This window comes from Rana temporaria, chromosome 5, assembly GCF_905171775.1.
Source record: "Rana temporaria chromosome 5, aRanTem1.1, whole genome shotgun sequence".
NCBI lineage: Eukaryota > Metazoa > Chordata > Amphibia > Anura > Ranidae > Rana > Rana temporaria.
Window position 1 is genome coordinate 187,060,429 of NC_053493.1, and position 72,089 is coordinate 187,132,517.

A 72,089-nucleotide genomic window follows, 5' to 3' on the forward strand; every position below is an offset into this window, starting at 1 on the left:
GTTCCATGAATTTAACCACAGTGACTTAGCAGAAGCAGGGTGTGACTCTATGCAAACTGTTAGCTAATGTAAGTATGTCAAAACACAAATAGAAAAATTAATTTCTACATAAAATGGAGTTGAGAATTAATACATTCTATCACAATATGTAGTATCCCCATACTCAGGAGAAGCAGCAGAATGTATTTTGAGATGTAATTCCACATATGCCCATGGCATGTTTGAGAAATATATAATTTAGTGACAACTTTATAATATTTCCACAACTTGTGGCAAAATATAAAATATTCCATGGACTCAACATGCCTCCCAGCAAATAGCTTGGGGTGTCTACTTTCCAAAATTGGGTCATTTGTGGGGGGTTTGTGCTATCTGGGCATTTTATGTCCTTCAAAACTGTCATAGGTAGCGAGCAGTGAAATCAAAATTTCACGCCCTTAGAAAACCTGAAGGCGGTGCTGGGATTTCGGGGGAACAGTACGTGGCTAGGCTCCCAAAAAGTCTCACACATGTGGTATCCCTGTTCTCAGGAGAAGCAGCAGAATGTATTTTGGGGTGTAATTCCACATATGCTCATGGCATTTTTGAGCAATATATAATTTAGTGACAACTTTGTGCAAAAAAAATAAAGTTTGTAATTTTCCTGCAATTTGTGGCAAAATATAAAATATTCCATGGACTCAACATTCCACAGACAGCAAACAGCTCGGGGTGTCTACTTTCCAAAATGGGGTCATTTGGGGGGGGGGGGTTTGTGCTATCTGGGCATTGTATGGCCTTCAAAACTGATAGGTAGTGAGGAGTGAAATCAAAATTTACGCCCTTAGAAAGCTTGATTTCGGTGCTTGGTTTTTGGGGGCCCCATACGTGGCTAGGCTCCCAAAAAGTTCCACACATGTGGTATCCTCGTACTCAGGAGAAGCAGCAAAATGTATTTTGGGGTGTAATTCCACATATGCCCATGGCATGTTTGAGCAATATATCATTTAGTAACAACTTTGTGCAAAAAAAACAACTTGTAATTTTCACGCAACTTGTGGCAAAATATAAAATATTCCATGGACTCAACATGCCTCTCAGCAAATAGCTTGGGGTGTCAACTTTCCAAAATGGGGTCATTTGGGGGGGTTTTGTGCTATCCGGGCATTTTATGGCCTTCCAAACTGTGATAGGTAGTGAGTGAGTGAGTAACTTGTATAGCCCTACAAATGCGAACTAAATCGCCTCAAGGCCTCATTTGGGGGAGTTTTGTGCTATGAAGGCAGTGCTTGGTTTTCAGGGTCCCGTACGCAGCTAGGCTCCCAAAAAGCCTCACACATTAAGTATCCCCGTACTCAGGAGAAGCAGCAGAATGTATTTTGGGGTGTAATTCCACATATAACCATGGCATGTGTGAACAATATATAATTTAGTGACAACTTTTTTTTCATTTTTCAATCACTTGGGACAAAAAAATTAAATATTCAATGGGCTCAACATGCCTCTCAGCAATTTCCTTGGGGTGTCTACTTTCTAAAATGGGATCATTTTGGGGTGATTTGTACTGTCCTGCCATTTTAGCAGCTCAAAAAATGAGATAGACAGTCAAACTAAAAGCTGCGTAAATTCCAGAAAATGCACCCTAGTTTGTAGACGCTATAACTTTTGCGCAAACCAAAATATATATACGCTTATTGACATTTTTTTTACAAAAGACATGTGGCTGAATACATTTTGGCCTAAATGTATGACTAAAATTAAGTTTATTGGATTTTTCTTATAATAAAAAGTAGAAAATATAATTTTTTTCCAACATTTACTTTTTCCGTTTATATCGCAAAAAATAAAAATCGCAGAGGCAATCAAATACCATAAAAGGTAAGCTCTATTTGTGGGGAAAAAAAAGGACACAAATTTTGTTTGGGCACAACATTGCATGTTTTAATTACTAGTTAAAACAGCACAGTGCCAAATTGTAAAAAGTCCTCTGGTCTTTAGGCAGCCTAATGGCCCAGGGCTTAAGTGGTTAAAGAGACAGTAACCCTAATAACTAACCTGCATATATATACCTATAACAATGTTCCTAGCCAAACATGAGGTGGGGTGGCCACAGTCTCAAGCCGGTGGGCCCCTAATTGTGCCCCCCTTTTCATTCTGTACATTTAACAATTACATTTAATGCCAGGAAATCAGTCCCACTCGCCCATTAATATATTCTAGTAAATTTCACCTGCCATCTATTTAAATCAATATTGATATGACAACACAATGAACATGTTATAAACCTTTTAAGGAAAGTAACAGTAAACTAATGATTCAATTAAACTCGTTTGTCCCATCAAATGTAAACAATTAAAAAATAACTTGACCTTTACATTTTTTTTTTTTTTTTTAAAGAGAATAGATGATTTAGATGTACATTTTCTTTGAAGTGCATGGCAATATTTCCAGAAGGTCATTGAACTTTACAAGCAAGTTTTCCAGTTCAAATCTGCCTCTAACATTCATATTTCACTTCCTTTCTTTCAGTGGCACATTTTAAACAGCAGCACTAGGAGAATGTAAATGCAGAATAATATATTATGACTCAAATTTGCATGGTCAAATGTCAAAAAAATTAGGCCTTTTCCAAAATCATGCCAAGAGAAATAACATAAGTGGGCCACTCAGCAGCAGGCATGCCATTTTAAGTTAGTTCAAGCTGTCATCACTGACTGCAAGTGGAAGTAGTGGTCATTAACTGTAACGGTACTGTTGCTGCTTGCAGATAGTGGTTTTTCATTTTATTTTACATTCACACGTGCAAACTGACAGTCTTTCAGAAACCACCTATACTATTATGTTGCTTAGCTTATGTGGGAGGGGGAATTTTATGGGGGAAGTTAATGCCATTTTCATTCCAATAGGTGACAGAAGGCAGAAATGAGGACAAGAGTGTGGGTAGAGAGGTTGACACACTTGCATATTGTAGCAGATAAATACTCATTTAAAATAATCACTTCATTTCAGTCCTGTAATGACATTAACAAGCTTGAAACACAGGGAATTACACTAGTCAGAACAAATAATTGAATATTCCACTAGTGCAGAATGGAGGCACAAGTCAGACTTAATGTCATGCTGTTGCTAAAGTCTGTGGAAGCATGCAATTAGATAATAAGCTTAAACAGCAGAAAATTGGCACTAAGGCTGCTACTTCTGTTGCCAAATAAAGCTTGCCGTTAAAGCTCATTCCGAATCTGTCACTAGCAAAAAAATAAAGCACCTTCCTCTTAGGTTCTTAATGTTCATTTCATATAACAGATTTTGAAAACAATATTTAATATTATGCAACAGATAAGAACATTATTGTAAGAATGTGAGTCACTAAGAAAACACTGTCTATGGATATTTTGTTTCCGAGCAGGGTAAAAAAGTATAAGACTTAAAGGGGTTGTAAATGTTTTTTCTCCTTAAAGGGTCACTAAAGGAATTTTTTTTTTTTTTTGCTGAAATGACTGTTTACAGGGTATAGAGACATAAAAGTTAACTGATTCCTTTTAAAAATGATTACAAATAGATAAAAATCAATCATATAATGTGCCTGCAGGTTAGTTTCACTTTTAAACTGGTTTCATGTTCCTGTGAACTAGAGAGACACACAGAACAAAAACAAACAAATCCAGGGCAGTGTTTTGTTTTTAAAATTAATCTGATTGGTTCTGTTAAGTTTTAGACACACAGTAATGACAGCTTAGACCACCGTGAAAAGCTCCCAGTACTGTGGTTATAAGGAAACAGACAACCAGGAAGTGTGGAGATCAGAGCAGAATTACAGCAACTTCAAAGCAAAAACGAACAATAAGGACATGAAACCAGGACTGCAGTAAGGTAAAGGAAGCTATTTAGCTAAAAAAAAAAAAATCCTTTAGTGATCCTTTAATGCAGTCTATGCATTAAGGTGAGAAAACATCTGAGGATTAGAAGCCCCCCCAAGCCCCTGTTTACTTACCTGACCCCTTTGAAAGTCCCGCGCAGTGAATGCGCTGGCTTCTCGGCTTGCCGGCTGTATCAGAGGAGCGTGCCCGCAAGAACTTACCACCATGTGAGAGAGCTCACATGAAGGTGGAAAGTTCTTGATGGGGGGAGCCGAGACAGCCACCGAGGGATCCCAGAAGACCAGGTTTGGGGCCACTCTGTGCAAAACTAGCTGCACAATGGAGGTAAGTAGTGATGGTCGAACATCTGACGGGGCTGTTCGCGAACGCTAACCGCAAACTTTCTCAAATGTTCGCAAACCGCAAGTTCGCGGCTGGCCCCTATGACTTTAATGGCATGCGAACATTAAAAACCTGCAGGTCATATTTGCAGCCACAAAATACTTACTAGTTGTAAGATAACCATTAGAGCATTCCGGGCGCATTCGCGCACGCATATGCGCACAAGGAACTCAATGGATCGCAGGCGCACCAATGCGCACGTGTGCGCAGAGGAGCGCACACGTTCACGGGAGCGCGCCCGCGTATCCCCTTGGCACCAGACAGCGTATTTAAGGGGCGTACTGACCCCAGCCTAGTGCTGATGGATCTCAGCTGTTCCGGTCCCTGTATCCTGTGCATTCCTACCCGATACCTGTTACTCCTGATTCCCGTTACTGAACCTCGGCTTCCCTGACACTGCTATTGGATTCCTTTCACCTCTGATTCTCGGCTCCCTATTTGACCTTGTTTCTGCCTGATGACTTTGCACCTTGCTGCCCGTCTGTTGCTGAACCCGGCTATCCATGTGACTATGCTTCTGTCTCCTGTTTGGCTCTGCTCTGCCTCCCAGGTATCTGCGACTCCATCCCTGCGATCTGCTGCGACTTCCTGCCTGTCAAGATTTGCATCATCTGCTGCAAGCTTCCAGAGTTTCATCTGCAGGCACTCATGTCTCCCCAGGCCCTTGGTTTCTCCTGTCTCCACTCTCAGCGGGACCAGGGCCGGAGATTCAAGAGAGGCTGACCTCATCACTTCAGACTTCACCCAGGTACGTAACAGTATCTGTCAGCCATCAATGGAGTTTGAAAGGGAGGCCTCTTCTTTCGAAGACATTTGCCAATCCTTCTCGGCACTTGCCCACACAGTACAGAATCTTCAGACAAATCTGAATCGGATGGAAGGTCAGCTTCTGAACCAGCCTGTCACCTCTCCTGCTGTTGTGAGCTCTTCAGTTCAAACGGACTTCAGTCTGCTCTGTGTGACTGCCACTCCTCCTGAACCCAGAGTGCCATTGCCTGAGCTTTTTTCCGGAAACCGCAAACAGCTTTGCACCTTCCGAAATACCTGTGAACTGTATTTTTCCTTGTTACCCCAAACCTTCTCTTCTGAAGACACCAAAGTGGGGTTCATCATCACCTTGTTACTTTTAGAGAACCTCTTTCCTGGGCCCATCATCTTTGGGAGCAACAATACCCGGCTTTGGCAACCACCAACTCCTTCTTTTCTGCCATGTCCCAGTTGTATGCCGACCCTTTTCTCCAACACTCGGCGGAATCCACACTCAGCAGACTCCAGCAAGGCCCAAGGTCTGTCGAAGATTATGGGGCTGATTTACTATTAACAGTGCGCTGCGCCGCTCCATGGCTTAATTAGTGCGCCGGATGAATACTTAATTAGGCGCATGAACCGGCGTAGCAGCGGGCGCAATGCACTTAATATGTAAAGCCGCCGCCAAACTCCCTTTAGAACTCTATGGGAGAAATCAAAAGTGTTCATTTTCAAGGTTAATATGCAAGTTTTTGTTCTAAAAAGTGTTTGGGGACTTGAGTCCTGCCCCAGGGGACATGTATCAATGCTTTTTTTTTTTTTTAAAACTCCCGTTTTTTCGGGAGCAGTGAATTTAATAATGCTTAAAGTGCAACAATAAACCTGAAATATTCCTTTAAATTTCGTACCTAGGGGGGGTGTAAAGTAAGCATGTGAAAAAGCGCATGTTTCCCGTACTTAGAACTGTCCCTGCACAAAATGACATTCTGAAGGAAAAAAAATCATTTAAAAATCACTCGCGGCAATAATGAATTGTCGGCTCCCAGCAATTCTGAGAGAATTAATTCATAAAAAAAAAAAAAAAGCGTGGCGTCCCCCCAAATTTAATTACCAGGCCCTTCAGGTCTGGTATGGATATTAAGGGGAACCCCAGCGTAAAAAATAAATAAAAATGACGTGGGGTTCCGCCCAAATATCCATACCAGGCCCTTCAGGTCTGGTATGGATTTTAAGGGGAACTCCACCCCAAATAAAAAAAAAATGGTGTGGAGTTCCCCCAAAAATCCACACCAGACCCTTATCCGAGCACGTAACCTGGCCGGCCGCAGAAAAGAGGGGGGGACAGAGTGCGCCCCCCTCTCCTGAACCGTACCAGGCCACATGCCCTCAACATGTTGATGTGGACAAGGGCCTCATCCTTGCCCGGTGAATGTGGGGGTCTGCGGGCAGGGGGCTTATCGAAATCTGGAAGACCCCTTTAACAAAGGGGACCCCCAGAGCTGCCCCCCGTGTGAAATGGTAATGGGGTACATTGTACCTCTACCATTTCACCAAAAAAAGTGTAAAAAAAAAAAAAATTACAATAGCCGGTTTTTGACAATTCCTTTATTAATATCTTCTTTCCGCGCTTCTTCTTCTTCTTTTCTGCTTTCATTCGGGTTTCTTCCTCCATCTTCTTCCTCTGCTTCTTTCTTGGGTCTTCTCGTCTGCATCTTGACCAGCGTCTTCTTCCATCTTCTTCTCCTTCCGTCGGCCTTCTCATCCGCATCTTGCTTCTTCCCCGGACGCTGCGCTTGAAATTGAAGTTCCCGCTGTGTGACGCTCCTGTGACCCCGCCCCCCTCTGACACCACGGGTAAACTCATAAGTCCCTGTGTGGTATATGTGCGTCAGAGGGGGGCAGGGGTCATAGGAGCATCACTCGGCAGGGACTTCAATTTCAAGCGCAGCGTCCGGGGAAGAAGAAGCCGCGCAAGATGCGGACGAGCTTTCAATTGAAGTTCCCGCCGTGTGACTCTCCTGTGACCCCGCCCCCTCTGACGCACATGTCCCACACAGGGACTTTCTTATGACTTTACCCGTGGCGTCAGAGGGGGCGGGGTCACAGGAGCGTCACACAGCGGGGACTTCAATTTCAAGTGCAGCGTCCGGGGAAGAAGAAGCAAGATGCGGATGAGAAGGCCGACGGAAGGAGAAGAAGATGGAAGAAGAAGCCGGTCAAGATACGGACGAGAAGACCCAAGAAAGAAGTCGAGGAAGAAGTAGAAGATGGAGGAAGAAACCAGAATGAAAGCAGAAAAGAAGAAGATGGAAGAAGAAGAAGAAGCGCAGAAAGAAGATATTAATAAAGGAATTGTCAAAAACCGGCTATTGTAATTTTTTTTATATTTTTGACACTTTTGGTGAAATGGTAGAGGTACAATGTACCCCATTACCATTTCACACAGGGGGGGCGGGATCTGGGGGTCCCCTTTGTTAAAGGGGTCTTCCAGATTTCGATAAGCCCCCTGCCCGCAGACCCCCACAACCACCGGCCAGGGTTGTGGGGATGAGGCCCTTGTCCCCATCAACATGTACATCCTCCCCATGTTGAGGGCATGTGGCCTGGTATGGTTCAGGAGAGGGGGGGCCGCACTCTGTCCCCCCCTCTTTTCTGCGGCCGGCCAGGTTAAAATGCTCGGATAAGGGTCTGGTGTGGATTTTTGGGGGAACTCCACGCCATTTTTTTTTATTTGGGGTGGAGTTCCCCTTAAAATCCATACCAGACCTGAAGGGTCTGGTGTGGATTTTTGGGGGAACTCCACACCATTTTTTTTACGGCGGGGTTCCCCTTAATATCCATACCAGACCTGAAGGGCCTGGTAATTGAATTTTGGGGGACCCCCACTTTTTTTTATTTTTTAATGAGCAATGACGGTATTCTTTATAGCCATGATTACTTTTAAATTACTTTTTTTTTCACTTCAGAAATGACATCTTGTACAGGGACAGTTCTAAGCACGTGAAACATGCGCTACTTTACAGGCATGTTATACCCCCCCCCTGTATAAAATTTAAAGGAATATTTCACTTTTTTTGTTTCACTTTAACCACTTCCATACCGCGCCTATTCTGGCACTTCTCTCCTTCATGTAAAAATTATATTTTGTTCCTGGAAAATTACTCAGGACCCCCAAACATTATATATATTTTTTAGCAGACACCCTAGGGAATAAAGTGGCCGTCATTATATTTTTTTTTATTTCCAACAGTATTTGCGCAATAATTTTTCAAACGCCTTTTTTTGGTAAAAAAAAAAGGTTTCATGAATTAAAAAATAACGAAGCAGTAAAGTTAGCCTAATTTTTAGGGATAATGTGAAAGATGATGTTACACCGAGTAAATATATACCTAACTTGTCACGCTTTAATATTGCGCACACTCATGGAATGGCGCCAAACTTCGGGACTTAAAAATCTCCATAGGCGACGCTTGAATTTTTTTTTCAGGTTACCAGTTCAGAGTTACAGGAGGAGATCTAGTGCTAAAATTATTGATCTCACTCTAACGCACGCGTCAATACCTCACATGTGTGGTTTGAACAGTGTTTACATATGTGGGCGGGACTTACATGCATGTTTGTTTCTGAGTGCGAGCTACTAGGGACAGGGGCATTTTAATTGTATTTATTTTTTACGTAATATTTTTCTTTTTGCACTTTTTTGTCCCTTTTTTTTTGGATCACTTTTATTCCTATTACAAGTTCGTTCAGCACAGTGGTGTAGTGGATAGTACTTTCACCTAGCAGCAAAAAGGGTCGCTGGTTCGAATCCTGCCCATGACACCTGGAGTTTGCATGTTCTCCCTGTGCCTGCGTGGGGTTCCTCCCACAATCGAAAAACATGCTGTAAATCGGATCCTGTCTAAATAAGCCCTAATATGCAGTAGTATATTTAGGTTTTGTGCTGCCCTAGGCCTGACTAAACTTCTGCACCTCCTAATAGAAAAATTACCCACCCCTTCCTGTCAAGGCCACACCCTGTTTTTTTATGACCCACCCAGAAATTTTCAGGGGGGGGGGACACACACACACACACTAGTTCTGGGGGGGAGGGGGGCACTGGATTCCCTTCATTTGCATAGTTTTTCTCTCACTTCCTGTTTGGCTATGGGGCAGGAAGTGAAGGCAAATCTCCCCAATTGGACAGGGATGGTACAAAATAAACTGACAGAGGCTATAACCCTCCCTCACTCTATCCAAAATTAAAGAAAAAAGTGTTGATTATAGTTCTACTTTAAACACAAATTTCTGATCATTTTATTGAGAGGACTAAGAAAATATAACCATGCCAATAGGCCAGGATACAGCGTTGCTAATATGTATGAATGTGTGTGTTAGGGACCCCCACAAACACCACCCAATGTTAAATAAACAATTTTCTTAATTTGCAAATAAGTATCATCTGCTCATTTATTGGGGATGTCTGCACCCCTGATAGGGTGAAGACACCTCACAAATGTTGTCTTTTTCTACTTCAAATTCATTCACTTCCTGTCACATAGCCAAACAGGAAGTGAGGGTAAAACCTTACTAATGTCTTTTCTTGGGGACACACAGATCAATCTAAATAGTTTCTTATTATGTAAATTGCACTCTAACATTTTGCTGTATACACCCCAAATTATTAGGGATCTTGGACGTTGGGGTCCATTTACTAAAGGCAAATCAACTTTGCACTACAAGTGGACAAGCAAGGAAGAAAACAACAAAAAAAAAATTGCTTCTACAGGATTGGATGTTAAAACCATCAGTGCTTCCCCTCTGATTTTCAGCGACTACGCTTCTACTGCAGAGTGGCTTTGCCTTTACTAAACCTCAAACTAACTAATCATTTGGGGTGAGAAAAATATATAAAGTACATATGGAGCTTGCACAGTATACTAAAGAAATAATTCCAAAAAGCATTACCGTCCCGGGTAGAAAAATGAATATATGTTCCCAGTTCTGGGATGTGGCATGGGACTGTGCGAATGCGATTTGGGATATGTATGATAATTACATAGAATTTGCTGAGGTACCGCAGGGATCACACGTGATAGACAAGGCTTTAGTATATATAAAAATAGAATTTAATTGACATTAGACATATACAAAAACATATGGAATATAAAACATGATCACATAAAATTATGTATTTCACCAATTAGAGAAAAACTGGGTGATGTATGCAGGGGGTTCAACATGTTTCGCCCAACGGGCTTCTTCAGGGACAGTGGTGCATACAATGTAATCTATAAATGAAAAACATGTAAGTATGGTACATTTCATATTGTCACATAATATATAGGTCACAATTGTTATGCGGACCGGGCCGTAGTTTACTACAGCTATCAAGGTCAGCATATTTGATATAAATAACAAATAAAATAAAAAAGTATACAAAAAAACAAATTTAAGACCAATGCTCGTCTATAACTGCTGCCACTACGTGAACGGGTAACTGCCCTGGACAAATATATGTACCTCAGTGGTGTTCGCACACAGAGCTCCCAGGCTTGTCCACCAAAGGTTGCTGGATGGAATATCAATACACGGTACAGGTCATGGACATTCCATGGGACTCACTAGGGGGCGCACATGAAAGCAGGTAATATTACAATGATGTCAGAAAAAAGTATATAGTGTAATAACTATAGGAGGATATAGAGTTGAACGGAGATGTGAAAGAGAAAATTAGAAACAATGGTATAAAAAACAGAAAAAAGAGATAGAAAAAATTAAAATAAAATATTGATTACAGGTAATGTGAGGATGTTCACCTGTTATATATGCATATATAGACCACATTGGAGTGAGAAATGGGCCCATGAATATAGTAGTTATAATAAAGAAAAATAAATGCATATAGGTACATATGGATATGTGTGTCTACATGTTCACACATACATGCATACGTGTGCGTACACACATTTTTTACAGAATATCGGATACATAAGCACAAGCTCATATGTATATTAGCCTGTTAAGCAGTGACATTCAAATGAGGACTATATAACACAAAGCCCAACCCAAAAAACACAAGCAGGGGTTCTAACACTCACTTGGCTTCCCTCAAACACCCACAATTAGAATTGGATTCCCTTTGCGCTAGATTTAAGCACAGTGCTGTAAATCAGCACTTCAAGTCTGTCCGCCAATACCCCCCCCCCCCCCAAAAAAAGGCCATCTTTGCAGGTTTTCCTTCATCTTGCACATGTGCTTTAAAAGACAGTCTGGACAGCAATTCTTGATAAGATAAATCCACAAAACATGTCCTGTCGGGGGTACTTGAGGGCTGAGAACCACTGCACTAAAAAGGAAACAATACTTACCGCTCTGTATTTTTCCTTTCCTGGTGACTAAACATGACAGCAAACATTTCATGCTTACACACCAGGAAAGGAGCTTCGAAACAAATCACAACTGATTGGCCTAACCAATCAGCCCGATTTCAGCTGCAGCTGTCAAAATCTGTAGCATGAAAAAGTAACAAAAAACAAACTTCAAAATTTGAAAGTAATTTTATTGGTCAACAAAACAAGGAAAGCAAAAAAAATAAAAATAAATATAAAAGATAAAAATAAACATAGGTTCATTTGAGACAGTAAACTGAATATGGTTCATGCTTTGGAAATGACACAATAGAGCCACAGACACAGGATTGAAACATTAGTCACAACATCTGGAGAAATATTAAGCAAACTAATGCAGCACAGACAAATGCATCAAAGTGAACGCTGTAAAAAAAAAACATACATTGACAAAAAAAAACCTTGTTCAAAAACATATCTGCTTTGCAAATACATTTTTGCCACTTCAGAAGAGAGAGACTATTCAGCTTGACGCTCATTCACTGTCTCCAACAAGTCTTACATCATCATGGCAGAGGCTTAATTACTAATCAACATCCTCCATTTTTTAAACTTCCAGATGCCTTCGGCATCCACACCCTTCTTTTTATCCAACATGAAAAAAAGGTATAGCTTGCTTAGCCATAATCCTATACATTGTTTACTGTCTAACGAAACCTGTTTATATACGTACAAGTTGCGTGCATTCCACAACACTTCCTTTAATGCACATAACACTAACCACAATACTCTCTGTTTATCTTTTTCCAGTTTCCCCAAGCCATACATCATCATTTTCCACTCACTCACCTTCACTCCTGTTATTTCTTTCACCAGATCTTGGCTCTTATTGATCACATCTTTCGCTACACCACACCCCCAGAACACATGCTCACTGTCTTCTACACCCCCACAATTCATTCTTGGACAAATATCAGACACACGCGCATCCCTCCTGTTCCTAAATGCTCTTGTAGCTAGACATTCATGTAAACTCATCCATACTATCTGTCTCTGCACATTTGTCACCCCATATATACTCATTTTCTTCCATACTTCCCCAGCCACTGACGCATTAATTCCCTTAAGGTTACACACATACTCCTTCTCTATTAACCACTTTCTCACTTTCACTTCATCCCTCTCCCCTTCTCCTAAATTTGCCAACTTAAACTCTACCCTAAACTTTTCTAATACCCAGAAGTCACGTGCCACCACGAAAGCCACCGGTATACTTGAATCCCTTGCCAACCACCCCCATCTCCTAAACAACCACCCACCTGAAAAGGCAATCATCCTAGCACACACTCCACCATTCCTCAAGACTTTCACCACGCAAAACCAATAATTCATTAACAAAAACACTCTCACATTCGGAAAACCCAACCCACCATTACATTCACGTCTACACACTCCCTCTTGAGTCTGTCCATTTTCGACTCCCATAAAAAGGTAAATAATAACCTATTAATTTTCCTCAACCTTACCTCCCCATGAGGGAAGATATTGCTCACATACAAAATTAAAGGCAAAATTACTGCCTTGACTACTAAAACTTTCCCATAAATCGACTATTTTCTTGGACACCAAGCCCTCAACTTGCTGGCTATTTTTTCTCCCACTTCATTCCAGCATGCTTCCCCTTTCATTCCATGGTCAAACACAATACCCAAAATCCTCACTCCATTCTCAACCTTCCCAATCTGATCATCCACACATTCCACTTGTCTCCCATACACACCCAAACTACACTTATTCCAATTCACACTCATTCCCGCACACACACAAAAAATGGACAAAAGCAACTTCACCCTTCTTACGCCTACCACCGACTGACACACTGCCACTACATCGTCCATATAACCTAGGCATTTCAAAATTTTTCCCCCACTCCCAGGCACCAAAAAGCCCCTCACCACCTTATCTCTCTGTATCATCCTTAACAGTGGATCAATAAAACAAATAAAGAGAATGGGGGACAGGGGACACCCCTGCCTCACCCCAGATTTAACCAAAAAAGCCCGCCCCAAACTCCTATTAACCAGAACCCGACTACTGGTCCCCCAATACAACCCTTTTATTACATTAATGAGCAACTGTGGTATACCCATCCGCTTCAAAACCTCCCACAAAAACCCATGATTCGCTTTATCATATGCCTTCTCTAATTCAAATGATGTCAGAATAATCGAACTATTCCTATCTTTACAAAAATTTATTATATCCCTAACTAAAATTAAATTCTCTGAGATCATTCGACCCGGTACTGCACAAGCCTGCATCTCGCTAACCATCTTACTAATAAACCTTGTAGTCTGAATTAAGCAAGGAGATAGGCCTCCAATTCCAGATATCCTTCTTATAAATTAATACCACAACCCCATCCCTCATAGATTAGGAAATAATGCCTTCCCTTATCATGTAACTAAATACCTCAACCACATTCTGCCTAATAATATCCCAAAATACTTTAAAAAACTCACTTGGTAAGCCATCACCTCCCGGGGTTTTATTAGCCCCCATGCTTGTCACAGCTTCCCACACCTCCTCCTCGCTCACCGCTTTCTGCAAAAAAACCTCATCATCCTCATCTAAATTATCCTCTACCATATCAATCATTCTAGTATCTGACTCATCGACATACACTCCCTCATACAACCGTTCATAAAATTTAGTCACGCATTCCAGCATATCCTCTCCCTTACATTCCTTCCCTTATTCATCATACACACCCACAAACACTCTTTTTCCCTTATTAGCCTTCTTGAAAAAAAAACTAGAACATTTTTCATCCTGCTCCAGGTGTTTAACTCTTGTTTGAAAAATTATTTGTTTTCCTCTTTCAGTTAATACCTCTTTAATCCTCTTCCTAACATGGACTATTTCATCGGCCATGTCAAAGCCCATATTCCTAAAAGAATATAATGTAGCCAACCTGGCTTGTAACCGAGAATATCTTCTTTTCTCACTGCTACTTTTATCCCTACTCTTTTTTTGAAAAAATTATTTAATTTTCCATTTAACCCAATCCCACCACCCCAAAATATTACCAAAATCTTTTTTTCTATTTACCCATCTACTATATACATTACTAAAATTGGCTTTGACATGCTCATCCTGCAACAATAAGCTATTTAACCTCCATACCCCTAAACCAAACTTAATACTATTCCCCATATTCAAATCAACATACACTGCCACATGGTCTGAAAAAATTACCGGCCTGTGTTTAACTTTAACACATTTGAACGCATCAGAAAACAAACACATTCTGGATCTGGTGCGCCCACACTCCAAAAAAAGGTGAAATACGGATCCACCAAACCCAGAACAACATGAGCATCATTAAGATTTAAGTCCTGAATTACCCCATTCAGCATAGTGCTACCTGCATCCAACTTAGTCTCTGCTACTCCTATTCGATCCTTCACAAATCGGATCGTATTAAAATCACCCATGATCACACTAGGTCTCCTTCCCACTGCGTGTAACTTCAAAAAACTCAAGACGTTTCTGCTTATTCACAGGAGCATATTTAAAATTAAAAAGCCTAAACTTCTGGTTAAACAAAACTAAATCTGCCATAATTTTTATTTTTTTTCACCTCAGACTTAACCATTTACAGAGGAAGGTCGCGAGACTTGCCCACCTTTCATTTGCCCGCCCTATCTCCTTCCTGGTTTCGCATCATATGTGGAAGTTTTTATATGTGGGGGTTTTTTTTGTGTTGTTTTTTCCCCCTCTCGTGTCCAAAAAGAACGAATATATATTTTATCAATTTTTACATATTTTTAAGCATTTCTACTTTAATTCTTATAGTCCTTATACCCCACCATTCCCCTCCCCCCCGCCCCTCCCCCAGGAACTCCAGTTGCCTTTCTGTGTCTTCTAATCATTTCCCCCCCCCCCTTTCTTCTATCTTAATACTTTCTTATATTGTATCCATCCTTAAAAATCTAAAAAAGTTTTACCAAGTACTATGCCCTATGCACCCATTAGCTCTGCAAATGTCATGGAATTTTTAAACTCTGTCCACTTACACCAGATCTTTTCAAATTCCTCTAAACTGTCTGAATCACTTAACCTTAGGAATTCTAAATTTTGAATGGAATTCATTTTATTACACCATTCTTTAATGGAGGGACTTTCCCTTTCTTGCCAGTGACTGGCTATCAGACTTTTAGCAGCAGTTAACAGGTGGGGTAAAAGACTTTTCTGATATTCTTTCATAGGTAATCTTATCCTCTGATGCAAACATCCCCAGGGGTCATCTGGAATCTCTGTGTTCGTTATTTCAGTAATTAGTTGTCTAATTCTTCTCCAATACAATTTAATTTTTGGACACTGCCACCATATATGAGCCATATCTCCGATCTGCCCGCATCCGCGCCAGCACAACTCTGAGGCTTCTTTCTTATATTTGTGAGCCTTGTCAGGGGTAATATACCATCGCAATAAGCATTTATAATTTAACTCGATTGTTTTACTATTTGCTGATGAGGTATGTACTCTTCTCCATATTTGTTTTAATTCTACAATACTCAGAGATGATCCCAGTTCCTCCTCCCACTTTTTTTATATATGGTGGAGTGTCCAATTGATCAAATTCCATCATATTTTTATAAATCTTAGAAATAACTCCTTTCCCTGTTTGTCCTTGACTAATTCTCTCAAGTGGGCGTAGATTTTCTACTGATCTACACGGCTGTGGGAGAGCCTCAAAAAAATGTTTTAACTGGGCGTACCGCCATTCGTTTATCTCTATTACCTCCCCTTTGTCCTTTAGTTCCTCATAGGTATTCAATTTATCTCGCGTCATGACATCCTTCAGCTGAGCATTTTTTTTTTTATCCATTTGCCAGATATCTTCTCTACCCCCGGTGTAAAATAGTTTGAGTCTTTTATTGGCATGAGTGGTGAATTAAAATCTCATTTTTCCCTCTTGTGAACTTTGTCCCAAATTTTTATAGCGTGACGAGTAATGCTATGTGATTGCTTACCTAACTCCCTATATTTGTCTGGGATCCAGATGATGCTCCCTAATAGGACGTTGCTCATCTGGTATTCCATGCCTACCCACCTTTTTTGCTTAGTGTCCCTAATCCAGTCTATCACTCTTGTGAGAATTACTGCTTCATAATAACCTCTTATATCTGGTGCTCCCCATCCCCTTTGTGTCTTATTTTTTTTCAATGTTGCCCAACTGATACAAGCTTTTTTACCCTGCCACACAAAGTTTAGTAAAATTGTTTGTAGAGTCTTAAAGTACTTCTGGGGTAGAGCAATCGGTAACATCTGTATCTTAAACATGATTTTGGGCAGGATTACCATCTTAAAAATATTCATTGTCCCCCCCCCAAGATATCTGCCCTGCCGTGAGTCTACCAAGTTCTGTTTTTATATCTTCCAACATAGGAACGAAATTTACTTTATAAATCCTCTCTTTGGAGATTGCTATTTTTACCCCTAAATATTTTATTTCCTTTTTCCCCCACACAAATGGGAACTCCTTTTGGTAAGTATTTTGGTCTTTCTTAACTATATTAATACTTAGGGTTTCGGATTTAGATGGATTCATTTTGTAGTTAGAAAGCTCTCCATATTGTTTCATAAGTTTTAATAAGTTTGGTAACGTTGTTCTCGGACATGTTAAGTAGAACAGGATATCATCCGCGTAAGCCGCGAGTTTGTGTTCCTCCCGTCCGACTTCTATGCCCTTTATATCAGGATTCTTCCTTATTTTCCTTAGTAATGGTTCTAAGGCTAAGACGAACAATAAGGGAGAAAGGGGACGTCCCTGTCTTGTACCGTTGTGAAGTTCAAAGGCCCCTGAAAGGTTCCCATTAATTTTTACTCTTGCACTAGGTTTGTTATATAATACCTTAATCCAGTTTAACATTTTTTGACCTATTCCAATTCTCTCTAGAGTCTTATATATGAAGCCCCAGTCTACTCTATCAAACACTTTTTCCGCATCTACTGACAAGAGTAGACCTGGGGCTCCACTATCACAAATTTTCTGAATGGCTAGCAGTGTTCTGATCCCGTTATCTCTCCCCTCCCGTCCTGGTACAAAGCCCACCTGATCAGGGTGGATCAGGTCCTTCATTATTCCCTTCATCCTCTCTGCTATTATTTTGGAAAAAATCTTGGTGTCACAATTCAAAAGAGAGATCGGTCTATAATTCGAACAAAGTGTGCTGTCCTTCCCCTCTTTCAAAATTAAAGTAATAGTAGCTTCAATAGCTTCTTTACCCATGTCCCACTTTTCGCCTAAGCCATTCATATACGAACACATTTTCGGGGCCAGAATATCAATAAACTTTTTATAATAAAGAACCGTTAGGCCATCCGGTCCTGGACTTTTACCATTTGGTGCGTTTTTGACTATTTCTCTAATTTCCTCTTCTGAGATCGGGGCTTCAAGCTTATTGAGATTATCCTCGGATATTACCTCCCATTCTATTTCCTTTAGAAATTCATATATTTTTTTTCCCTTAATCCTAGTTCTTCCATTGTCTCCTGTTTCTTAATTGAATATAGTTTTTCATAATATTCTTTAAAACTCTCCATTATTTCACTAGTTTTATGAACTACTTCCCCCCCGGCTTGTTTGTATTTTCTCAATATAGTTCACGCTTTTTTTTTTTTTTATAAATTTGCTAAATGTTTCCCTGGTTTATTGTCCCATAAGTACCTCTCTTTCTTTACTTGATTAAACGTACTTCTGGTTTCTTGTTCTATTTGCTCTCTTAGCTCCTCTCTCTTGATATTTAGATTTATTAAAATTTTGTTATTTCTGTCTTGTTTATGTTGTTGTTCTAGCTTATGAATTTCTTTTATAAGTGTTGTTCTAATATCCTTATCCTTACTTTTTTTTCCAGCCCCCATTTTAATTAGTACTCCGCGCACAAACGCCTTGTGAGTCTCCCATACTATAGCCTCCGAGACATCCTCTGTTGAATCTATTTAAAAAAACTCCTCCAGTTCTATTTTTATTCTGGTTTCTACCTCTTTATCCTGTAGGAGTTCTTCATTAAGCCTCCACTTCCTATTATTTTCCCGTCTCTCCCCTATTTTTAGTCGCAATGATACTGGCGCGTGATCAGAGAAGGTTGCTATTCCTATGCTAGAATTACTTATATTTTCTAAATACATATGCTCCACTAAAAAAAAATCAATCCTGCAGGAGGGGGCGTGGCCTAGGAATGGCAGCGTGAGAGACACAGAAACCTGAAGCTCCGGGCTCTCTCCATGCCATAACGGCGATCAATTCGGTGACTGTGTAACTGCCCTGGATGGATTAATGTATGCAGTTGTAACCAGCAGAGCGTTGAAGCTATCTCCACGAGGACGGGAGGACGCGGCTGGGCGCTGGGAGGAGTAAAGGTGGCGGCGTGAGCGTCTAAGTGCTCCCGATCGCATATGATAATAATTTGATGAGACCCCCGGGGAGCAGAGCCGTGAGCCGTACCTGAGTGTCATTGTACCGGTGTGTGCCGCTCGACCCCCGCCTGCTAGTGCCTGGTGCGGGGTGATATGGGATCCTGTGGATCGGAGGTGAGCGAGTGCCTGGTGAGCGTACGCCTGGTCAGATGTAGCTGAGGATCCTCACTGGAGCTACTGGGGCAACGCTGGGTTGGTGGACGGAAGGACGAGACCAGATCCGACCCGAGGAAGCACTGTGCATTGCGATCAGAGCGAGGAGCACGGGACCCTGCAGCCTCACGTGAGTGTGGGAGACAGTATTCAGATGTGGAAGGGGGGGTAGGGTCGCGGGGGAAGAACATTAAAGAAGTCATAAAGACTAATCCCCAAAGACTAATCATTTCTACTACTGTATTCATCCGCACCCCACCACCCCCACATTGCAGAATTGGAGATGGAGCTACACCCCGGGAAATAGTGAGATGAGCAGAAGATAGGACTGGCTCTACTTCTGGCTCTACTACCTCAGTGAAAAACCCAGCAGCATTGGGGGACAGGCTGAGATAGACCCCACCCCCCCTCTTATGAGAGGCTGACCCGTATGTTAGTTCACTCTGTTACCCAGCTACAGGCTCACCTATATAAGGGGGTTAAACACATAGACCCCATATGCTGCACCTGTTATATTGGTTAAATCTGATGCATCTACTGACAATTTAAAAGTGGAAAACAGATTTATTTATTTTTTTTCCCTTTTTTTTGGGGTGCTCTCCCTTTTTTATTTTTTCTCTCCCTCTTTGGAGCTGATAATACTAAAGGAGGAGAGGAGGTGTTGAGCGGGTATTTAACGGGAGGGCCTGGCAGTAATTGGCAGAAGCTGTAAGTTACATGGAGCGGTATGAGTAATGACCGCAAATACACAACGCGGGCAGACACAAAGAAAGCGGCAGTAAAGAGTAAACAAGGAGATATTCAGAGGTATCTTACCTCGGCATCACCGGTGTCTATAGCCGCGTGCGGTGTAATTAACAAAGGTGCCCGAGGCCGGGACACTGAAAGGTACACTGAGGGGGAGAGGTTAGTAACGCGGCGGAGATCTTCTGGAGCGGGAAATACCCAGAGACAGACGCCTACTGCAGTGAGGGTCCCGGCGGGTGGAACGAAGTCGGCGGAGATAGACATGGAAATGGCAGAGATTAAAGCGATGCTAGCTGCCCTCCCCACACGCCAGGATATTGAGCGGCTACCCACCAGGGAGGAGATCGAGGTAATGATACTCCGAGTAGAGGAGACCCAACGCCAGGAGCTACAGGCGGTAAGACAAGATCTAAATACCCTGTCAGAAAAGGTGATGTTAAGAGAGGGATCTATAGTGTCGATTGAGCAGAGAGTGGGGGCCACTGAAAGAGCCTTGGAGGAGATAAAGCATAACAGAGCGGACATAGCAACTGAATCATTAATTGACCTACAACTGCAGATGGAAGTATTAGAAGACAGAAGTCGTAGGAAAAATGTGCGCCTTAGGGGCGTCCCGGAGGCAACAGACGCTGAGGACTTGGACGCTAAAATTAAGGAGGTCTTTGGGACACTATTAAAATCACCGCAGACAGAAATTGAGATAGAGAGGGTGCATAGAGCCCCAGGCCCCAAGTCGACTAACCCTGATAGGCCAAGAGACATAATCTGCCGATTGTACCGGTATCAGCAGAAAGAAGTGATTCTTAGGACAGCATGGGACACAAAGGACATAATATTCGAGGGTGCATACATAAAAATTTTACCAGACTTGTCCCGGGCTACTCTTCAGCGCAGAGCGTGCCTGCGGCCACTATTGGATCTCGCTAGAGAAAAGGGGGCCACATACAGGTGGGGTTACCCCCTTGCGGTCACATTCCGCAAGTCTGCAGAGTCATTTATGCTTAGAAACCCAGCAGAGCTTCCAGAGCTATTTATGTTCCTCGAAACAACACCAATTCAGATTCCAAATTGGCTCTTACCGATAACATATATGAGCAACAGGGGAAGGTTTCAAATGAAGACAGGACAAAGGAGGACATCTCAAAATACACAAACAGGGGACGATGGCAAGTTGGGAGACCACCCAAGAGACAAATAGTGGCTCCAGATGGAAGACAGTGCCCAGGCCAGAATAAAAGTTGTGAGACTTAAATTTTCTTTTTTTTTCCTTTATCTGACTTTTTGGACTTTTTTTTATTGATCTGCCCCCCCTCCCACCCCCCGGCCCCGAGGTCTTTTTTCCTTTATTTATTTTCATAAACAGAGAACCACTCCCCCCCCCCTCTCCTGCGGGGTCTCTCTCTTTTTTTTTTTTTTTTTTCTCTCCTCTCCCTCACATAAATTTTTTCCCCTTTTGGTATATTTTTTCATTGTTGTTGGAGGGGAAATAACGTCCTCAAAGAATGGGGAGGATTATAGGGAAATGTATTTTAAGGAATTATAAGATATCTTTTTTTTTTTTTTTTTTCCCGCCCCCCTCTCAGTATGGGGGAGGAAGGGGGGGGAGAGGGGAGTGGAGGAAGGGGGACGGAGAGAGGGAAGGGATACACCCCCCAACGGGAAAATTTATGCATTTGGTATGGCCAGTGTGGTCTGATTGGGGTGGAAGAGAGGACCATCCTTCTTTTTTTTACACACTAACTACATACACTTGACACACTTGACACTACTGGGGAGTGAGATACACCCCAGTAAATACTTTAGTAATAAACACCAATTTTCACTAATTATTATTAATCACAATATCAATAACCCTATAATACTATACATAATAGCTTAGATCACATTGCCACATTCACACACACATAAGATAAATTAATACACACGAGGGGTAATATAACCCTGGACGCACTTCATCACTAAAGTAGAGCGATTTTTTGGGAACACAGCACTAAGATACACAGGGTTTATTGGATGGATCCTCTCCTGCCCCAACCATCCAACCAAAAGGTGTTTTGGAGATAGGAGAGGAGGACAGGTCCTTTTTTTTTTTTTTCTTTCCTTTTTGGTGTTGGGGTTAAAACTTTATTTATCCTTCCAACGCTGCCGGTCGGGAATACATCTTGTTGGGAAGGTACAAAGGGGAAGATATCTGAAGTAATGATATGATATGATATGATATGATAGGATGGTATATAGTCCATAAAGTTCATAGGTAAATAAAGAAGTGGATAACTGACCCCTCCCCTTTTTATTTTATTTTTTTTTTGGGTAGGGAGGGGGGGGGTTATAATTTTTGAACTACATCATGTTATATCATGCCCTCATTTTGTACTCCCATCTAGATCCGGCTAGCGGGTGGAAGGGGTTTAACATAAGAGGACGGGGTGGGGGGTAAAGGGGGTAAGAGTGGGTACAACAGGGAATGATAGCCACCTCGGGGGGGAGGGGTGGGGGGGTTATATCTGAGGGGAAGGAGGGAGGAAAAGAGAAAATGGCCAGGGCCAAAGGCTATAAGTGTTATATAAGTTATAGGTTATGTATATTTGGCACTAGATAAGGCAGTTGTACACGTTAGATAGGTATTGGTCCTTTCTCTCCTTTTTTTTTTTTTTCTATTTGTTAGTGGCCTTAGCTTGTGGTACTGGAAATAAGCTGAGAGTCGTGGGGAGACCCGGAGCTGCAGGCTCTCTCTCTTATTATTGTGCAATACATATCCTTTTTTCTTTCTAGAAGTACAACTCTAGAAGTGGGATCTTGTCTTTTTTTGTATTTTTTTTCTATTTGTGTACTTAATCTTGAGAGAGAAGGGGATATGGGAGCACAGTAGGAGGCCATCCTGGGTACACGCCCCCAAACATAGGTCGACGCTCAAATACCGTTTAAACGGTGAGTGTTTCTACTCTTATTAGCAGGATAGCTAATATTAGCAAAGGGGAGTTTCTCTTTTTTTTTTTTTTTTTTTTTTTTTTTTTTTTTTCTTTCTGTTTTTGTTTTTCTTTTCTTTTTTTCGTTTCTCCCCTTTTTTTTTTTTTTTCTCCACATAAGGGGTTTTATATTCATCTTTATTTTTGCTTTTTTTCCTACCCTCCCCCCCCCCCTGATAACGGTCTAAATCCTCTATGCCTACATATCCATTAAATACGGGAACAAGGATATAGTAAGATATAGTAAGATAAGATGGAGAAATTAAATATAATATCGATAAACGCGAAGGGGTTGAATATACCCGAAAAAAGGAGGGTCCTTCTAGATGATCTACAAAGATTAAAAATTGATGTTGCGTACATACAGGAAACACATTTTAGAGAGGACAAAACTCCGATTTTAAAGAATAGGATATACCCAATAGCATATCACGCGACAAATAAAGAGGCAAAGTCAAGGGGGGTGTCTATCCTAATAGCAGAGAGAACTCAGTGGACATATGTAGACTCAATGAGTGATCCGAAAGGGAGATACCTTTTTGTGAAGGGTAAAATAGGAGGAGCAGGGGTAACACTTGCTACTGTGTATGTCCCAAACGAGCACCAAGAAGTTTTCTTAGACAAAACAATTAAACGCTTATTAGAATTTACAGAAGGACACCTAATTATGGGAGGGGATCTGAATATCCCGTTAGACCCCAAAGAGGACACCTCATCGGGAAAATCATCTATATCTTCTGGCGTGAGAAATCGGACTACGCAAACTTTGTATAAAAATCAACTGATTGACATATGGAGGTTGATGCATAACAAAGAAAAAGACTATACGTATTATTCTGCCTCGCATAAAACATACTCTCGTATAGACCTTTTCCTTATTCCACATGCCCAATTACACTTTGTACAATCAACCAAAATAGGATCTATTACCTGGTCGGATCATGCTCCGATCTTTCTGGTATACGAGTTAAAAGATTTAAGACAGACCAGAACAAATCAGTGGAGATTAAATGAAAGTTTGTTGCAAGATAAAGAGGTCTTAGAAGACGTAATTGAAGAGCTGAAGTTTTATTTTAAAACCAATGACACTCCAGAGTGCGACCCCGGAATTATCTGGGAAGCACATAAGGTAGTAATTAGAGGTGTGTTAATTAAACACGGATCTAGGATCAAGAGGAAACGTACTGAAAAGTTGAACAGGCTCCTGAAAGAGTTAGCTATCTTGGAGGGCAAACATAAACAAACATGGTCAAGAAATGTAGAGAATGAGTTGGTAAATAAAAGAACTGAAATTAACGATCTTCTATACTACAAAGTAACTGCGGCAATGCAGAGATGCAAAAAGTTTGAATATGAGTCAGGAGATAAATGCGGGAAAAGATTGGCTAGACTTTTACGTGAACAGAAAATGAGTAATTATATTCCACATATTAATCCACCTAAGAAATCGAAGGTTACAAAACCAAAAGATATAGCGAAGGAGTTCCAAGAATATTATCATTCTCTCTATAACATACAAAGCAAGCCCCTGACTAGCGAGCAAATTGACAAGTATCTAACAGAAGCAGAAATACCAAGATTATCAGAATTAGACAGACAGAAACTAGAGGAAGCCATAACCCTGGAAGAAGTTAAAATAGCAGTAAGCACAATGAAAACGGGAAAAGCTCCCGGACCTGACGGTTTCACAGGTCAATATTACAAAACCTTATTTCCCTCAATATCAGAATATATGGTTAAACTATTTAATGCCCTAGGGACGTCGGCTAGTTTAGCTAAAGATACTTTGCTAGCGTATATATCGGTGATACCAAAAGAGGGGAAAGATCTAGCTATTTGTGGGAATTATCGACCAATCTCGCTATTAAATCTGGACGTGAAGATCCTGGCTAAGATCTTGGCAAATAGGATACAACAATATAGTCCAGATTTAGTACATCTGGACCAGGTGGGATTTGTCCCTACTAGGGAAGCACGCGATAATACAATTAAGGCTATTAACCTGGTGCAGATAGCGAACACAACACAGACGCAATGTATATTTTTGAACACAGACGCAGAGAAGGCCTTTGACAGGGTGAACTGGAGTTTCATGTGGGCAGTCCTAAAACACGGAGGCTTTGGGAATAAAATAATAAAGTGGATATCCTCCATGTACTCAGGTCTAACGGCTCAGGTACGAGCTAATGGAATACTCTCGGAACCTCTTCGGATTTCAAACGGGACGAGACAGGGATGCCCCCTGTCCCCACTCCTCTTCGCCCTGTCATTAGAGCCTTTTCTGTGTACGATACGTTTAAACTCGAATATCTCAGGTATACAAATAGGGAAGAACCATTGCAAAATTACAGCCTACGCAGATGATATGTTGTTTACCCTTGCAAATCCACTGACCTCAATCCCGGAACTAATGAAGGAATTTGAGAGATACGGAGCTCTATCGAACTTACGTATTAATCTTAATAAATCAGAAGCGATGGGAGTAAATGCCCCAAACACAATAATAACATATCTAAAACAAAAATATAAGCTTAAATGGACAGATAGAGCACTGACCTATTTAGGTATACAACTAGCAGGAAAGGTGGATAGGATCTTTGAGTTGAACTTTCCACCTTTATTGCAAAAAGTGAAGATCTTATTGGATAAATGGAATCAGGGCTTTCATAGCTGGATAGGTCGATGTAATATTATCAAGATGAACATACTCCCGAAAATTCTTTACTTATTACAAACACTTCCAATACATATACCAGTAAAGTATCTCAAACAATGTCAGAGAGTGATTTTTGAGTTTATATGGGCACATAAAAATCCCAGGATACAAAGGAAACAATTAATGAATACTAAGCAGCAGGGAGGACTTGGAGTCCCAGATATACGGAAATACTACTATGCAACACATCTGAATAGGCTAATTGATTGGAATAGACATTCGGACACGAAACTATGGGTACAAATTGAACAGGCACAATATAAAACACCCCTTGAAAGAGCACCATGGTGGTTTGCCTCGTCGCCGAAAGAAATAAATAAAAATCCGATAGTGGGCAATACAGTGAGGATTTGCGCAACAGTATTACCTATGATAGGAATTGAGCCTAGGACCTCTCCATTATACCCAGTGATAGGTAACCCCCTCTTCCCATCGGGATATGAAGACGGAGCATTTCGGCATTTAAGGACCAGAGAGTGCACACAAGTAGTGAGGTACATCCAAATGGGGAGATGGGTAACAATAGAGGAACTGATGGAAACAGGAAAGGCATTTCGTCTTAAATTCTGGGGCGCACTTCAGATGGTCCATTTCCTGAATACCTTGCCGAATCCCGAGAGTTTCGAAAGACCCCTCATGAGGTTTGAGAAAATGTGTAACGAAAAAGGAACGTTATCACATACTCTCTCAATAAGCTATGAGCTACTAGGGCAATCAGGAGCCTATCCTCCGAAGTGCGTTCAGGAATGGGAAAGAGAATTAGAAAAGACATTTAGTCCAGAACAGCGTCAATGTATATATAGGCGAGCGCACGAGACATCAATCTGCGTGAGAATACAAGAGACGAACTACAAGATCTTTACGAGATGGTATAGGACACCAGAAAGACTAAATAAAATTTTCCCAGAGGTAACCAATAAATGTTGGAGGTGCCAGGAAACCAAAGGAACGATGCTACATATATTCTGGGATTGCCCTATGTTGAGGAGTTTTTGGTTAGAGATTAAAAGAGCTCTTGAGGTCTGCTCAAAACATGAGATCCCGGAAGATCCAGAATTTTACCTTCTACACTTAAATTATATAGCAGAAAGAGAATACAGGGAATCAATCATACGCCACCTCTTAGACGCTGCAAAGGCATGTATAGCGAAGAAGTGGAAGTCATCAAGCCCACCAACAGTGGAGATGTGGATAGGTAGAGTTAAAGAAATAAGTAAATTAGAAGAGTTAGTCCTGACAGCACTACACCAAAAGGAAAAATATTTAAGAACGTGGTCATCCTGGAAGTCCTATACGGACGCCAGAAGAGAGGCCTAAGGAGGGTATGGGCAAACGATATAGAAGATCGGGAAGACCAGGAATCCTAGAGGGATAAGGGTATGGCTATATGAGAAAATACAGGACTGCAGAGAGGGGTCGGTGGATAGGAAAATCTTGATTCTTGAGATCCCTTTTTTTCCCTTTTTTCCTTATTTTTTTTATTTTTCAATTTTAATTTTTTTTTTTTTTTTTTCCTTCCTTTTATCCTTCTCTGTTTGTGTTTTTTTGTTGTTCTTGTTTTTCCTGGATGCCCCTCCCGGGAATCCGGGGGGGGGGGAAGATAGGAACGAAAGAGATATATGCCTAATAGGGGACGTATAATAATAAGTAGGATGGCGATGGTCGGGCTGTACTATCCCTTTTGTATTATGTATTATGTATTGTATTGTATCATTTTGTTTTAAAATAAAAAAAGAGATTAATCAAGAATTACTTATATTTTCTAAATACATATGCTCCACTAAAAAAAAATCAATCCTCGAGTAGGTCTCGTGTACAGGGGAGCAGAATGTATAATCCTGCTGTTTGTTATGTTGTATCCTCCATACATCTACTAATTGAGACTGATAGAGTTTTTTTTTCAATTTGTTTCTCCAGGCCATTCCAGTCCCCTGTGCACGAGACGTACTATCTAAATCTGGGTCCATATGAAAATTAAAATCCCCTCCTATTATAGCTATTCCCCGTTTAAACTCCATGAAATCTGTTATCGTTTTTATTACATAGCGGATGTGATTTTTGTTTGGGCAGTATATATTTGCCAATGATATTTCTGTTCCATTCAGTTTTCCTCTAAGAAACAAATATCTGCCCTCTGGATCTGCCTTTCTCTCATCTACTATGAACCTGATCTCTTTGGCAAAGCCTATAGCGACCCCTTTCGCTCGGCTAATTGGAGAATCTCCATAATACCACACCGGGTGAAATTGTGTCATATTTTTGCGATTTGTTTCTAAGGTGAGATGAGTCTCCTGTAACATGATCACATCACCCTTCAATAAACTGAGCTCCTTCATTACATTTGCACGCTTTATGGGTGCATTTAGGCCCCTAACATTATAAGATATTATGTTTATCTCCGACATTTTTTTGGGAATAATCTTCTAAATATTTTGGTGGCATTCTGGAGTCCCCCCTTCCCTTCTACTAATCCCTCCCCCTTCCTATCTTCCCTACCCCCCTCTACCTCCTTCCCACCCCCCCACCCCCACCCTCCCTCCCCCCTGTCCCTTGGAGGAAATACTGGCCTCTCTGAGGCCCTTGGCTGTGGCCCTCCTTTCCTTTTCCCGGCCCCCAGCTCATACTCCTCGAGGTTGAGCTCTGAGGGATTACAAAAATCGAGCACTCTGCCCCCCCAAATTCACCCCCTCCAGCTCCATCCCTCCCAAACATCCCCACATAAACATCCCTTTACCTATGTGTCATGAAATAACAACATTTTCTCTCGTTTTTTTTTTTTTTTTTCCTTCTTCCCTTCCCTCTTTTAAGACATAACGCCTTCTCTTATGTACCTCACCCTCTTTCAGCCTCTCCCTACAATTTCTTTCTGCCCGGTGGTCTCTTCCAAACCGGTTGCCATTCCTGAACTTCTTCTGTACTATCTATTTGCTCTGATCTCTCCCACCATCCTGGGATCTCAATTAGGTCTATGTTCAATCTTCTACAGAAATTTGGGGTCTCCTCTGGGAATCTTAATGTTGCTGAACGGCCCTCCTTACGGCCTGTCAAACAGGCCGGAAAACCCCATGTATACTGAATATTTTGTGATTTAAGTAGGTCCAGTAATGGCTTCAATGTTCTTCTCCGAGATAACGTTTCACCTGATAGATCTGGAAAAACCTGTAGACTAGTCTCTCGATATTTGGTCGGTTGGTTAGCTTTCATATAGCTATTTATTAACTCCTTGTCTTGATAGTTATGGAATCTAGCTATCACATCTCTTGGAACCTCTGCCCCTACTTCTGGTGGTTTTCTAATCTGGTGTATCCTTTCGAACTTGATTTTACTTGTGACATCTTTTGTACCCAACATATGACCAAATATCTCATCCAATTGTTCTTGTAAATTATCTTCACCTGATTGTTCAGGTAGGCCTCTGATCCTTATATTCTTTCTTCTGTTCCTATTCTCCTGGTCCTCAATTTTATACCTCATATATCTCTGTTCTTTACATATATCTTCCACTTGTTTCTTTAAACCTTTTATTTCTAAGCTATAACAGTCCATTCTCTCTTCTACTTCCTCCACTCTTTTCAGCATGTGTTTCATGTCCTCCCTCAGGCTATTTATTTCTCCTTTTATAGAGGACTCTAGTCTTAGTTCCATGCTTGCTAGCATTTCTGCCATATCCCCTTTCGTTAATTGTTGCTTTTTTTGTCTTGTTTCCATTTCTCCGTCGTCCTCTAGTTCTTCTCTCAACAAACTGGTGGAGTCAGAATTTGTTTTAGCACTTGCCTTAATAATAGGGCTGGCTTTTCCCCCTTCCTGTATTATGTATTTTCTTATAGATCCGGGGCTTGCGCTTACTCTAGGTATATTTGCGACCGCTCCTCTCCCCGATCTCCCCTTCATCTTTAAACTCATGAAAGACAATTCCCGGTATGTGCTCCTTCAGGGGGGGCACAAGGTGTAACAAAGGGTGTGCTTACCTATCGGGCAATATTAGGCCTAACCTAAGTCAGTCCAAAAGTTAACAAAACCTCTCAACCGAGTGGCATATAACAGTATAGATGAGACCATGAAAAATACCACTGATAATGTCCGTAGTGATGTCGTAATAATGTCGCAAGATAATAATGAATATGCACAGGACGGAAGATCGCCCACAATTATTCCATCCAACCACCCACTGTTAGTACTGTTAGTTAGTACTGTCAGTTAGTATTGTAACTAAATGGTGAGAGAAACAGAGCTAGTGACTAAAATTTCCAAAATATTCAGTGATATCCCCAAAAAAAAAAAAAAAAAAAGTTTTTAAGAGAATTCTCAGTTTCTTACGTCTCTACCCAGCGAGACCAACTCTTTCCTCTTTAACTGTTTTAGTTGTTTAGATCATTTGCTCATAAACCAATGCCATAACGTATATGTTATATCAAGCAACTAACTGACATCCCCTGCTCACCTCCACCCCAAATACACGGGTGCTAGTATCAGCCCCAGCATGGGTCAATGCCGATGTATGTCAGTTAGAGCGGGCAGTAACGGCAGTAATGGCAGGGTTAAGCAGGGTTAATATAGTTGACAGGGTTAATAATAATTGGTTTAGTTATCACAAATCATAGATAGTACCATTATCCAAAAAAAAAAAAAAAACGCTCAGACCCCACTCACTAATTCATTCGTTCATTATGCTGACCATCAATCCTTAATTTTAAGCAATGCACTGTGTAACGGACATATGCATGCTGCCGGGACAGTTATAATCTTCATGCAGGGGGGACTACAAGGAACTGCATGGCTTGTCACAATTGGATGTACCACATTGTATTCTGAGCTCAAAGGGTTAATTGGACAAGTCTCTTTCATTGCTGAATACTAATGTTCCCTTCGCATAGCTTATGAACTCTCTCTTGTGTAGGTAACAGCCCCCCTGTGAGGTGTATGCTGATGGGGATTATGTGTGAGTGATAATTGTTTTAAAGGTTAATTGAATTCTATTGAGAAAGGAATGTGCCTGGCCAGAAAATGTTAAGTGGTTTGCGGTGCCGAAGCGTCTAGAGACTGGTCAAGTGATTAATTCAAGGAGATGTCATTGTTTCAGGGGGTCTGTGTTGAAGCCCCCTACTGGGTGAAGGGGGGGCGGAAACTGTCATTGTTCTTGTAACAGTTGTAAGCAGATATAAGCAGGTGAAATATGCCAAATAAAGTCAGTCTGCTTGACCCTTCAAACGTAGCCCGTCTCGTTTCTTGGAAGGGCGTTCGATGGGATATATCGGCGGTACCTGCATATCGCAGCTTGCCAGGGAAAAGGACGTCTCCAACGGCTGAGACCCTCTCACCAGTGGGTAGCCGTTACACACTGCCCTTGTAATGCACCATAATGCTTTCCAGGTAAAGAGGTCTCCGTGGGTAAGCAAAATAAAGTAGCAGCTATCACAGTGCAGCAGCAACAGTATAATAATTAAATAATAGGTACGATGGATAAGCAGCTAGTAGTGAGAGATCCGAAAAATAATGCAGACACCTGTTCACGGCAATCTCCAGCCTGACACAATCACTCCCCCTCTACCTCTACTGCATCCCCCATGCAATACCCACTAAGATCCTGACCTGACCCACCGCCTGCTACTACGGTTTATCGGTACGGTACGGGGCGCAGGGGAAAGGTAGGTACGATGTAAACATGGGGATTTAGTAGGGTCATTGGACATAGGAGCACGTGGAAGTCTATACCGGCCTGTGTGCCGTTGTGACAGACCCGCTGTTCTATGGCGGGTCTATAGCAGTATATAGAATCTGTAGAATCTAACAGTGTGGCAGTATAGCAATGCAATGCCGGATATTAAACTCAAGTGTAACGGAGATACAGAGTACCTGATACGTCGGGCGACGCGTGACCGTAGCGGTCTTACTGCGATCTTACTGTGCGGGCGGCAATTTTGGCTTAACGGCTTTCGATTTTACTGTGTGGGCGGCATGTCGGCTTGACGGCTTCAGGTCCGCCGCATGTCAGCCCCCCGTGCTGTGCGGAAATCGGTGATGAGCGGATGCGGCTGTGATGCAATGCGAAGGGCTCGAGGAGTGGGTGGCAGCTGGACTGGGTGGCGGCTCTAGGTCTCCATGCCGCTGGGTGGTCAGCGCGGTTAGAGCACGCTCAGCAGCAGTAGCAGCAGCGGCGACTCCATCCCCGTCTCCATTTCTGCTCTCCCATCAGGCCCCTCCCTCCTGCCTGGCACTAACACAACATGAGACATAATGCGAATATTCCTATTTGTAATGATAATGCCTACCCCAGCATTCCTATTATCCCCAACTGGCGACCATATGTAATCCACCACCCACTCCGGAGGCTTGGGCGGTCGATTAAAAAAACACTCCTGTAGACAGGTGATGTCTCCTCCATTGACCTTCAAGTCCTCAAAAACAGCACACTTTCTAGCAGGAGACCCAAAGCCCCTCACATTGAGGGACACCAGCTTGATGCTCATTCACATGTAGATGTGCATCATTCACCCCCAGATCTATCACTTAATCCAGAAAACTGACATACATTCCTCAGGGCCACAACGCTTTCACCATCCAAAAACTCCTGACTTGGCGACAATATGGCTGGCTGAAAATTTTCTGGAGTCCCTGGACTTGGTGCTGATGATTATATCTCCCCTCCAACATCCCCCAGGACCTCAAAGGGCTTGCTTGTTACAATTCTGGCTGTCTCTACCTTCAATTTCTTAGCCCTTCTGTTCTTAGGGCTCTCCCAAGCGTCCACCTTAGTCTTGGCACCCAGTGTCTCCATCTTTTCCACCTCCTCTTCTTGGGCTTCCTGCACCTCCGGCTCCCACTCTAAGGCTGCTGCCAATTCCTCCATAGCCTCCTCCACCGCCCTCTCAACCTCTTCTCCACTCTCCATTGCTAATGGCTCCACACCTGAGGGTGGCACTTCTACTCTTTCCTCCACGTTCTCCTCCACACCCTGGTGTTCCTCCTCTTCCACCACCACCTCCTCCTCCTCTTCCACCACCACCTCCTCCTCCTCCTCCTCCACCTCTTCCACCACCACCTCCTCCTCCTCTTCCAGCCTTTCAGGAGAGTCAGACAGCACCTGAGTGGACACTGGCCGTCCACCCTCAGCGGTGCGCCTGACAGCTTCAGCATAAGAGACATAGGCCCTTCTTACTTTTGGTCAATTTTTAACTGTGTGATCACGCTGTCCACATATATCACAGGCCCATTTAACCAAGCAAGCCCCCGCCTCATGTCCCTCCTCCCCACAGTTCCGACAGTGTATCTCCACATTACATTCCTCTCTGGTATGCCCAAACTTATGGCATCTCCTACAGTATGTTGGTTGACCAGGGTAGTAGAGAAACCCTCTATTTCCTGCTATGGAAAAATTGGCTGGTGGATGCCGCACTCCACCAATCCCTTCAGAATCCACCTTCAGCTTGACAAAAAAACTTTAATTTGCCATTAAAGATCCCCAGCCGATTAGTCTGAAGCCTCCCTTCACTGAAGAGCAGTATCTCCTCAAAAAGGCCACTACCAAGGCAATGTCCGTGAAGGGGTTAAATAGATGAACAACCAATGGTTTCTCCTCCATGGCATACAAGGGCTCCACTATAAAAGGCCTTATGGACACATGATTAGCTTTTTACAGTTCCTTACATTTTTCAATAACTTCAGTGCAAAAATTGCTATGCACAAAAGAGACATCATAGTACCTTGGTGCTGCGTGATCCTGGATACAATAAATGTGCCGTGGTTCCACTCCAACAGATTTCTCCAGCAAATCCTGTACAAGGAATTCCAAACTTACTTTGTGCAAATGAACAGGCATAACCTGAAAGCGCAGGGTGTTCTGAATCCCTCTTCGCTCCATTGAGCTTTAGCAAGGAAAAACTTCAGCCATCCCACACACAACCTGCCCTCTTTCAGGGCAGCTAGCAAATGCTCAATACACGCTTTATATAACATAGGCTTGTGTGTTAATGACGCAATTGAAAACACATGGACAAAGTTCAGTCTCTACTTTGGGTGAACTTGTTAGTGGTTACACATACCTGTTAAGTATGTGCTTAAATTACTAACCCAAAAAACACGCTCTATGAGCATGCTCAGAGACATCCAAGTGCTGTTCACACACAAAAAGCAACATCAAAAAATCTAAGTCCCTGGGCATGCTCAGATCACCAGAAATGCAGAGGCAGAAACATAAACAAAGCTGCAATCGCGGCTGAAAGCATGAGATCTCTGTTTTTTACCCAATCTCATGCTTTTCAGCCTGAAGGACAGATGTGAGGTCTAATTGAATTATTACGTAAAAAAAAAAAAATTATAATTAAAACGCCCTGTCCCTAGTAGCTCGCACTCAGAAGCGAACACGCATGTAAGTCCCACATATGTAAACGCCGTTTAAACCACACATGTGAGGTATTGACGCGTGCGTTAGAGCGAGAGCAATACTTTTAGCACTAGACCTCCTCTGTAACTCTTAACTGGTAACCTGTAAAAAAAAAACAAGCTTCGCCTATGGAGATTTTAAAGTCCTGAAGTTTGCCGCCATTCCATGAGTGTATGCAGTCTTAAAGCGTGACAAAATAGGTATCTATTTTCTCGGTGTAACACCGTCTTTCACATTATCACAAAAAATTGGGCTAACTTTACTGTTTTCTTATTTTTTAACCACTTAAGCCCTGGACCATATTGCTGGTCAATGACCGGGCCAATTTTTTGCGATTCGGCACTGCGTCGTTTTAACTGACAATTGCGCAGTCGTGCGACATGGCTCCCAAACAAAATTGGCGTCCTTTTGTTCCCACAAATAGAGCTTTCTCTTGGTGGTATTTGATCACCTTTTTATTTTTTGCGCTATAAACAAAAATAGAGCAACAATTTAAACCAAAAAAATTATATTTTTTACTTTTTGCTATAATAAATATCCCCAAAAATCTATAAAAAAAACAATTTTTTTCCTTAGTTTAGGCCGATACTTATTCTTCTACATATTTTTGGTTAAAAAAAATAGCAAAATGCGCAAAAGTTATAGCGTCTACAAAATAGGGGTTAGTTTTATGGCATTTTTATTACTATTTTTTTTTTTACTAGTAATGGCAGCGATCAGCGATTTTTATCGGTACTGCGACCTTATTGTGGACACTTTTGACACATTTTTGGGACCATTGGCATTTTTATAGCGACCAGTGCTATAAAAATGCATTGATTACTATAAAAATGCCACTGGCAGGGAAGGGGTTAAGTATATTCACTGGGTGTGTTTGAGACTGACTTGGCGAAATGACAGATCGCTATTCATATTGTATGAACTAGGGTTGTCCCGATACCGATACTAGTATCGGTATCGGGACCGATACCAAGCATTTGCCCGAGTACTTGTACTCAGGGAAATGCTCCCGATGCTTCACCCGATACTTATACTGTCATCGGTGATCAGTGCGCGGGGAAGTTACAAGCACCGATCACCGCTGTATAGATTTAAAAAATAATTTCTGCGCTTCTCTCTACACCCCCCCCCCCCCCCGTGGCTTTCAGCTGTTTTAAAATCAGCGGTGATCGGTGCTTGTAACTCCCCCACACATAGGGTTGCCACCTGCCTGGGATTCACCCGAACAGTACGGGTTTTGAACCATGTGTCCGGTTTTCAGTCTCCCTGGAGCTCTTGTATGCAAATGGGGCGGCAGGGAGGACTCCACTGCCACCCTATTTGCATACAAGAGCTCTTTAAACTCCAGCCAAATGTAAGTTGATAGCTGTGAATAAAAATATAATTTTAATCTATCAAACAGAATTACGCTATGTGGCCACTCTTCTCTCTTTTCTTTATATACCATTAATATAGTGAGAAAACCAGTTTGGGGATTCTATTACAAGTACAGCTTCCAGCTTGTTCCTATATATTCATCCCATTGAAAGATATGCTGATTGGCTAAGCGCATGACTCCTGCCAAGGATCGTCCATGACATCTTTCATTTACAACTTTGTTTGACTTTCGGTGGCATATGTCATCGTTAGTCAACGTGTTCCGGTAAGCCTGCATTTTTCTCGGTGGTGGGATTATCACACTGAAGAAGTCATGCATTTGCATCCATTCACTCATTCACTTGATTGACTTTTTGATGTTTATGAACTTTTTCACCCAATAATTATTTGGTCACTACAGTTTTGTGTGTGGTTATCAACCAACAGGTGCAACAGACCACCTTGCATCATGTGCCAGTAGGCACAATCCTTGTTCCTCTCAGCAGAGGGACTCATATATGGTTTATGCACATTTTATTTATTATTGTTATGTGTGTCATATTTTTATACTTTATGGTATTTGATTTTCGTTACTGTTAGTCACTTCAAGCGCAGGGTATCCACCTTTCTTTTTCCATTTTGTAATTGCAGGGAGCCACAGTACAAGGATTACTCCGCCGGAACTATTTGATGATTTTCGGCCACAGGTGAAGTAATCCTTGTGCTGCAGTTCCCAGCAATAATATGCCCCAGCGGATTGATAGAGAAGTGGAAGTCGGACATGAAGATTTCTGCTGCCAGATAGGGATTAACCAATCGAATTCTGTTCCTTCCTCAGTCTGCAGCACTCCTAAGGTAACAACAGTCTGATCAGAGTAATCACTTGACAGGGAGGTGAGGAGTTAATGAGGAGTCTTTGCCTTGCTTGTCTCTGCTGATAAGATGAGGAGGACGAGGGGGAGGGGGGTGCATGGTGGATAAAAAACTGAATTCATTTGTGAGGATGTAAACCTGAGGGGCAGGATGGACAAGACTGATGTGCAGCTGCCTGTGACTCTGTGTGGGCCATTGATGATTACCCTCTACATTACATATGACTTACCTCTGCCATACTACCAGGGCTGGACTGGGACAAAGATTTGGCCCTGGACTTCATCCAGACTGTCTCTCCTATGGCGGCCAGACAACTCCCGCACCCCCCGGCCACCCACAACCCCTCTCCCACTTCACTAGCCACTAGCCATTCTACTTTATTAGAGTAGAACAGTTGGTACTGGTACTTTTATATGCAGTACCAGTGGGGAAGCTAGACATTATTTCACCCAGGGCAAAGAATCAGTTTGGTGCCCCCCCTTATGGGACAAGTTTAGGCAGAAGTGAGAAACTCCCAGGCCATAGCTGTTGAGTCTGCTGTCTGTCCCCTCCCCCATGCTCCTCTGTCGTCGTGCCTGCTCCTCTGGTCCTCCCGCTGATTCTCTGTTCCCCCCCAGGTGAGCGCTGCGGGGAGGGAGAGGAGGTGAGCTCTGCGGGGAGGGAGAGACAGAGGAGCGGAGGGGGGCGGCGGACTGATGTCACTGAAGCCGGCCCACTGAGCCATCGGCCCACCGGGAAACTCCCTGTAGTCCCAATGGCCAGTCCATTCCTGCTTTCTACTGACCTCTGCCTTCTGCTTTTTTTACATACCCCCGGCAGATTGTCAGAACGTTAGTAAAGGATTTTTTTTTTAAATAACAAACATGTTATACTTCCCTCCACTGTGCAGTTCGTTTTGCACAGTGGAGTGCCCCGGACCGGCTGTCTCTGGTCCTCCCTGCAATTAGTCACCACAGTCATGCGAGAGAGCTCGCATGGTGGTCACTAATTGCGGGCGCGCTCCCATGATACAGCACGTGGCCATAGCCGTTCGCTGTATCACTTGACCCCGCCCCTCGGCACGCTGCGTCATGGATGTGATTGACAGCAGCGCCAGCCAATGGCTGTGCTGCTCTTAATCCATCTGCTTCAGCCAATCAGCGGCCAGGCTGAGCGGCGAAATGCAAAAAGCACAAAAACTGCATCGGAATGAATCCAGCCTAAGGCTACTTTCACACTGATGTGTTTTTCCTGCGTTTTTACTCTGCAATGGGACATTTCTCACCCCAGAGCTGTGGGTTTGAAAAGTCCTGCATGCTGTATCTTTGGTGCGGTGTTGAAAAGCCACACCAAAAACGCAACTTTCTATTCAAGTTTTTGGTGGGTTTTTGAATCGCATGTCCATTCTTTACAGATGCAGGCAAGCCAAAACACCAGAAACGCATAGGAAACACATCTGAAAAACAGAAAAATCTTGCTACTTGCAGATTTTGCTGCAGAGTAGTGTGAAAGGGCACTAAATAGTTCTGTTTCTTCCCCCAGATAAGCAGATGGGGCACAGGGAAGTTTTTTTGTAATTTCTGCAGACCACGAAGTTACTAAGCGGTCCTGTTCCTGTGCCCAGTTATCTACTGAATTGACAGAAAATACTGGAATGGCTAAACAGACTTAGGGCTCATTTACACATGTGGTGCCCTCTGAAGAGCAATCCATATTTGGATTGCTCTTCAGAAGGCATTTGACAGGCAGAGAGGAGGTGTTATATCGCTTCCACATTACATTAAATTAAATGGAATGGGTTAGGCAAGCAGTAGCTAGGGTTGCCACCTGTCCAAGATACACCCGGACAGTCCAAGTTTTCAATCGTTTCCACTCTCCTACTGGTGCCGTCCACTACTCTACTTCTACCGTCCACTGTTTTGCTGACTGACACTGTCCACTTTTAAGGTAGGTTAAGTTCATATATTTACAGAGACATTTTTTTTTTTAATCTAAGAATATTTTATGGATATAAAAAATGCTTTTGTTTTATTTAATCGTGCCACTATAAGCCCCTCACACTGTTGGTGCAATTTGGACACACCTACTGTTCGCCATGGCACTCATAGCACGCCATATTACTACTCTCATTGGGGCACCCAACAGTACTCCAGGTCTTTTACAATCTTAGAGTGACTATATAATACAAAAAAAAATTGCCGTACGACACAAAAAATGTTCGGGTTTGGCTTGAGGAAAAGGTGGCAAGCCTACCCACACACGATCACCGCTGACTGTCCTGTGTCCTCCTCCAGCACCCCTCCGTTTTGCTGCAGTCCGTCTCCCTCCCGCCGTGTATCCCGTGCAGTGCTGGGACAAGGTCATTTGGTGCCCAGGGCGAAGGAGGCAAACTGCGCCCCCCCCCCAATTATCATCGCCATTCATCGTCACTGGTGTGACTATCTGTGCCTCTCTCAGCACATATTCCCCCACACCTTTACAGTGCACTCCTCTCTGCACAACCTCAGGCTTTGGCAATCCCTCACCTCTTCTGACGGTCACCAGTCTCTATGGAGCAGAATTGTGCTCAAGGGCAGCAGCAGTGGTACACACAAATCCCTCCCAGCTCTGCTCCATGTAAGAATCCCTCTAGATCACCCCTCTGCACAAATCCCCCCAGATCTCCATGTACAAATCCCTCCAGATCCCCCCTCTGCACAAATCCCCCTAGACCTCTATGTACAAATCCCTCCAGATCCCCCCTCTGCACAAATCCCCCCAGATCTCCTCCATGTACAAACCCTTCCAGATCCCCCCAGATCTCCTCCATGTACAAATCCCCCCAGATCCCCCTCTGCACACATCCCCCCAGTTCTCCTCCATGTACAAATCCCTCCAGATCCCCCCTCTGCATACATTCTCCAGCTCTCCTTTCTGTACAAATCACCCCAGATCCCCTCAGATCTCCTCCATGTACAAATCCCTCCAGATCCCCTCTTTGCACACATCCCCCCAGATCTCCTCCATGTACAAATCCCTCCAGATCCCCCCCTCTGCACAAATCCCCCCAGATCTCAATGTACAAACCCCTCCAGGTCCCCCCTCTGCACAAATCCCCCCAGATCTCCTCCATGTACAAATCCCTCCAGATCCCCCCTCTGCACAAATCCCCCCAGATCTCAATGTACAAACCCCTCCAGATCCCCCCTCTGCATACATTCCCCCAGATCTCCTCCATGTACAAACCCCTCCAGATCCCCCCCTGCACAAATCCCCCCAGATCTCCTCAGTGTACAAATGCCTCCAGATCCCCCCTCTGCACAAATCCCCCCAGATCTCCTCCATGTACAAATCCCTCCAGATCCCCCTCTGCATACATTCCCCAGCTCTCCTTTCTGTACAAATCACCCCAGATCCCCCTCTGCACACATCCCGCCAGCTCTCCTCCATGTACAAACCCCTCCAGATCCCCCCCTGCACAAATCCCCCCAGATCTCCTCAGTGTACAAATGCCTCCAGATCCCCCCTCTGCACAAATCCCCCCAGATCTCCTCCATGTACAAATCCCTCCAGATCCCCCTCTGCATACATTCCCCAGCTCTCCTTTCTGTACAAATCACCCCAGATCCCCCTCTGCACACATCCCGCCAGCTCTCCTCCATGTACAAATCCCTCCAGATCCCCCTCTGCATACATTCCCCAGCTCTCCTTTCTGTACAAATCACCCAAGATCCCCCTCTGCACACATCCCGCCAGCTCTCCTCCATGTACAAATCCCTCCAGATCCCCCTCTGCATACATTCCCCAGATCTCCTTTCTGTACAAATCACCCCAGATCCCCTCTCTGCACAAATCCCCCCAGATCTCCTCCATGTACAAATCCCTCCAGATCCCCCTCTGCATACATTCCCCAGCTCTCCTCCATGTACAAATCACCCCAGATCCCCTCTCTGCATACATTCCCCAGCTCTCCTCCATGTACAAATCACCCCAGATCCCCTCTCTGCACACATCCCCCCAGATCTCCTCCATGTACAAATCCCCCCAGATCCCCCCTCTGCACACATCCCCCCAGCTCTTCTCTCTGCTAACCCCCCTCCCCCCTTTCACTGTTCTCTCTCTCAGCACATATTCCCCCTCCCCCACACCTTTACAGTGCACTCCTCTCTGCACCTCAGGCTTTGGCAATCCCTCACCTCTTCTAACGACCACCACTCTCTATGGTATGACAGGCTTTTTTTTCTTACTTCAGCTGAGTACAGAGAGCTCTGCCTGCTGCCTGTGGCACAGAGCTCGGGAGGAGTTTCAGAGCTCCTCGGCTTCATGCTGCAATGTATCAGTAGTGGCAGCAAGCAGGGACAAGCTGCCTCTGGAATCACTAGCTTACAGTGCTGGGAGCAGAATTGTGCTCGAGGGCAGCAGCAGTGAGTGCCCAGAGCTAACACAGAAAAGCCAGGAGAGGACTGCCAGAGGTGAAGAAAGTCCTGGTGATACACACACTTCCTTACTGAACTTCTGCTGGTTCCTCCTCAGCGGCTCCTCCCGCAGTTTCGGCAGCAGCTCTCTTCTCTCCTCCTATCCCATCTCCGACTGTGAGTGATGTCACGCTGCCGGGACGGGACTACAAATTCCCTTTATAGGGGGAGAAAAGGAGCAGCGCTGACATGTATGGCTGGTGTGGACTGTGTAGGCTTGTGCTGGGTGCAGGAGCGCACTCAGCACATAGCATTTGTAAGTTACAGATGACTACTAGTGGCGCCGGCTAGTGTGTACAGTGAAGCACACTGACGGCACTTCACCTGCGCCCGCAAATGGTAGCGCCCAGGGTATCCGCCCCTTCCGCCCCTGCCTTGTACCGGCCCTGATCCCGTGCACCCCGCCATGTATCCCGTGCACCCCGCCGTGTATGCTGTGCACCACGCCGTGTATCCCATGCATCCCGTGTATCCCTCCATGTTTCTCTCCCCTTCCGTGCTCCTCCTCCACCCCCTGGAAATATCAGGATGGAGAGCGGGGTAGGAGCCGGTAAATCCGGCTCCTTACTGTTCCGAATGGACAGAGTCAGTGATCACTGACTCTGTCCATTCACATAACTGAAACATTGTAAACTTTAAAATAGATACACTTTAGATTTTTTCTTTTTTTTTCTTTTGGATCAGGGGCAGGGATAGTGGAAACCAGTTAGAGGACGAAGTCAGGGGAGTAAAATTGTCTTCCTGGCTCTTCCCCCTTTGTTTCCCCTCCTTTCCCAGGAATTGTGGAATTGCTGCCTGCTTCTCCAGTGGACGCGGCTTTATAAGGCTTTCTTCCTGCTTCAACTGGAGGTGGTTTCCCCCCCCCCCCCTCAATCTATCAAGCGGTCCTCGCTTGTATATACATCTCTCTTTTACTTATGGTTTAAGGGGATACTTTGTTTTTGTTTATAAGTTTGCCCTGGGGTTATGAGGCGGAAAACACTTAAAATTGGTTCCTGGAATGTTCGGGGGATGGGCGACCCGGTTAAAAGAGCCGCAATTTTTTCTATGCTTGATGGGCATGGAGTGGAGCTATTTTGCCTGCAAGAGACCCACCTAACAAGGGAAACAAAGTTAAAGTTAATAAATAGAAAATATCAGTATCAGTACCATTCGGTCCACTCCTCCTATTCGAGGGGGGTGAGTATAATGGTGAAAAAAGGGGTGTCTTTTGCATGCAAGGAGCTTGAGATAGATGAATTGGGCCACTATATATTTTTGCACTGTCTAATAGAGAATGCACCATACGTATTGGCTAATATTTATATCCCTCCACCCTTTAAAATAGAGATCCTCTATAAACGAATGGAATTTGTAATAAATAAGGATAACATTCCTGTAATAGCGGTAGGGGATTTCAATGTGACATTGAATAGAATAAGGGATAGGTTCCCACCAGGGATGCGGGGAGATAGCAGGGGGGAGGGATATTTTAATCAGTTTCTGGAGGAAGTTGGATGGTGCGACATGTGGAGAACAAGATATCCAGAGGTGCCACAATATTCCTGCTTTTCAAGCTCATATTCCACCTTGTCTAGGATAGACATGGCCCTGGGAAACGGGGCGAGTGTACAGTTAGTGGATGAAATTGCTTATCATCCAAGAGGGGTGTCGGACCACTCCCCACTGGTGTTGTCATTGATTATAGGGAGGAAGCGTCCCGTAAATAATTGGAAAATAAGCCCATTCTGGCTGGAACTTATGGGAAACCCGGAAGAGGTAGTTATAAAATTAAGAGTTTTTGGACCTTAATTCAGAGACAGCGCCAGTGGGAGTGGTCTGGGATACCATGAAGGCCTTCCTCAGGGGGTTATTGATTCAACAGGTTGCCAAGATCAGGAAAAACTCTAGGGACTGGGAAGTGAAAATCAGGAAAGAAGTCTTGGAAGCAGAAAAACATTTTGTAGAGGACCCCTCTTTGATTAAAGGGTCACTAAAGGAATTTTTTTTTTTAGCTAAATAGCTTCCTTTACCTTGCTGCAGTCCTGGTTTCATGTCCTCATTGTTCGTTTTTGCTTTCATGTTGCTGTAAATCCTCTCTGTTCTGGACACTTCCTGGTTGCCTGTTTCCTGATAACCACAGTGCTGGGAGATTTCTCACGGTGGTCACTAATCAAGGAGGTGTGATTACTGTGTGTAAAACGAAACTGGATTGGTGCTGAGGAGTTTTAGACAAAGTATCACTGCTCTCTATTGGCTGACTGCCCTCTAGTGGCTCTCTGTACATCAGAGAACCAGCAAACAACAGCAAAAACGAAACTACACTGCAGGCACATTATATGATTGTTTTTTTATATATTTTTAATCATTTTTAAAAGGAATTAACTATTATGTCTCTATGCCCTGTAAACAGTCATTTCAGCTAAAAAAATGTTTTCCTTTAGTGACCCTTTAAACAAAAAAGATGGCTCGAGAAACAGCAGAAGTATAAGATGGCAATTAATAGGAGAGTGGAGAACAAACGCCTATTCCAGAGCCAGAGTTCATTTGCGGAAGGGGAGAGTATAGGCCATACATTGGCACTTTTAGCCAAAACTAACTCGGCCCCCTCCAACATACCTGCAATCAGGACATTAGGGGGTGATATAACCTCGCAAACGTCCGTAATATTGGACACATTTGAGGCATACTATCAGGGGCTATATAAAACTAAACGAAGGGATGAGATGCCACAAATGTACGAGTTCCTAAGGGAAATGGAAACGCCAGTGCCATTCGAGGAAGACAGAAATATTATAGAAACCCCAATAACTCTAGAGGAGTTGCAACAGGCACTGGGGGGAATGACCAATCAGAAGTCCCCTGGACCGGGCGGTTTACCAGCAGAAATCTATAAACAGTATAGCAAGGTATTGCTTCCAGAACTGCTTAAGGCGCTAAATGGGGCACTGGAAAGGGGGAGGCTGCCTGCCTCAATGTCAGAAGCCACTATTATAGTGCTGCAGAAGGAAGGGAAAGATTTATTGGACACAGCATCCTATAGACCAATATCCTTACTGTGCTCTGATGTGAAATTATTGGCTAGGGTACTGGCAGCTAGGATAAATAAATGTATTCAGAAACTCATACACCCATCTAAACCTTTTTTAGGACAATAACTTGCATATTAGCCTTTAAAATTCACAATTTTGATTCCGAACGTTCGAGTCCCATAGACTTTAACGGGGTTCAAAAGTTTGCGTGAACTTTTGGTCCGTTCGCAGGTTCGGCTCATCCCTACTGTTCATCAAGCAGGCTTTTTAATTCTCTATGTTTAGCTTTTAACGTTATTATGTCTGATGAGTTTAAAGTTTGCTTTTGTTTCTTTTCTAGTATTGATATTTCCTCCATTATTTGGGATGTTTTCTGTATTTTTTTCGCTTTTTTTAATCTTGATCCATGCTTGATAAACAGACCTCGCAGGACACATTTTAATGTTTCCCATTGCATAGGGATTGAGGTACTATCTTTATTAGGGTTGTCCCGATACCGATACTAGTATCGGTATCGGGACCGATTCCGAGTTTTTTCGGCGGTAGTCAGACGCCGATACCCCGCCCCGATACACAAATAGAATACTTAACCCCCCCTGCGCCGCGCCGCCGCCGACCGCCGCCACCGGAGCCGCAATTCGCCGCTGCGATCCGCCGCCGTTACGCCGCTGACTGTGTAATACGGGCGGGAACATTACAGCTTTGAATAGCTGTAATGATTTGCGCCACGCATAGACACTCCCCCTTGCTCGGGTGAACTGTCCAATCCCGAGCGAGGGGGAGTGTCTATACACGCAGCGTGGCGCCAATCATTACAAAGCTATTCAAAGCTGTAATGTTCCTGGCCGGCCGTAGTACACAGTCGGCGGTAGCAGGTAAGCGGGCCATGGCTGCATATGGGGGGAGACACACACGGCTGGATGGGGGGAGACACACACGGCTGGATGGGGGGAGACACACACGGCTGGATGGGGGGAGACACACACAGCTGGATGGGGGGAGACACACACGGCTGGATGGGGGGAGACACACACGGCTGGATGGGGGGAGACACACACGGCTGGATGGGGGGAGACACACACGGCTGGATGGGGGGAGACACACACGGCTGGATGGGGGGAGACACACACGGCTGCATGGGGGGTGACAATGGCTGCACGGGGGGTGACAATGGCTGCACGGGGGGTGACAATGGCTGCATGGGGGGATACATTGCTGGATGGGGGGTGACAATGGCTGGATGGGGGGATACATTGCTGCATGGGGGGTGACAATGGCTGCATGGGGGGTGACAATGGCTGCATGGGGGGTGACAATGGCTGCATGGGGGGTGACAATGGCTGCATGGGGGGTGACAATGGCTGGATGGGGGGATACATTGCTGGATGGGGGGTGACAATGGCTGGATGGGGGGTGACAATGGCTGGATGGGGGTGACCATGGCTGGATGGGGGGATACATTGCTGCATGGGGGGAGACAATGGCTGGATGGGGGGATACATTGCTGCATGGGGGGAGACAATGGCTGGATGGGGGGATACATGGCTGCATGGGGGGAGACAATGGCTGGATGGGGGGATACATGGCTGCATGGGGGGAGACAATGGCTGGATGGGGGGGAGACAATGGCTGGATGGGGGGGAGACAATGGCTGGATGGGGGGGAGACAATGGCTGGATGGGGGGGAGACAATGGCTGGATGGGGGGGAGACAATGGCTGGATGGGGGGATACATGGCTGCATCTGTGGGGGGACATCGCTGCATTTGGGGACACATTTTAAAAAAAGTATCGGTATTCGGTATCGGCGACTACTTGAAAAAAAGTATCGGTACTCGTACTCAGTCCTAAAAAAGTGGTATCGGGACAACCCTAATCTTTATTATGGATCTGTAGAAATTCCTGTGTCGCCTGTCGAATATCCTATTTTTTATCTTTAATTAAATTGTCAATTAGTTTCCATGTTCACAAAGGTTTCTTAAATTCGATCAGACCTAGCTCCAGAAATATTGGGGCGTGGTCTGACCAAAAGATATTTCCTATGTCCGTAGAGGGATTCATAATCTGGCCTGATTGGTTAATGAAAAAATAATATATTCTGTGATATGAGTTATGTATATTTGAGAAGTAAGGCCTCGTACACGCGATAGGATAGCCAGAGGACAACGGTCTGAAGGACCGTTTTCATCGGTCAAAACCGATCGTGTGTGGGCCCCATAGGTTATTTAACCTTCGGTTAAAAAAATAGGAACTTGCTTTAAAATTTAACCGATGGACGCCTAACCGATAGGTCAAAAACGATCGTTAGTACGCACGACCATCGGCTAAAAATCCACGCATGCTCAGACTAAATGAGGGGACGGGAATGCTCGTTCTTGTAAAACTAGCGTTCGTTTTGGAGATAGCACATTCATCACGCTGTAACAGACAGAAAAGCGCAAATCGTCTTTTACTAACACAAAATCAGCTAAAGCAGCCCCAAGGGTGGCGCCATTGGATTTGAACTTCCCCTTTATATTGCCGTCGTACGTGGTTTACATGTCCGCGTTCTGACGCGATTGGTTTTTTTAACTGATGGTGTGTAGGCACATCAGACCATCAGTCGGCTTCATTGGTTAACCTAAGACAACAGTCTTTCAGACCGTTGTCCTCTGGCTAACCTATCGTGTGTACGAGGCCTAATGTCGCGTACACACGGTCGTTTTTTGTGATGAAATAAAAAAACGTTTTAAAAAACCTCATTTAAAATGATCGTGTGTTGGCAAAACTTTGTTTTATGTCTTCTGAAAAATGACAAAAAAAAAATTCGAACATGCTTCAATTTTTTATGTTTTTCAAAACGTCGTTTTTTGTGTCATAAAAAATAATCGTGTGTGGGCTAAAACAACGTTTAAAATTACGTTTTTAAACCTGCGCATGCTCAGAAGCAAGTTATGACGCAAGCTTGAATGGAACAGAGTGCCGTTGTACGTAACCGCGTTTTGTTAGAGCTATTTGAAAAAACGATGGTATGTAGGCAACGTCGTTTTTTAAAATGAAGTTTGAAAAACTTATTTTTTTTTCATGAGAAAAATATAGGGCCAGATTCACGAAACAATTACGGCGGCGTAAGGTATCCCCTTTACGTTACATTGCCGCAAGTTTTCGTCGTAAGTGCTTGATTCACAAAGCACTTGCGTGTAAACTTGCGGCGGCGTAGCGTAAGCCCGCCTAATTCAAATGGGGCGTGTACCATTTAAATTAGGCGCGTTCCCGCGCCGAACGTTCTGTGCATGCTCCGTTAGGAAATTTCCCGCCGTGCTTTGCGCGAAATTACGGCGCCCCGACGTGTTTTTTGAACGCGACGTGCGCGTTCAAAAAAATGTAAATTCGACGCTGGAATGACGGCCATACTTTAACATGGATGGTGTCATTTTACACCATCTAAATCGCACTCTTAACTTTACGACGGGAAAACGTAAGAGAACGCGCATACCTTCGTGGATCGCCGTAAACAGCTAATTTGCATACCCGACGCTGGAAAACAACGCAAACTCCACCCAGCGGCCGCTGGAGAATTACACCTACGATCCGAAGGCGTACAAAGCCGTACGCCTGTCTGATCTTAGCCAAAAGCCGTCGTATCTTTGTTTGTGAATTACAAATGAAGATACGACGCGGCAAATTTGAAAGTACGCCGGAGTATCAGCAGATACTCCGGCGTACTTTTTCTGTGAATCTGGCCCTTAGTTTTTTTACAAGACAAAAAACGACCGTGTGTACGCGGCATAAGAGTAGTTTCCTTTCGGTCTGATGATGGGCCCTCCATATATCTACCATTTTGATAATTTTCTAGTAAGTTTTTAAAATATTTTAGCTGACTATTGTTTCTATAGGACCGAACTGTTGTGGTATCTATTTTTGTGTCCATTACAAAGTTAAAATCACCTCCCATTATTATTGTTCCCTCTGTTTTAACCATTGCATCCGAAAAGGAGTTTTATCCCTGTCTTTATTTGTTCATAATTTGGTAAATAAAGGTTGATTACGGTAAAGATGGTTCCGTATATCTTAAATTCTACGATTAAAGATCTACCGTCTCTACCTTCCCACTTCTCCATTATCTGACGGGGTATATCTTTATAAATCGCAATAGAGACTCCTCGCGATTTTAAATTTGGAAATGTATCATGAGTCCATGTGGGATAGTTCCTATTATTTAGTTTAGGGATGTCATCTGTACGAAAATGTGTTTCTTGGAACAAAATAATGCCAATTTTTTGTTTATGGAATACATAAAAAATGTGAGTTCTTTTAGGAGAGTTAAGGCCTCTTTCATTAAAAGCACAAAATTTAACCCCACCCATAAGTGGTTAGGGGAGAAATAGAAGAAGAGGGGGAAGAAAATAAATGTATATATTTCACTCACACCCTACACGCCTCACTTGAATCATTCAACTATACCCTCATGAGAAAAACAGGAAAAACTGTGCAAATTACACATAAAGATAAAAGTAAATACAAATAAACATAAAAGGCAGCAGCTTGCGTGTGATATACAGAACCAGGAATACAGAGAAAATAAAGCTGCGCCAAGACAATTTTAAAATAGATTAAACGAGTATTTCCACACTAAAGTGACAACCCCCCACCGTTATATGAGGCCGCTTACCGGAGGGCAAGCTTGATTTGCAGTCGGCTATAGCCCAGCTGCGACCTTTATTTAAATGGACTCTGTCACAAACGTACTTACCGAGATGCTGAGGGTGGCTCACCTTTGCGACTTGGCACAATCCGCCCCTGGAGTTGAGACCGAGGGGGGAAGGCGCAAGGGGGCACCGGTACTGGCAGTGAAGCTGAAGATTGGATATGTTGGACAGTGGCTTGAGCTGATGGTGGTTCACTGGAGACAACAGTGGATCAGGTAACAACAGTCCGGGTACACAGAGCACGTAGTCAGGGACAGGGACAGGAGGCAGGTCCGGGCTGCAAGCCGATGGTCAACTGTAGGAGAAAGCAGAGAATCCAAAGGTACAGGCCAGAGGTCAGGGGCAGGAGACAGCAGCAATCCAGGGACGTAAGCCAGAGGTCAGGTTCAGGAGAGAGAGCAGAGTTGTGAGGAAATCCGGGTCAAACAAGGCAGGTACAGCAACAGGAAGCATAACAGGAGCTGATGACAAACCAGCAACCTGTCAAAGGACAGGAGCTGGTTTAAATAGGCCGGTCAGGCTTCTGATTGGTTCTGGGGAGACAGCGTGCATAGCGCCGCCGGACCGCGCATGCGCACGCGATTCGCGCACAGGCATGCGCCATAGTGCTGTTCTACCGTGCATGTGCGATATTCTGCGTCCGGCTAGGTTGGCTCCCTGACAGACTCACAGGAATGCAGGGGGAGACAGGTTCCCTGGGAAGAACTTCCAGGAACAATCTCAGGCTCATCCAGATATATAGGTAGAGAAAAGGTGCACCATAGTGTAATTCCGTAAAACATACTTTTATTTAAAAAACATACATTGTACTTACAAGAGCAGATAAAAGCATGCAGCATAGAAAACAAAGTGCCGGCCGGCAACTAACGGAGCCCTTCCTCTTTAGCGTGGTGACGTCACTGCACGTCCTCCCAGACGCGTTTCATCATTACTCAGACGTTTTCAATGGGATAGGGCGCAACAGTGATTCACCATGTATTTATATCCAAGCCTCATTGTGAAATGCAGGACAATAGCGGCGTGAGTGCCATCTTGGCTCAGGGAAAGACTGTCAGCACCATACGTTGCAATAAATCAACGAAGAGTGCGCTTGCATTTAATATGACAAAACTTTATTGAGACATCTCAATACCTCAAGCTATCGCTTCCCCTCCTGGCAGCCCATTTTTCCACGATTAGATGAAAATGTCATAATCAGTTGCAACAAAATAAACGTCACAGCAGAAAAAAACTCTGGGCTGTCAGATTTTTTATATAGATAAAAAAATATATACAAAAAAGTTACTAGTTATGAATAACCTCCCTCCCACCTAAACATCATAGACAGGGGACGGTAATTGATACCCATAAGCACCAATAGTGAACCCCTACTCCCTAGAGAGAAACGATTATTTCTCCAACTCGTCAAGAGACGTTTCAAGTGAACATATACGCATTATTTAAAGGTGATGTGCAAATTTACATGAAGGCAAAAGACCTTACATGTGTATCTCCCCCTTGTAGAACGAGAACCCCTCGTTTACAAGTAATGTGCATGTTTATGTACTTTTTTAGAACATAAAAAGAAAAAAAAAAAAAAAACCTGTGTATATCCCCCATCTCTAGGGCAAAGATCACTCATTACTGTGTTATAAGTGTGCAAAAGTGTATATCATACAATTTTTTTCCCTTATATTGGCAAGAAGGTAACCTCTAACCATGTGTGAATAAACCCATTATGAGTTAAATCTAAATAAACTAGGAAATGTTAAGCTACACAATGTATGTGTGTGTGTGTATATGTATATATATATATATCGATTCCGTACTTACCGTTTTCGAGATAGATGTTCTCCCGCCGCTTCCGGGTATGATCTTCGAGACTGGGCTTCCTATTTGACAGCCTTCCGATGGTCGCATACAGCGCGTCACCAGTTGCCGAAAGATACAGATATATACGGTGCCTGCGCACCAACGTTCGGCTACTTTCGGAAACTCGTGACGCGCTGTATACAATGGTCGGAAGGCTGTCAATCAAATAGGAATGCCCAGTCCCGCAGCCCATACCCGGAAGCGGCGGGAGAACATCTATCTCAAAAACGGTAAGTACAGCATTGATTTAAAAAAAATACCCGTTTCTGCTCCCCTTAAATAGCCTCAATATAATGTTAACAAATTTTTTTTGGGTGAACCTCCACTTTAAACGGTATATCCAGGCCATTTCCATCCTAGAAATTTCCCTTACCAAGAAGCTAACCCTCTAGTGTGGTCTGAATTTATCGATCCCCAAAAAGAGGGTGTTTGATGGATCTCTATTATGTTTCAACCGATAGTGGTTAGAAACAGAATGATTTTTGAAGCCTACCAGTTTATTAGTAATATGTTCATTTGAGACGGACTTGTAATGATCTCTTAGTCCGTCCCACATACTGCAGGCCACAAGGGCACTGCAGTAAATACACAACTCCGGTGGAGGCACAGGTGATACAGGGCTTGATTTTATACTCGCCCAGTGGCTGTGGAGGTAAAAGTAGTAGCACATCTCTGTAGGCAAGAGTTTTAAAGAGCAAACTCTGCACTGTTTGCACTTATAGTAGCCTTTTAATTGGTCAAAGAAACCTATGCCTTTAATTGGAGGGTTCAGAACATTTGTTGCCACTTAGTTCTTTAGGTATTGTACACCCCTAAAGATAACCCTTGGTTTTAATGGTAGGATGTCCCTCAGAACATTATCATTCATAGCTATGTGCCAATGTTTGTTAATAAGTAGTGTTGCTCACGAATATTCGCATTGCGAATATTCGACTCGAATATAGCATATTCGAGAAATCGCGCTATATTTCGAAATTCGCGGTGAATATTCGCAATTCCGAATATTCGATTTTTTACAATTTTTTTTTTTAATCAGATCACATCCTAGATATCTCCATCGACGTCTAAAAGCATTGCTGGTATCATTAGAGACCCTGGGCCGAGTAGCTGAAGCGTTCATTGAATTTTCCAGAAAGATCGCAATGCGATTATTCGGCAAACGCAATATCGCGCGATTATTTTCCTCGCCCCGATCTTCCGCATCAGAGCGATTTTTACAGTTTCATTTTTAAAACAGATCACATCCTAGTGATCTCCATAGACGTCTGAAAGCATTGCTGGTATGATTAGAGCCATTGGGCCGAGTAGCTGAAGCGATCATTTTATATTGCCGAATATTCGCAATGCGAATATTCGGCAATAGGAATATTGCGCGATTATTTGCTCCGCCCTTTTGCATCAGAGCCAATCAGAGTTCTCCTTCCACACTCGTCACAGGTTAGCAACCAATAGGAACCTGCCTGCATGGACATTATATAAGCTCACTCCCAGCACCATTTCATTGCAGATTCAGAAGCTGGCTATAGAGTGTGGAGGCTGTTTCTGTGTTCCTGGTTTCCTGTGTCTTTGTTCTTGATTGATTTAGATCATCACCAGCATTGCTATTTAGTGATTCCAGTGGATCTTTTCCAGTATATCAACTGCTTTTTTCAAAGCAATAGACCCAAGAGCTTTTTTCAAAGCTACGTTTTGTGCTGTTTTGTGCTGTTTTTTTCATTTGTGTTACTGTTTGATCCTGCAATCCTCCCTGTTCAGTTATATTTGCAAGAGATTTCAGAACACATTTTGCTGAGCTTTATAAAAGAGCTTTTCTAAAAGCTAAGTTTTGTTCATCTTGTGTTACTGTTAGATCTTGCAGGTTCGCTGTTCAGTGATATTTGATAGGCATCTCAGTTCAAATTTTGTTTAGTTTTCCCTAAAGAGCTTTTATAAAAGCTAAGTTTTGTGTTCAGTTTAGTTAAATTTTGTGTAGTAAGTGTACACACTGTTAGTGTACATTTATTTCATCTAGCTTAGCTTAGTGTGTGTTTAGTGTCTGTGTTTTGTGTTTAAAAAAAAAAAAAAAAAAAAAAGTTAGTGTTTGTTTAGTGCTTTTTTTTTTTTTTCTTTAATTTTGTAGTCCTTGTCTGGTGTACTACTTTTCTTATAGTTTAGTAGCTGTCTGTGTACGTCTTTGTCTGCGTGCCTGTCTTGTAAAAAAAACACAAAAACACATTTTGTTCACATTTCCCCCCCCCAATAAAGTTTACCCCCCCCCACACACATATCAGCAATAATGAGCGGCATCCGTGGCCGTGGCAGCAGGGGTAGGGGAGTTACTCCCAGTGCTGGATCGCTGCCAGCACGGGGTACCTCTCGTGCCCCTACTAGTGGTAGAGGATCGGGTGCAAGGGGAGTACGCCTGATCCGGGAGTTCTTCCCATCGGGCAGCCGCCCGATATTGCCATCTCAGGCTCAAGTAGTGGTGGACTACATGGGGCACAGCAGTGCCACTGAGTCGTCGGTCCCGACTCACAGTAGTACCACCATTACACCGTTGCCTGTACTACCCCCCCCCAGCCCCCAAGAGTCCAGCATCTTACTGTTCGACAGCGACAGTGATAGGGATCTCTTGGGGGAGGCCATGCATCAGGCAGACCTCCAGCTCTGTCCTGATGGTCAGGACCTTTTTGAAGGGATGGATGAGGAGGATGGGATACCTGCTGGCAGTATCCCAGAGACATCCCTTCAAACTGGTGCTGCTGTTTTGGTGCAGGAAACAGCAGCACCTAGTCAGACCCAGGCGTGGGTGAGGGGACAGCGGAGCCAGGCTAGAGGCTCCATGTCACGTGGTTCCCTCAGACCAACACATCTCAGCCCTTGGTCTGACATCTCTGGGGGCGAAGAGGGTGACCCATCATGGTTGCCATCTGACGCGTCGGCTCACTACGTCAGTGACGACGGGGAAGGTAGGCACCCTGGTGAAACGGTGCGCCAGGTCACCACCAGGGAGACCATCGTCAGGGTCTCCACTGGTGATGGCAGCAGGAGGTGTCAGGAGGAGGAGCAGCAGCAGCAGCAGCAGCAGCAGGCAGCTCCACCTGTGCGCACCGAATCCCAGCAGGTGCAAGTAAGCGTCACCCCATCTGACAGGAGGGCGGTGCTGAAGTCACCTGTCTGGAATTTCTTTACCCTGGTGGCAGACAACCCTACCGTGGCCATCTGCCGGATTTGTAAAGTGAGGGTGAAGAGAGGGAAGTGTTTGGCTCGGGTGGGTACCACAGCCCTGAACCAGCACCTGAGGATAAACCACTGGGCGTTGTATGACGAGATGAAGCGTGGTGGTGGTAGCAGCGCCACCACCACAAGTGAGCAGGGTACAGCAGCCCCTGCCACATCTTCATCTGTTTCCAGCAGGTCATGCCCCCCCGCTCCCTCTAGTAGAGGTACTGGTACCGGCAGCCAGACCTCTACTTCCACAGCACCCTCCACGTCTGTGTCCCGCACTGCCGTCCGGCGCCAGGCGTCGATTTCAGACGCCTTTGACCGCACCACTCCCTTCCCCCCTGGAGACCGACGTGTGCGTTCCCTCAATGGGCTCCTGGCAAGGGTTATTGCCCAACATCTGCTGCCCTTCAACATAGTTGACAGCAACCCCTTCAGGCAGATGTTGGAGCAGGCCCAACCCCAATGGCGTGTCCCCAGCCGCCATTTCTTTGCCAGGACTGGTGTCCCTGCCCTACACCAGCACATTGTGCAGAATGTAACCCTGTCGCTGGATCACGCTGTCAGCGACAGGGTTCATCTGACAATGGATGGCTGGACCAGCAGGCATGGGCAGGGACGCTACATCAGCTTCACGGCCCATTGGGTTTCCCTCCGAGGCGTCGGTGAGGGATCGTCGGCAACCGATCTTGTGGTGCCGCCCCGGGGTGTCCAGGGGAGAACTGCTGGTCTCCCTCAAGCCACTGTCTCCGCAGCTGCTGAGCCTCCCAGCAAGCGCCCCCGTAGCTACTCAAGTGTGGGGCACGTGCGCTGTCAGGCCATGCTCCAGCTTGTTAGTTTAGGGGACCGGAGACACACTGCAGAAGAAGTGCTGAAAGCACTTCAAGCTCAGGTCCAGAAGTGGCTGACACCCCGAAGGCTCCAGCCAGGTATGGTTGTCTGCGATAACGGCAGCAACCTACTCGCCGCCCTCCATGCTGGCAGTCTGACGCACGTGCCCTGTCTGGCACATGTCCTCAACCTGGTGGTGCAGAAGTTCCTGCGCACTTATCCAGGGTTGAGTGACATTGTGGCAAAGGCGCGTAGGATTGCCAGCCACTTCAGGCGCTCCCCAACCGCTACCGCGTCCCTGTCCAAATTGCAGCGGAAGTACAATCTGCCCCTTCACAGGCTGATTGTGGACAGTGTGACGCGGTGGAACTCCACCCTCCACATGCTGAAGAGGTTGTGGGAGCAGCAAAGGGCGGTGAGGGAGTACCTGATGGAACTAGGCACTGAGAGGGCTTCACCACAACTCCCTTTCATCGCCTGTGCGCAGTGGGGGCAGATAAACCAGGTCTGCCAAGTGTTGTCCTCCTTCGAGCAGGCGACCAAGATGGTCAGCAGTGAGCAAATTGGCCTCAATAGCGTGCTGCCAATACTGTTCATGCTGGAGAGGACACTAGATCGCCTGCTCGAGGCTGGGGAGAGTGCCTTGGTGGAGCAGGAGGAGTCAGCAATGCTCCACCGAGACCAGGGCCAGGACCAGGAGGAGGAGGAGGAGGAGGAGGATGATGATGAAGAGGAGGAGGAGGTGGTTGCTGGTGTCGTCCCGGAGTCAGGGCCTGGTCAGGAGGGAGAGCCGGTGTTGGGGGCACCGATAGTCCGGGGGTTGGGCATGTCTGAGTTTGACCAGCAGCGCCTCAGGGATGAAGAGTCGCACCTCATTCACCTGGCCAGCATTGAGGAGTCACAGCGGGCTGTGCTCTTCCCCATGGCTGCCCACATGCTGAGATGCCTCAGGAGGGACCCCCGGGTTAAGACCATCAAGACGAGGGATGATTTCTGGATGGCCACCCTTTTGGATCCCAGGTGCAAGGGGAAACTGGAGCAGTTCATCCCAGCCAGCCGGAGGCAGCACCGGATGGAGGAACTGCAGGCAGCCATTGTCAGACGGTTGGAGCAGGCAACTCCCCGGCCTCCAGTTGTCCCCCCTCATCTCACCCAGCAGGTGGCTGCACCCAGCTGCAGCCGAGCAGGGGACCTAATGGAAGAGATGAGGATGTTCTTCCAAACCGAGCGACCCAGTACCACCACCAGCAGCAGCAGCAGCAGTCACCACCAGCGGCTGGCCCACATGGTGGCAGACTACATGGCGTCCGTCGGTGCTTCTGACAGTATGAGCACCGACGACCCCATGGAGTACTGGGTTGCCAGATTGGACACCTGCCGCGAGCTCGCTCAGTATGCGCTGGAGTTATTGTCTTGCCCCCCCTCCAGCGTACTATCTGAGCGGACATTCAGCGCGGCAGGTGGGGTGGTCACGGACAAGAGGACCCGTCTGTCCACAGACTCCGTGGACAGACTCACATTCATAAAGATGAATGAGTCCTGGATCGGCGGTGACTTTCTGGCACCCGTCGTCGGTTCAGGGCGCTGAAGGGTCCCTTGCCATGCATTCCCTGATGAAGCCCCGGACCTGATGTATTTACAGTGCTGAATATAACTATTTCAACATCAGAGAAAATCAATGTTAATATTTGGTACAGTAGGCTTTCTTTGCAATTACAGCGGTCAAAAATTTCTTGTAGTTTTACACCAGCTTTGCACACACTGGAGGAGGGATTTTGGCCCACTCCTCCACACAGATCTTCTCTACATCAGTCATGTTTCTGGGCTATCGCTGAGAAACACGGAGTTTGAGCTCCCTCCAAAGATTCTCTATTGGGTTTAGGTCTGGAGACTGGCTAGGCCACGCCAGAACCTTGATATGCTCCTTACAGAGCCAATCCTTGGTTATCCTGGCTGTGTGCTTTGGGTCATTCTCATGTTGGAAGACCCAGCCTCGACCCATCTTCAAAGCTCTAACTCAGGGAAGGAGGTTGTTGCCCAAAATCTTGCAATACATGGCCCCGGTCATCCTCTCCTTAATACAGTGCAGTCACCCTGTCCCATGTGCAGAAAAACACCACCAAAGCATGATGCTACCACCCCCATGCTTCACATTAGGGATGGCGTTCTTGGCATGGTACTCATCATTATTCTTCCTCCGAACACGGTTAGTGAAATTATGATCAAAAAATTATATTATAGTCTCATCTGACCACATGATTTTCTCCCATGACTCCTTTGGATCAGTCAAGACAATTATGTCAGAAGTTATTTCACACCCTATATACTCTTATTAAGACTGCTGTACATCATGGCAACTCCTGCCCATGTGATATGACTCTGTATCAACTACTACTGTTAATACTACTACTGCTGCTTCAGCTGCTGCTGCCGCCCAGTCAATACACCTATGTCAGCAGTTGTTTAACACTCTATATACTCTTATTAAGACTGCTGTACTTCATGGCAACTCCTGCCCATGTGATATGACTCTGTATCAACTACTACTGTTAATACTACTGCTGCTTCTGCTGCTGCTGCCCAGTCAAGACACCTATGTCAGCAGTTATTTGACACTCTATATACTCCTATTCCTACTGCTGTTCATGATGGCACCTCCTGCCCATGTGATATGACTCTGTATCAACTACTACTGTTAATACTACTGCTGCTTCTGCTGCTGCTGCCCAGTCAAGACACCTATGTCAGCAGTTATTTGACACTCTATATACTCCTATTCCTACTGCTGTTCATGATGGCACCTCCTGCCCATGTGATATGACTCTGTATCAACTACTACTGTTAATACTACTACTGCTGCTTCTGCTGCTGCTGCCGCCCAGTCAATACACCTATGTCAGCAGTTATTTCACACTCTATATACTCTTATTAAGACTGCTGTACATCATGGCAACTCCTGCCCATGTGATATGACTCTGTATCAACTACTACTGTTAATACTACTACTGCTGCTTCAGCTGCTGCTGCCGCCCAGTCAATACACCTATGTCAGCAGTTGTTTAACACTCTATATACTCTTATTCCTACTGCTGTTCATCATGGCACCTCCTGCCCATGTGATATGACTCTGTATCAACTACTACTGTTAATACTACTGCTGCTTCTGCTGCTGCTGCCCAGTCAAGACACCTATGTCAGCAGTTATTTGACACTCTATATACTCCTATTCCTACTGCTGTTCATGATGGCACCTCCTGCCCATGTGATATGACTCTGTATCAACTACTACTGTTAATACTACTGCTGCTTCTGCTGCTGCTGCCCAGTCAAGACACCTATGTCAGCAGTTATTTGACACTCTATATACTCCTATTCCTACTGCTGTTCATCATGGCACCTCCTGCCCATGTGATATGACTCTGTATCAACTACTACTGTTAATACTACTGCTGCTTCTGCTGCTGCTGCCCAGTCAAGACACCTATGTCAGCAGTTATTTGACACTCTATATACTCCTATTCCTACTGCTGTTCATCATGGCACCTCCTGCCCATGTGATATGACTCTGTATCAACTACTACTGTTAATACTACTACTGCTGCTTCTGCTGCCCAGTCAAGACACCTATGTCAGCAGTTATTTCACACCCTATATACTCTTATTAAGACTGCTGTTCATCATGGCACCTCTTGCCCGAGTGATTTGACACTGTATTGTCAATGTCTACTACTACTATTACAGCTCAGTCAAGACACCTGTGTCCCAATTTTTTGGTACACTATTGACTACTATGACCACTACTGATGCTGTAAAGTATTCCCCAAGTGTTTTTATGCTATGTATTACTATTACCACTACTGCTTGTAAATCATGCCTGTGTGATACTTAGTGGGAATGCTTTAATAAGCATTCCTAGTATGGATACCCGTAAATGTATTAATCTTAATTAGTGTGAATGCTTTAATAAACATTTCCAGTATTGATATCCGTAAATTTAGTAATCTTATTATTCCTTACGTTTTTTGGTTCTGCGTAACTTCGGCATACTTTCAGCTATTGAGACCATTCAACTGTAAAAATGTTCGTCTCTTTCAGCAAATGATGGGACTTGTTCAAGTTTTTTCCTACTTTTTACACTTTTATAAATTTTTTGCTTTTAAGACCGTTTTTTTAACAATGAAGTCAATGAGAACATCCTTTTCCCCTTTGAATTCACATGCCCTGCCAAAAGTTTCAGCTACTTCATACTTTCACTTACAGACACTGAAAAAACTGTAAAGCGGTCACAAAATATTTAGCTATCCGGCTATGACTTTTCAGATCGTTATCGTTTACAATTTTTTGGTGAAAACGCAATTTACGTTTTGCGAATTTTTCACAAAAATGCGATAGGTTATAATGTAATCCTATGGAGGGGATTTAGAGTCTGTCATGTGACCTTAACATTCTAGATCTTTGTAATTAAAAATATCTTTACAAAAAGGGGAAACAAATTGTTCTCACGCCCACAAGATCTACTTTTCATACACAATTTTTATATCAAAACGTAGCTATGCTTGTCTGGTTTATGGCAATGTGATCAAGTCTGCGATACGTATTTTAGTTTTAGTTATTGGAGCAACAGCCAGAAATTACAGGGAGTGCAGAATTATTAGGCAAGTTGTATTTTTGAGGATTAATTTTATTATTGAACAACAACCATGTTCTCATTGAACCCAAAAAACTCATTAATATCAAAGCTGAATATTTTTGGAAGTAGTTTTTAGTTTGTTTTTAGTTTTAGCTATTTTAGGGGGATATCTGTGTGTGCAGGTGACTATTACTGTGCATAATTATTAGGCAACTTAACAAAAAAAATATATATACCCATTTCAATTATTTATTTTTACCAGTGAAACCAATATAACATCTCAACATTCACAAATATACATTTCTGACATTCAAAAACAAAACAAAAACAAATCAGTGACCAATATAGCCACCTTTCTTTGCAAGGACACTCAAAAGCCTGACATCCATGGATTCTGTCAGTGTTTTGATCTGTTCACCATCAACATTGCGTGCAGCAGCAACCACAGCCTCCCAGACACTGTTCAGAGAGGTGTACTGTTTTCCCTCCTTGTAAATCTCACATTTGATGATGGACCACAGGTTCTCAATGGGGTTCAGATCAGGTGAACAAGGAGGCCATGTCATTAGTTTTTCTTCTTTTATACCCTTTCTTGCCAGCCACGCTGTGGAGTACTTTGACACGTGTGATGGAGCATTGTCCTGCATGAAAATCATGTTTTTCTTGAAGGATGCAGACTTCTTCCTGTACCACTGCTTGAAGAAGGTGTCTTCCATAATCTGGCAGTAGGACTGGGAGTTGAGCTTGACTCCATCCTCAACCCGAAAAGGCCCCACAAGCTCATCTTTGATGATACCAGCCCAAACCAGTACTCCACCTCCACCTTGCTGGCGTCTGAGTCGGACTGGAGCTCTCTGCCCTTTACCAATCCAGCCACGGGCCCATCCATCTGGCCCATCAAGACTCACTCTCATTTCATCAGTCCATAAAACCTTCGAAAAATCAGTCTTGAGATATTTCTTGGCCCAGTCTTGACGTTACAGCTTGTGTGTCTTGTTCAGTGGTGGTCGTCTTTCAGCCTTTCTTACCTTGGCCATGTCTCTGAGTATTGCACACCTTGTGCTTTTGGGCACTCCAGTGATGTTGCAGCTCTGAAATATGGCCAAACTGGTGGCAAGTGGCATCTTGGCAGCTGCACGCTTGACTTTTCTCAGTTCATGGGCAGTTATTTTGCGCCTTGGTTTTTCCACACGCTTCTTGCGACCCTGTTGACTATTTTGAATGAAACGCTTGATTGTTCGATGATCACGCTTCAGAAGCTTTGCAATTTTAAGAGTGCTGCATCCCTCTGCAAGATATCTCACTATTTTTGACTTTTCTGAGCCTGTCAAGTCCTTCTCTTGACCCATTTTGCCAAAGGAAAGGAAGTTGCCTAATAATTCTGCACACCTGATATAGGGTGTTGATGTCATTAGACCACACACCTTCTCATTACAGAGATGTACATTACCTAATATGCTTAATTGGTAGTAGGCTTTCGAGCCTATACAGCTTGGAGTAAGACAACATGCATAAAGAGGATGATGTGGTCCAAATACTCATTTGCCTAATAATTCTGCACTCCCTGTATGTCTCATAGACTCTCATGTTAAATTATCTAAAAAATGTTGCTGCAGAACTCACAAAGACGCTCTTTTCTAAATCGCAGACATGGCCACATTTTTAAGTTTATCTACATAAATTTCATATCGATGCGTTTACAAGGGCCGTGTATTTCAAACGGTGTAGTCGTTGTATCAATTGCATGTACGTTTGAGGATTTATTAAGCTTTGTTTGGAGGCTTAAATCATGTATTAGATCTGTGAATTAAAAGCGTTTGTAATGTTATTTCTTTCTATAAATCACTTTCCTGACCTCAGTGCAATATTCCTCCTCACTGACCTGGGGGGGAGGGGAAACCTATTGAGGGGGGAGGGGCGACCAGGAAGTCAGCATACGCTATACTTTGCAGATAGAGAAAGAAGCTGTGTGTCCTAAAGATAGTGTAGTGGTTATGGTGAATGTCTTTGGCAAGGGGCTCACCAATTAAGCTATTCAGCATTCCCACTCGCATTTTCCTCAGGAAATGCATTGTCTAGTTATATTATATTTTAATACTCCTGCTGCTGCCTCCATGCTGAGTAAAGCTTCATGACCTCTCTGGCACAGCGGATCCACCAACAGCCTCCGCTACAAGCTACCAGACCGGATCTAAACAGCAAGTGTAACTATAACAATGAACCTTATGTTAAACACTGTTTTGCGGCATTTATACTGCAACCATTGGGCTGTCTGCAAGAGCTCATCTGCATTCTCTCTCTTTCTTGCTCTCCCTCTCTCTCTCTTTGTATATATATATATATTGTTGCTTTTGTTATGTTCATTTTTCAACTGTTTATTTTGTGTTCGTCGTGTCTGTGTCGTGTGCTTTAGTTTGTCCTAGGTTACTGTTAAATAAAATAATAGTATAAAATGTTTTTGCTTATTATGAAGTTAAATGTGTTGATGTTGATTTGTTTGATGTTAAGTTAGATGTGTTGAAAAACCTACAAATCTATCTCAAAAAGAAATTAAACATTTCCAAAAAATAATATTTATTAATAAAAACATAATTTCAGATATAACTCTGATTGAGCTTCTGAAGGCGCTCCAGCTTCTCTATATTTTTTAATTGCTGCTGCTCCAGCAGCACATTTTGCTGAATAAGGTAGCGGATCTGGCGCTGATTTGCCTGGATCCTCTGGTGGGTTGTCTTTATGAGCGCGGTCTGCCTCCTCATCTTTCCTGATACTGTTAGGATATAATAAAAAAAAAATTTGGATTTAAAATAACGTTACCAAATAAATAAAAATTTTTTTTGCTTATTAATCAATCATTATCATGTGTATACACTTGTTATGTGTCTAACACATCCCGGGAGTGCAGAATTATTAGGCAAATGAGTATTTGGACCACATCACCCTCTTTATGCATGTTGTCTTACTCCAAGTTGTATAGGCTCGAAAGCCTACTACAGATTAGGCATATTAGGTAATGTACAACTCTGTAATGAGAAGGTGTGTGGTCTAATGACATCAACACTCTATATCAGGTGTGCATAATTATTAGTCAATTTCCTTTTCTTTGTCAAAATGGGCCAAAAAAGGATTTGACAGACTCTGAAAAGTCCAAAATAGAGAGATATCTAGCAGAGGGATGCAGCACTCTTAAAGTTGCAAAGCTTCTGAAGCGTGATCATCAAACAAAAGAAGCGTGTGGAAAAACAAAGGTGCAAAATAACTGCCCATGAACTGAGAAAAGTTAAGCGTGCAGCTGCCAAGATGCCACTTGCCACAAGATTGGCCATATTTCAGAGCTGCAACATCACTGGGGTGCCCAAAAGCACAAGGTGTGCAATACCCAGAGACATGGCCAAGGTAAGAAAGGCTGAAAGACGATGACCACTGAACAAGACACACAAGCTGCAACGTCAAGACTGTGCCAATAAATATCTCAAGAAAGATTTTTCTAAGGTTTTATGGACTGCTGAAATGAGAGTGAGTCTTGATGGGCCAGATGGAAGAGCCCGTGGCTGGATTGGTAAAGTGCAGGGAGCTCCAGTCCGACTCAGACGCCAGCAAGGTGGTGGTTGAGTACTGGTTTGGGCTGGTATCATCAAAGATGAGCTTGTGGGGCCTTTTCGGATTGAGGATGGAGTCAAGCTCAATTCCCAGTCCTACTGCCAGATTATGGAAGAGACCTTCTTCAAGCAGTGGTACAGGAAAAAGTCACCATCCTTCAAGAAAAACATGATTTTCATGCAGGACAATGCTCCATCACACGTGTCAAAGTACTCCACAGCGTGGCTGGCAAGAAAGGGTATTAAATAAAAAAAAGTAATGACATGGCCTCCTTGTTCACCTGATCTGAACCCCATTGAGAACCTGTGGTCCATCATCAAATGTGGGATTTACAAGGAGGGAAAACAGTACACCTCTCTGAACAGTGTCTGGGAGGCTGTGGTTGCTGCTGCACGCAATGTTGATGGTGAACAGATCAAAACACTGACAGAATCCATGGATGTCAGGCTTTCGAGTGTCCTTGCAAAGAAAGGTGGCTATATTGGTCACTGATTTGTTTTAGTTTTGTTTTTAAATGTCAGAAATGTGTATTTGTGAATGTTGAGATGTTATATTGGTTTCACTTTTAAAAATAAATCATTGAAATGGGTATATATTTATTTTTTGGTTAAGTTGCCTAAAAATTCTGCACAGTAATAGTAGTCACCTGCACACACAGATATCCCCCGAAAATAACTAACACTAAAAACAAACTAAAAAATACTTCCAAAAAAATTCAGCTTTGATATTAATGAGTTTTTGGGGTTCATTGAGAACATGGTTGTTGTTCAATAATAAAATGAATCCTCAAAAATACAACTTGCCTAATAATTATGCACTACCTGTATACTTCTAGCATCAATACCATATTATGGTTCTACAATCTGACAGGTGCGCTTTATATGTTGTCCATTTTTATATCTACATTTTATTGTTGAAATGTTATTAATCATTGTGCACATATTTACCTTCCTGAACGAGGCTCACAGGACCGCTCTCTTCCTCCTGCTCTTCTGCTTGAGAAGTTGGGGTGGTGGGGGGGGGAAGCTCCTCAGCTTGCTCCTCAGCAGGAGCTGGGGTTGGGGAGTGGGAGGGCCCTGGCTGCTCCTCTTCATCCATCTCCTCCTCTGCCGCATCCTCCTCTGCCGCATCCTCCTCCTCCTCCTCATCGGCCTGGCGCCTTCTGCGCTTGGCGCGGATAACTGGCATTGGAGCTCCTATAATAACACAATGTTCATATATTATAAAAATGTTTTCTAATGACGTATGCAAATTCTGTGTACTCTGCTGTATTGTATATGAATACAAATTGATTTATATAGACAGTTAACCAATGGGACAATGTTATATTAAAGGGTCTTGTGGGCACTACAGGGGACTGAGCGTGAGCTGGGATGCAACCATGTTAAAATGAGCTGTTTTTGTCTCCTTTGTTTTGTTCAGACCATCTCATGTTAAAAAAAGGGCCTGATGGAGCACACGGGATTACTATAACAACCCCACTCCTAACACAGGAATTTAGTGGTAATCTATATATATAAAACTCAACGTGTGTGTGTGCATAAATGTATGTATGTATGTATGTATGTATGTATGTATGTATGTTCCAGCATCACGTACAAACGGCTAAAGATATTTATATGAAACTTGGCACACAGGTTACTTATATGTCAGCCACAAACATAGGATAGGTGGTTTAAACCTTACCCACCCCCACTTGCCATGGTCGGGGTTTTTCTTTAAAGTCCCATGCAAAGCAATGGGAAAATTATGTTCCCACATAACTTCTGTGTTCCTGTCTGCTGTCCCATGTCTTTTTTCAACAGTACTATGAATACCTTGGCCGGTGGTGATATATGTTAGCACAACATGGCATCTTGGTTAACAACATCTGACCTTACATGAATTACATATGACCTTACATAACTGTCACCAAAGGAGCTGCGGTGGCTCCACACGATTGCCACTGCACTGACAAGTGATTCACCTCTGCAGCTAGGGGTTCGGATCCCGCTCTCGGCTACCTGTGAATTGAGTTTGGTGGTCTCAGCCCCGCCCCTGGTGGGTGTGCTATGCGAGGTTGGGTTGGGAGGACCCCCTCACACCCGCCATTGCCAACCGGGGCATGGAGAAAGGTGGCAGATTGCCTCTGGGGGAGGCCTCCCAACTCCTGCAGGCCGGCTCCTCTCTCTTTCGAGTTCACGCACAAAATACACTTTTTAAAAAAAAAACATAACTGTCAACAATAACTTACCTGGATGATATTTAGCCCGAAGACGTCTGACCTGAACCATTTGGCGCCTCTTCAGGTCAGACCACTTCTTAACAATTGCCTTGTGGTCATGTTGGCCGCCAAAGTCAGCGATTAGGGCGCTGACCACAGCCCTTTTCTCTGGCTGCCTCCGCAGCTCATCGTATCCTGTTTCCAGGAACTTCTGCAAGATGAAGAACAAAGTATATTGTAATACTTCTGTTGACAGCCTTATGGATATATGACGTAAATGTATGCTATTCAACAATTGGAAGCATTCTCGCCTTATTAATCAATGACAGGGGTAACATGAAAGATTTTATATCCTGCCATTTCGGTCGCCACCTTTTTTGCATAAATATAGCAGCCATTATCATTTGCATAATTATGAATATATTATTAACAACACAGGATACACGTATAGGGGAGATATGCGTTGCTAACTCTTTTCCCTGTCAGGAGCCTAACGCCCCGGGGGGTCAGAGACGGGACCTTTTTCGGAGGACCACTGACGTATGTACCCGTCGCAGTTTTTTGTGATGTCACTCTTTAGGTGTGTGCACATTTTTCACTGCATCCGGGTGGAGTTTTTGGGTTGTGTTTTGCACGCCACAGGCTTTTCAACAGGAAAAAAACAGCTGGAGGCAGAATGGTTGCAAAACACTACGTGTTTGTTACTTAACTCTGGGTTTCAAGACCAGTCCACCTCCAGCTGTTGCAAAACTACTACTCCCATCAGCCACGGTCTGTCAGTGCATGCTAAGAATTTTACTTTTGCTGCATCTAGGGTGCCACAGTTTAGAGACCCGTGCATAAAGGCCTGAAAAATGGGGGCCTGCAGAACTTACAATACTAGAAGTGCCAGCATTCCCAGGCATGCTGGAAGTTGTAGTTCTGCAACATCTAAAGGGCAATATGTATTCGAACGTCCTTGGGCCTTGAGGACACTGAAGTCAGGACGTTCGCATACGTCCTATGTCCAAAAATTTTTTAAATTCATTATGCTAAATAACAAGGAAAAGTGCCTAAATACACATTTGCCAACCAGGGTGTCTGCAGCTGTCCAGGCATGCTGGGACTTGTAGTTTTGTAAAAGCAGGAGACACATTTTTTGTGAAATACTAATATATGATCATATATACTAACTTTTAAACTAGACTAAAATGCTGGGCTGGGCTGGGACTTGTAGTTTTGTAAAAGCAGGAGACACATTTTTGGTTAAATACTAATATCTGATCATATATACTAACTTTTAAACTAGACTTAAATGCAGTTGAAGATGATGAAATAACAGTGGTCAAAATACTTACACAAATCAGCAACTTTTCCTCAGACTTAGTGAAATTGCTTCCAACCATGTTGCTGTGTGATTGCGCTGCGATCATAAGTTGGAAACTGGCAAGGCTCCAGGAAATGGTCGCGTGTTGTTCGCGTGTTGATTGCGCTGCTTGGACCGAGATGGGTCCATATGGCTTCGGCTGTATGGACCACAGTAACTCTTTTCCCTGTCAGGAGCCTAGGAGCCTAACGCCCCGGGGGGTCAGAGACGGGACCTTTTCGGAGGACCACTGACGTATGCAACCGTCGCAGTTTTTTGTGATGTCACTCTTTAGGTGTGTGCAAATTTTTCCTTGCACCGGGTGGAGTTTTTGGGTTGTGTTTTGCACGCCACAGGCTTTTCAACAGAAAATAACCAGCTGGAGGCAGAATGGTTGCAAAACACTACGGGTTTGTTACCTAACTCTGGGTTTCAAGACCAGTCCACCTCCAGCTGTTGCAAAACTACTACTCCCATCAGCCACGGTCTGTCAGTGCATGCTAAGAATTTTACTTTTGCTGCATCTAGGGTGCCACAGTTTAGAGACCCGTGCATAAAGGCCTGAAAAATGGGGGCCTGCAGAACTTACAATACTAGAAGTGCCAGCATTCCCAGGCATGCTGGAAGTTGTAGTTCTGCAACATCTAAAGGGCAATATGTATTCGAACGTCCTTGGGCCTTGAGGACACTGAAGTCAGGACATTCGCATACGTCCTATGTCCAAAAATTTTTTAAATTCATTATGCTAAATAACAAGGAAAAGTGCCTAAATACACATTTGCCAACCAGGGTGTCTGCAGCTGTCCAGGCATGCTGGGACTTGTAGTTTTGTAAAAGCAGGAGACACATTTTTTGTGAAATACTAATATATGATCATATATACTAACTTTTAAACTAGACTAAAATGCTGGGCTGGGCTGGGACTTGTAGTTTTGTAAAAGCAGGAGACACATTTTTTGTGAAATACTAATATATGATCATATATACTAACTTTTAAAATAGACTAAAATGCTGGGCTGGGCTGGGACTTGTAGTTTTGTAAAAGCAGGAGACACATTTTTGGTTAAATACTAATATCTGATCATATATACTAACTTTTAAACTAGACTTAAATGCAGTTGAAGATGATGAAATAACAGTGGTCAAAATACTTACACAAATCAGCAACTTTTCCTCAGACTTAGTGAAATTGCTTCCAACCATGTTGCTGTAATATTGCGCTGCGATCATAAGTTGGAAACTGGCAAGGCTCCAGGAAATGGTCGCGTGTTGTTCGCGCAATTGCGCATGCGCGATCGAAAAATCGCAATCGCAATATGTATTTCGGTTAAAATATCATACATATTCGATTTCAGAGTGCTGCTACAGCAGTTTTCGAAATATCTGCAATCAATTTCGCATTCGCATGTTGCGATATTTCGATAAAATATCAGGAATATTCTGAGCCAATCAGAGCGCTCCTCCAGCATATCTCGAAATTGCGCAATAAATATCGCATTCGCATGTTGCGATATTTCGATAAAATATCACGAATATTCTAAGCCAATCAGAGAACTCCTCAAGCATATCTCGAAATTCCGCAATAAATATCGCATTCGCATGTTGCGATATTTCGATAAAATATCACGAATATTCTGAGCCAATCAGAGAACTCCTCAAGCATATCTCGAAATTCCGCAATAAATATCGCATTCGCATGTTGCGATATTTCGATAAAATATCACGAATATTCTAAGCCAATCAGAGCGCTCCTCCAGCATATCTCGAAATTCCGCAATAAATATCGCATTCGCATGTTGCGATATTTCGATAAAATATCACGAATATTCTAAGCCAATCAGAGCGCTCCTACCGTAGTTATTAAAAAATCGCAATTATTTTCGCATTCGCAATAGCGAAAAATCGCAATCAATTAATTTCGATAAAATATCACGAATATTCGAATTTAGCGAATATATCTCGAATATTCGAATATATATTCGAGATATATCGCGAAATCGAATATGGCATATTCTGCTCAACACTATTAATAAGCTGGGTGATACTTCTATGCTGGATCGAATAGGATGTTATACATGGTACCCCTGCTGGGAACTGCTCACCATCAGTGGCTACTTTCTCAGTCAGAAGGTCCTCCCTCCTAGTGGCCAGTACTCCATTCATGGACCCCTGTAGGGACTCCTTTGAGTAGCCTTTCTCCAGAAAGCGATCAGTTAGTATCTCCGCCTGAGACAATAATTCCTTAGGATCAGAACAGTTCCTCCGAAAGTCTGAGATACTGGCTTTTAGGGACCGCCCTCAGTCAGGGCTCATGATGAAAGCTATCAGTTGGTATAAAAGTTTCTATCTGTCCCTTTGAAGTACGTAGAGGTCACAAACTTGTTATCTCTGATCATAATTCTTAAGTTCAAATAACGAATTTCTGATTGGCTGGCTTAATATTTAAGTTGTATGCCTCTCTGGTTGTTATTCAAAGATATCATGAAGTCCACTAGATCATGATGGTCTCTGGCCCACAGGAGGAGGATGTCATCAATATACCTTGCCCAAAGGGTCACCTGTGGTATATCTCTTGAGTGGATGACATCCTCCTCCCACCTGGCCATAAAAAGGTTCGTCAGGCTAGGGGCATATTTAGCCCCCATGGCTACTCCAGTGTCCTGCCTGAAGAAATTGCCATCCAACCAAAAATAGTTGGAGGATGCTGCAAACCTCAAAAGGGACATCACAAAATCCATTTGTTTACACTGGAGCCCAGATTCACGTTCCATAAAACCCTGCACCGCCTCAAACCCTAACTTGTGTGGAATGATCGTATACAGGGAAGTTACATCCACTGTTACCATCCACATGCCTACCGCAGGGGAACACCCAGATAGTATGTTAATAATATGTTAAGAGTCCTTAACATAGGAGGGGATTTTCTTCAAAAGGGGTTGAAGAAGATATATCTGCCCACCCGGGACGTGATTGAATCAATCCCACTAAATATGGGACGTCCCGGGGGGCAGATCGGATCTTTCAGGAGTTTGGGTAGATAATAAATGGTTGGAGTACGGGGAGCCTTAGGTACCAGGTACAGTTCCTCTTTGGAGGAGAGAATTCCTTCATAGAAACCCCTCGCTATCAGAAACTCCAAATCATTTTTATATTTGGCCTTAGGGTCGCCCGGTAGCATAGTATATGTGTTTAGTGTCGTCCACAATATTATGCATCTCTACTAAAAAGCCTGCTCTGTCCAGGACAATGATACCCCCCTCCCCTTATCCGCTGGTCTTACTACAAAATCTTTATTGTTGCAAAGGGAATCCAACCCCTCTTAAAGAGTCTTATTTAGAGTTAAGCGGACACCTGGATGTTCGGGTTCGACGGGTTTGGCCGAACTTCGAAAAAAAGTCCGGGTTCGGGACCCGTACTTGAACCCGAACCCCATTGAAGTCAATGGGGACCAGAACTTTTGAGTACTAAAATGTCTCTAAAAAAGTAATGGAAAGGGCTAGAGGGCTGCAAATGGCAGCACAATGTTGGTAAGAGCATGGCAAGTACTCTGCAAACAAATGTGGATAGGTAAATAACTTAAAATAACATAAAATACATAAAAAAAAAAATCTTGACCTAGTGGGACGAGATCCATATGGAGTAGGAGGTTGAGGTGGCGGTGGATGTGGCGGTGTAGGTGGAGGACGACGAGGTAGCCAACACAGGTTTTTGTTTTTAATGTATTTAATTTTTAAATTAGGGTACACCCCAAAAGAGTGAGAAAGATCAAAAATACTAGAATGGCTGGCTAAGGCCAGTATACATGTCTATTATGCGCAAGGTACGGACAAGTCCTGTGGGATCAATGCCTGGTTCATTTTAATGAACGTGAGCTTGTCCACATTGGCTCTGGACAGGCGGCTGCGCTTGTCTGTGATAACGCCCCCTGCCGTGCTAAATACATGTTCAGATAATACACTGGCTGCAGTGCGGGCCAGGCCAGCACCTCCAAGACGTAAAGGGCAAGCTCAGGCAATGTGCCCAATTTGGAGACCGAGAAGTTTAAGGGGGCAGACCCGTCATTCAGTACGTGTAGGCGTGTGCACACATACTGCTCCACCATGTTGGTGAAATGCTGCCTCCTGCTAAGACGTTCCATATCAGCTGGTGGTGCTGGTTGTTGTGGCGTACTGACAAAGCTTTTCCACATTTCGGCCATGCTAACCCTGCCTTCTGAGGTGCTGGCGGTGCCCCGGCTGCGTTGGCGACCTCTTCCTCCTCCTCTGCCTTCACCTTGTGTTTCCACTGTGCCCCTGCTGTCAGGTGGGAATTCCACCAGCAGCGCGTCTACCAGCGTGCGCTTGTACTCGCGCATCTTGCGATCATGCTCCAGTGAGGGAATTAAGGACGGTACATTGTCCTTGTAACGGGGATCCAGCAGCGTGGCCACCCAGTAATCGGCACCTGTTAAAATGTGGGCAACTCGGCGGTCGTTGCGGAGACACTGCAGCATGTAATCGCTCATGTGTGCCAGGCTGCCCAGAGGTAACGAAAAGCTGTCCTCTGTGGGAGGTGTATCGTCTGTGTCCTCTGTATCCCCCCCAGCCACGCACCAGTGATGGCCATGAGCTGGTCTGGGTGCCACCCTGCTGTGAACATGGTTCCTCCTCCATCTCCACCTCGTCATCCTCCAGAACTGTGCCCTTGCTGGACAATTGTGTACCTGGCATTTGTTGGTGCAGGAACCCACCCTCGGAGCCACTTGTGAATGACTGCCCTGAAAGCCTTGGAAATGATCCCGATTCCTCCTCCTCCTGTGCCACATCCTCTTCCATCATCGCCCAAAGCGTTTTTTCAAGGAGGCATAGAACTGGGATAGTAACGCTGAGAATGGCGTCATCAGCACTGGCCATGTTGGTGGAGTACTTTAAACAGCGCAACAAGGCACACAGGTCTCGCATGGAGGCTCAGTTATTGGTGGTGAAGTGGTTCTGTTCCGCAGAGCGACTCACGCGTGCGTGCTGCAGCTGAGACTCCACTATCACCTGCTGCTACTCGCACAGTCTGGCCAGCATGTGCAAGGTGGAGTTCCACCTTGTGGTCACGTCACATATGAGGCGGTCAGCAGGAAGGCCGAAGTTACGCTGCAGCTCTGACAGGCGAGCAGCAGCAGGGTGAGAACGCCGAAAGTGCGCACAGACAGCCCGCACTATCTGCAGCAGCTGTGGCATATCGGGGTAATTTTTAAGGAACCTCTGCACCACCAAATTTAGCACATGCGCCAGGCAAGGGATGTGCGTCAAACCGGCTAGGCCCAGAGCTGCCAAGAGATTTCGCTCATTATCGCACACCACCAGGTCCGGCTTGAGGCTCACTGCCGCCAACCACTCATCGGTCTGTTGTTCCATGTCCCTCCACAACTCCTGCGCGGTCTGGGGTTTTTCCCCCAAACAGGAACGTTTTAAAACTGCCTGCTGTCGTTTACCCATGGCTGTGCTGAAGTTGGTGGTGAATGTGTTACGCTGAGAGGATGAGGAAGTGGAGTAGGAGGAGTTAGCAACAGGAGCCAAACCGAAGCGCCCTGCAATCCTCGGTGGTGGAAGGACATGCGCCAAACTGCTATCCGCCTCAGGCCCAGCCGCCACTGCATTTACCCAGTGCGCTGTTAGGGAGATATAACGTCCCTGACTGTGCTTACTGGTCCACGTATGCGTAGTTAGGTGGACCTTGCCACAGATGGCGTTGCGCAGTGCACACCTGATTTTGTCCCCCACTTGGTTGTGCAGGGAAGGGATGGCTCGCCTGGAAAAGTAGTGGCGGCTGGGCACGACATACTGTGGGACAGCCAATGCCATCAGGCTTTTAAAACTCTGCGTCTCCACCAGACGGAATGACAGCATTTCAAAGGCCAGGAATTTTGAAATGCTGGCATTCAGGGCCAGGGATCCCGGGTGGGTAGGGGGGTGCTTCCTCTTCCGCTCCAGTGTTTGGGAGATAGAGAGCTGAACGCTTCCATGGGACATTGTGGAGATGGTTGGTGACCCAGGTGGTAGTGTTGCTGGCAGATCTTCTGTTTGCGAGGGTGGCAGGTGCCACTGTCACTACAGAGGTGGATGAAGAGGCCGAGACTGAAGCAGAAGAGGAAGTAGGAGGAGCCAGAGACCTTTCTTGGTTTTTGAGGTGTCTACTCCACTGCAGCTCGTGCTTTGCACTTAGATGCCTGGTCATGCAGGTTGTGCTCAGGCTGAGAACGTTTATGCCTCGCTTCAGGCTCTGATTGCACAGCGTGCAAACCACTCGTGTCTTGTCGTCAGCACGCCACGCT